Source organism: Pseudophryne corroboree, chromosome 7 (assembly GCF_028390025.1).
Source record: "Pseudophryne corroboree isolate aPseCor3 chromosome 7, aPseCor3.hap2, whole genome shotgun sequence".
Classification (NCBI taxonomy): domain Eukaryota; kingdom Metazoa; phylum Chordata; class Amphibia; order Anura; family Myobatrachidae; genus Pseudophryne; species Pseudophryne corroboree.
Window position 1 is genome coordinate 15,020,175 of NC_086450.1, and position 72,089 is coordinate 15,092,263.

The following is a 72,089-nucleotide window of genomic DNA, read 5'->3' on the forward strand; positions in this document are numbered from 1 at the left end:
ATGCGCAATGTTCGCACTGCGACTGCGCCAAGTAAATTTGCTATGCACTTAGGAATTTTACTCACGGCTTTTTCATCGGTCTGGCGATCGTAATGTGATTGACAGGAAATGGGTGTTACTGGGCGGAAACAGGCCGTTTTATGGGCGTGTGGGAAAAAACGCTACCGTTTCCGGAAAAAACGCAGGAGTGGCCGGAGAAACGGAGGAGTGTCTGGGCGAACGCTGGGAGTGTTTGTGACGTCAAACCAGGAACGACAAGCACTGAACTGATCGCAGATGCCGAGTAAGTCTGAAGCTACTCAGAAACTGCTACGAGGTGTGTAATCGCAATATTGCGAATACATCGTTCGCAATTTTAAGATGCTAAGATTCACTCCCAGTAGGCGGCAGCTTAGCGTGAGCAACTCTGCTAAAATCGCCTTGCGAGCGAACAACTCGGAATGACCTCCATGGTTTTACCCATCTGCTAACAAATTTGCTGCTGCAATCAACTCTGAATTACCCCCTATATTTTTTTCTGTGCAGGGTAAATAGTAGTGATGTGCACTTGAAATTTTTCGGGTTTTGTGTTTTGGTTTTGGGTTCGGTTCCGCGGCCGTGTTTTGGGTTCGACCGCGTTTTGGCAAAACCTCACCGAATTTTTTTTGTCGGATTCGGGTGTGTTTTGGATTCGGGTGTTTTTTTCAAAAAACACTAAAAAACAGCTTAAATCATAGAATTTGGGGGTCATTTTGATCCCAAAGTATTATTAACCTCAAAAACCATAATTTCCACTCATTTTCAGTCTATTCTGAATACCTCACACCTCACAATATTATTTTTAGTCCTAAAATTTGCACCGAGGTCGCTGGATGACTAAGCTAAGCGACATTAGTGGCCGACACAAACACCTGGCCCATCTAGGAGTGGCACTGCAGTGTCACGCAGGATGTCCCTTCCAAAAAACCCTCCCCAAACAGCACATGACGCAAAGAAAAAAAGAGGCGCAATGAGGTAGCTGTGTGAGTAAGATAAGCGACCCTAGTGGCCGACACAAACACCGGGCCCATCTAGGAGTGGCACTGCAGTGTCACGCAGGATGTCCCTTCCAAAAAACCCTCCCCAAACAGCACATGACGCAAAGAAAAAAAGAGGCGCAATGAGGTAGCTGTGTGAGTAAGATAAGCGACCCTAGTGGCCGACACAAACACCGGGCCCATCTAGGAGTGGCACTGCAGTGTCACGCAGGATGTCCCTTCCAAAAAACCCTCCCCAAACAGCACATGACGCGAAGAAAAAAAGAGGCGCAATGAGGTAGCTGTGTGAGTAAGATAAGCGACCCTAGTGGCCGACACAAACACCGGGCCCATCTAGGAGTGGCACTGCAGTGTCACGCAGGATGGCCCTTCCAAAAAACACTCCCCAAACAGCACATGACGCAAATAAAAATGAAAGAAAAAAGAGGTGCAAGATGGAATTGTCCTTGGGCCCTCCCACCCACCCTTATGTTGTATAAACAGGACATGCACACTTTAACCAACCCATCATTTCAGTGACAGGGTCTGCCACACGACTGTGACTGAAATGACGGGTTGGTTTGGACCCCCACCTAAAAAGAAGCAATTAATCTCTCCTTGCACAAACTGGCTCTACAGAGGCAAGATGTCCACCTCATCATCATCCTCCGATATATCACCGTGTACATCCCCCTCCTCACAGATTATCAATTCGTCCCCACTGGAATCCACCATCTCAGCTCCCTGTGTACTTTGTGGAGGCAATTGCTGCTGGTCAATGTCTCCACGGAGGAATTGATTATAATTCATTTTAATGAACATCATCTTCTCCACATTTTCTGGATGTAACCTCGTACGCCGATTGCTGACAAGGTGAGTGGCGGCACTAAACACTCTTTCGAAGTACACACTTGTGGGAGGGCAACTTAGGTAGAATAAAGCCAGTTTGTGCTAGGGCCTCCAAATTGCCTCTTTTTCCTGCCAGTATAAGTACGGACTGTCTGACGTGCCTACTTGGATGCGGTCACTCATATAATCCTCCACCATTCTTTCAATGGTGAGAGAATCATATGCAGGGACAGTAGACGACATGTCCGTAATCGTTGTCAGGTCCTTCAGTCCGGACCAGATGTCAGCATCAGCAGTCGCTCCAGACTGCCCTGCATCACCGCCAGCGGGTGGGCTCGGAATTCTGAGCCTTTTCCTCGCACCCCCAGTTGCGGGAGAATGTGAAGGAGGAGATGTTGACAGGTCGCGTTCCGCTTGACTTGACAATTTTCTCACCAGCAGGTCTTTGAACCCCAGCAGACTTGTGTCTGCCGGAAAGAGAGATCCACGGTAGGCTTTAAATCTAGGATCGAGCATGGTGGCCAAAATGTAGTGCTCTGATTTCAACAGATTGACCACCCGTGAATCCTTGTTAAGCGAATTAAGGGCTCCATCCACAAGTCCCACATGCCTAGCGGAATCGCTCTGTGTTAGCTCCTCCTTCAATGTCTCCAGCTTCTTCTGCAAAAGCCTGATGAGGGGAATGACCTGACTCAGGCTGGCAGTGTCTGAACTGACTTCACGTGTGGCAAGTTCAAAGGGCATCAGAACCTTGCACAATGTTGAAATCATTCTCCACTGCGCTTGAGACAGGTGCATTCTACCTCCTATATCGTGCTGAATTGTATAGGCTTGAATGGCCTTTTGCTGCTCCTCCAACCTCTGAAGCATATAGAGGGTTGAATTCCACCTCGTTACCACTTCTTGCTTCAGATGATGGCAGGGCAGGTTCAGTTGTTTTTGGTGGTGCTCCAGTCTTCTGTACGTGGTGCCTGTACGCCGAAAGTGTCCCGCAATTCTTCTGGCCACCGACAGCATCTCTTGCACACCCCTGTCGTTTTTTAAAAAATTCTGCACCACCAAATTCAAGGTATGTGCAAAACATGGGACGTGCTGGAATTTGCCCATATTTAATGCACACACAATATTGCTGGCGTTGTCCGATGCCACAAATCCACAGGAGAGTCCAATTGGGGTAAGCCATTCCGCGATGATCTTCCTCAGTTGCCGTAAGAGGTTTTCAGCTGTGTGCGTATTCTGGAAAGCGGTGATACAAAGCGTAGCCTGCCTAGGAAAGAGTTGGTGTTTGCGAGATGCTGCTACTGGTGCCGCCGCTGCTGTTCTTGCGGCGGGAGTCCATACATCTACCCAGTGGGCTGTCACAGTCATATAGTCCTGACCCTGCCCTGCTCCACTTGTCCACATGTCCGTGGTTAAGTGGACATTGGGTACAACTGCATTTTTTAGGACACTGGTGAGTCTTTTTCTGACGTCCGTGTACATTCTCGGTATCGCCTGCCTAGAGAAGTGGAACCTAGATGGTATTTGGTAACGGGGGCACACTGCCTCAATAAATTGTCTAGTTCCCTGTGAACTAACGGCGGATACCGGACGCACGTCTAACACCAACATAGTTGTCAAGGCCTCAGTTATCCGCTTTGCAGCAGGATGACTGCTGTGATATTTCATCTTCCTCGCAAAGGACTGTTGGACAGTCAATTGCTTACTGGAAGTAGTACAAGTGGGCTTACGACTTCCCCTCTGGGATGACGATCGACTCCCAGCAGCAACAACAGCAGCGCCAGCAGCAGTAGGCATTACACTCAAGGATGCATCGGAGGAATCCCAGGCAGGAGAGGACTCGTCAGAATTGCCAGTGACATGGCCTGCAGGACTATTGGCATTCCTGGGGAAGGAGGAAATTGACACTGAGGGAGTTGGTGGGGTGGTTTGCGTGAGCTTGGTTACAAGAGGAAGGGATTAACTGGTCAGTGGACTGCTTCCGCTGTCGCCCAAAGTTTTTGAACTTGTCACTGACTTATTATGAATGCGCTGCAGGTGACGTATAAGGGAGGATGTTCCGAGGTGGTTAACGTCCTTACCCCTACTTATTACAGCTTGACAAAGGCAACACACGGCTTGACAAATGTTGTCCGCATTTCTGGTGAAATACTTCCACACCGAAGAGCTGATTTTTTTGGTATTTTCACCAGGCATGTCAACGGCCCTATTCCTCCCACGGACAACAGGTGTCTCCCCGGGTGCCTGACTTAAACAAACCACCTCACCATCAGAATCCTCCTGGTCAATTTCCTCCCCAGCGCCAGCAACACCCATATCCTCCTCATCCTGGTGTACTTCAACACTGACATCTTCAATCTGACTATCAGGAACTGGACTGCGGGTGCTCCTTCCAGCACTTGCAGGGGGCGTGCAAATGGTGGAAGGCGCATGCTCTTCACGTCCAGTGTTGGGAAGGTCAGGCATCGCAACCGACACAATTGGACTCTCCTTGTGGATTTGGGATTTCGAAGAACGCACAGTTCTTTGCGGTGCTTTTGCCAGCTTGAGTCTTTTCATTTTTCTAGCGAGAGGCTGAGTGCTTCCATCCTCATGTGAAGCTGAACCACTAGCCATGAACATAGGCCAGGGCCTCAGCCGTTCCTTGCCACTCCGTGTGGTAAATGGCATATTGGCAAGTTTACGCTTCTCCTCCGACAATTTTATTTTAGGTTTTGGAGTCCTTTTTTTACTGATATTTGGTGTTTTGGATTTTACATGCTCTGTACTATGACATTGGGCATCGGCCTTGGCAGACGACGTTGCTGGCATTTCATCGTCTCGGCCATGACTAGTGGCAGCAGCTTCAGCACGAGGTGGAAGTGGATCTTGATCTTTCCCTAATTTTGGAACCTCAACATTTTTGTTCTCCATATTTTAATAGGCACAACTAAAAGGCACCTCAGGTAAACAATGGAGATGGATGGATACTAGTATACTTATGGATGGACTGCCGAGTGCCGACACAGAGGTAGCTACAGCCGTGGACTACCGTACTGTGTCTGCTGCTAATATAGACTGGATGATAATGAGATGAAATCAATATATATGTATATATAATATCACTAGTACTGCAGCCGGACAGGTATATATATTTATTATGTAATGACTGATGACGGACCTGCTGGACACTGTCAGCTCAGCAGCACCGCAGACTGCTACAGTAAGCTACTATAGTAGTATGTATAAAGAAGAAAGAAAAAAAAAACAACCACGGGTAGGTGGTATACAATTATGGATGGACTGCCGAGTGCCGACACAGAGGTAGCTACAGCCGTGGACTAACGTACTGTGTCTGCTGATAATATAGACTGGATGATAATGAGATGAAATCAATATATATGTATATATAATATCACTAGTACTGCAGCCGGACAGGTATATATATTATATATTTATTATGTAATGACTGATGACGGACCTGCTGGACACTGTCAGCTCAGCAGCACCGCAGACTGCTTCAGTAAGCTACTATAGTAGTATGTATAAAGAAGAAAGAAAAAAAAAACAACCACGGGTAGGTGGTATACAATTATGGATGGACTGCCGAGTGCCGACACAGAGGTAGCTACAGCCGTGGACTAACGTACTGTGTCTGCTGATAATATAGACTGGATGATAATGAGATGAAATCAATATATATGTATATATAATATCACTAGTACTGCAGCCGGACAGGTATATATATTTATTATGTAAGGACTGATGACGGACCTGCTGGACACTGTCAGCTCAGCAGCACCGCAGACTGCTACAGTAAGCTACTATAGTAGTATGTATAAAGAAGAAAGAAAAAAAAAACAACCACGGGTAGGTGGTATACAATTATGGATGGACTGCCGAGTGCCGACACAGAGGTAGCTACAGCCGTGGACTAACGTACTGTGTCTGCTGATAATATAGACTGGATGATAATGAGATGAAATCAATATATATGTATATATAATATCACTAGTACTGCAGCCGGACAGGTATATATATATTATATATTTATTATGTAATGACTGATGACGGACCTGCTGGACACTGTCAGCTCAGCAGCACCGCAGACTGCTACAGTAAGCTACTATAGTAGTATGTATAAAGAAGAAAGAAAAAAAGAAAAAAAACACGGGTAGGTGCTAGGTGGTATACAATATTATATATATATTATATACAATTATATATATATATATATAATATATATTAAACTCATAAACTGGTGGTGATTATTAAACTGGTGGTCAGGTCACTGGTCACACTATCAGCAACTTGCAAGTAGTACTCCTGAGTCCTAAGCAGACAATCACAATATATATTATACTGGTGGTCAGTGTGGTCACAAACAATGGCAGTGTGGCTGGCACTCTGGCAGCAAAAGTGTGCACTGTACGTTATATTATGTACTCCTGAGTCCTGAGTCCTGCTCTCAGACTCTAACTGCTCCCCACTGTCAGTGTCTCCCCCACAAGTCAGATAATACAGTCACACTATCTCTCTCTATCACTTCAGCAAGTACTAGTAGTAGTAGTACTCCTCCTAATGCTCCCCAAATTACTACTGTGTCTCTCTCTGTCTCACTCTCTTCTCGAATCTCTATAAACGGAGAGGACGCCAGCCACGTCCTCTCCCTATGAATCTCAATGCACGTGTGAAAAATGGCGGCGACGCGCGGCTCCTTATATAGAATCCGAGTCTCGCGATAGAATCCGAGCCTCGCGAGAATCCGACAGCGTGATGATGACGTTCGGGCGCGCTCGGGTTAACCGAGCAAGGCGGGAAGATCCGAGTCGCTCGGACCCGTGTAAAAAAACATGAAGTTCGGGCGGGTTCGGATTCCGAGGAACCGAACCCGCTCATCTCTAGTAAATAGTGGCTACTTTCACATGTAGCCCACAAATACTGCACAGCTTTTTTTTTAAACACAGATATTTAGATTTCAGTTCCAACACACTCCACCCAAATCTAAATCTTTTCTGCACATGTTACATCTGCCCTTCCTGCAGGGATAATGGTTTTGCCCTGTTTCTTGCTTTTTTGCTTCCCATACAAACATGAATCAAGCTCTGTGTCATTGTGTATAATATCCAGTAAATCAAAGAGATTGTTTAAGGAGATAAATAAAAGTAATGAACAGGCTTTGTTAGTTTTCTTTTTTGTAATTTTAACAAATAGTCCAAAGTGAAACTTCTGATAGCAAACTATTCCATCACGATCCCAATATAAAACTTTTGTTATTTGTTAACAACAGTATAAACATCTTTTTAGATTTTTTTCAATATTTTAAAAACTTGGACTTTTGTGAAAATCAGCATTTTTATTTTGAAAATTTAGCATTTTTTTTTCATTTGTACTGAAACATACTGCTGTGTTATACTGTATATCAAATATAAAATGCAATTTAAAAAATGTTAATAGCAGATTTTTCATAACAAATGCAGCTTTAATGGCATATAGCTTTAAGATCAGTGTACTTAGCCTAAAATTTTTAAATTATCCTCTCACCCAAGACATCAATAAATATACCAAATTTCAATACAATCTTAAATGACCAGTTTGAAACTCTGTGTTGATTTGGTGTTGAATAACCAAATCGACTTGGTTCACTAAAATCGTCACTGCTCGGGTCCATTTTGTCATAGATTAATGTTTATACATAAAATTGTGCAAACCAAATCAAACTCCATCCAATGGTTTTGGAGATTATACACTTGGTGCAAAATTTTTAAAATGAGATTGCAAGGCTGCCCAGTATTGAAGTGTGGAATCTTATATAATATATATTTATTATATCATATATTGATTTATGCTTTATGTATCTTACATCTGCAAATATATTATAATAGGCTTACAAATTAGGTTGGCTCATAGCTAAAGGGGCAGAGATTAGCACTAGTCCAATCACACAGCAATGTACATTATATGAACATTCCTATACATATGCATGTGATTGGCTCATTTGGGTTTAGGAATTATATATCTACTTGTCCAAGAGATATGTCAAGGTAAAGTGTAATTATACTTTACAGAGATATATAATCCTGGCTCATTGACTATGTGAGTATGAATATAGCTACTGAAAACAATTACTGTCCAAGCAATACATCTGTGCACATGGTAAATATACTTTATGCAGGGATGTATCCTTCTGGCTCATTTGATATATCAATGCTCTATACCTTAGGGGTATAAATATATTGTCCAACTTTGCAGAGCCTTATATAATATATGCAGATTTGTATGATTTAGAGATTCCAAAAAATGAGTTTGAACCATGGAGTAATAGCTCTATTTCAATAACACTTTATTCTAGGTATACAAAATACAAGATATGAAAAACACAATGATAATAAATCCTATAATTATTATTAACTGCAGTACATATTAAACAAACACAAACAATATTACAAACTTAAACAATTAACACACATACTGTACACTTGCAAGAATTATTGAGGGTTAAATGCATAGCTACCTTCTTCTGATGTCTTAGGATCCTTTCCTTGTCTCTTTCCCTCTGCACTAACTAAAGACTGCTCCAAACCCTGTCTTATATCCCAACTTTAACAATCCCAATTTACATATTCAAAGGTGTTGTAAAACATATCAGATAATTTGTTCAACAGTGACGAGCAGGGGGTGAATTCTGGAGTCATAGCGTCTGATATTTGTTTGTCTATCAAGGTTTTCCTTTGGTTATTTTGGAGTGTAAATACTGCTAGTGTTCATCAACATTTGAGACTTCGTTAATTCAATTGATCCTAGGAGTCATTGTCTCAAAGCAGAAGGCCGAATAACATACATTGCTCAGGATATGCAGATTCCTGATTGTAGTCTTAGGCACTTCCTTGCGCATGCCATTACCTGTGTGCCTTTGAAGTGACCTAAACCAAGTGGCTTGCTGATTTTATCTATCAGAATCAAATTATTCATTTGCTACAGACATATATCTGTATGCAGACATTGCATTACATTATTCCCTACTATGCCTATACACACAAAAGCATACACATATATACCATCTAACTAGATCGATACTTCCTATGCATGTTCACTATGGTTACATCGCCTATTTATAATGAATTATATTTTGATTCAGACAACATCCATTGCCCTAATATTATATTGAGTGCGGACAATTACCTATATGTCAACAGTAGCATGTACGGCGCCATCTCAAGATGCATCCACAATTACATTGCGGACACATCAAACTAAGGTTGACCCCTGGCAGTGCAGTCTGGCTACACTGCCAGGTGGTCCGCCACCATTTTTTGTTTTGGAGCTGCTACGTGTGATGTCACGCATCCCCGCCAAAAAAACACTCTTGGCATGCCAGTGTTTGGCCCACCATGCCCCCCCCCCCCTCACTGTCGCATCACCGCCCCACTGTAAATCACATTGTGGCCGCTTCCTTCAGGGATGTGGCTGCAATGTTTGAGGCTGCACAGGGGCAATGCAGTTTGCCGATATTGGCAAACTACACTGCGGGACGCAGCAGTGGTCAGGTCTGAATACGGCCCTATGTCTGATACATTTAGTCAGAGGCTTAGAGTTTAAGAGGGTGGATACCTAGTGCCTACTGTGTGGTATGGTCAGATGTTACTGCCATGCATACTAGATAAAGGACACATTGTCTGAAACGTGTTGCACGAGAATCATCATTGGAGGTTGGGGGGAACCCACAATGCCGCAAGAAAGACCTGTAGAATTAGTTATACTGGGAGAGCTGCATTATATTGATGGAATATTGCTACAATATCCCATATGGCTTACATCCTCTCCACTCCACTGAAACTGCCCTCATGAAAGTCTGCAATGACCTCCTTTCTGCTAAATCCAAGGGCCACTACTCTCTGTTTATTCTCCTTGACCTCTCTGTTGTTTTTGACACTGTGGACCTCCAAGCTCCTTCTGCAAATCCTTCACTCTCTTGGTGTGCGTGATTATGCCCTATCCTGGCTATCTTCCTACCTCTCTGACCGTTCCTTTGTTGCCCCTGTCTGTGTTCCCCCTACCCTTTAGAATGTAAGCTTTAATGAGCAAGGCCCTCTTCCCTTATGTGCTTTTCCATCTTTGACTTAACTTATCTTCTTTTCAATACTCCCCTCGACGGCACCAAAACCCCCAGTTTTCTGCGCCCTGATATTTAATTCAGTGCCGTCTACTGACACAGCTATGTTTATTTACCCTGTACTTGTCCTATATAGTCTTTAAATGTAAGTCACTGTTTTATTGTTTTGGTTAATTGTCTATGTACTCTGTAACTGGGCGCTGCAGATCCCATATGGTGCCAAATTAATAAAGTATAATAATAACAATAATAATAGTAATAGATAATTCATTGGACATACTCAACTAACAAGTAGAAAAGACATATATCAAATATCTGGTGAAAATATTCCATGTCATGTTGTAATCACAGTTGTTTATTTTTGTCCATATTTGGATTATAAACCCATAATATTACCCATTTCTCCTCAAATGTTCATAATATATATATATATATATATATATAAAACATGTGTGCTCCTGCACTCGCATCAAAAATAACAACAGTGGGGTGCTCCTAGTGGGGTACTCCAAGTACTGGTGGGCCCACAATATTCAGGTTAGAGTCCAAAAGAATAATTTTGGAGGTGCACTCATCCAATAAGTGATTCACAGCAACTTTTCATAATTCACATAATTTTATTGATGAAAATTCGGCTTATTCAGTCGACGTTTCGATCCTCTTTGTTGGGATCTTTTTCAAGACAAGCTTCGACATATAGTTAATGCTCACAAGGCATCATATATTGATTTCTACAATACAATGAACAATACGTATATAAATTCATACTGTTTTACAAACATTACAAAGAACACCAAACAAAGACAAAAAGCATATATTTGCGAGCCATCGCGTCAATTGAGTTCACTATGCACCAGGTGAAAGACAAATGCGACACCAAAGCAAAAGTGGGTAAATACCCTCGCCCCGCATGCATGTCATAAGGAGCTATGGTGAAATATAAAAAACACACGAAGCTTAAAGCGTGTCAAAGGATCTTAAACAAACTTACTCTGCTAATCAATATATCCAGTTTGGACTACACCGTGGCTGCACAACTGCTGGAGCCATATGCAAAATGGTTTCTAAAAAGATAGTATTCATATCAGGGTCAAAGCAAATAGAGGAAGCTACAACTGGTCACCACCCTGATCTTATAGGTGTGAATTATAATACTCACACGTGTAGATAACAAGCTCATAAAAACAACAAGCTCTTGTGGACAATTTAGTCAACTCCATGGATCACTACAAAACATATGTATAATATATGATTAGACCTCTTAGTAAGTAAAAAAAAAAAACTCACTAAACAGGTATCACTCAAATAGTGTCAATTAAATTCATGAAGTATACCAAGTACTTACCCTGATTGATCCTATCATACCAGCATCAGCAGCCATACTGCTACACCAATGATTGCCAGCACTTATATACCCCCTCACCGGAAGTGAATCGTGCACCACTATACAACGCAGACTCCTCTGAATTATGGGTTTAGGCAGGCTTAATGTCCAACAGAAACCTACCAGCTCGGTCCAAAAGTCATTACATATCGGGCGTTTCTAAACCAGCCTTAATGGTGCATAATTAGCACAGAAATCCACTAATTACCGTTCGTGGAACGCAATGCGCTCCACGGCCTCATGACCGGAAGTGTCGGGTGCACACGTCGTCTAGTCTTCTACACTGCTCGTGGAGCGCATTGCGCTCCACGCTACAGGAGACGGGCTGTCAGAGTCCTGTTACTAACTTAGTGACGTACACACAACGCTCACCATGGCAACTACGGCACGCTTTGTGTTCCACTGCCTGGGTATATATGCTCGTGTATAAGAGGGTGACCAACTAACCACTCCTGCGCTGTTAAATGCTGATATCTAAAAGACAAATAAAGGAAACACAATGAAAGTGACACTACTCATTAGGTGTTGAGATAAGCTCTCGTGGGAATACAGGATATAAAATCCTGAATAGGAATATACTAATTTATTAATGCAAACCAGGTCTTCAACAGTCTCCACTGGAGGTGCAATAGTGATCAAACTGACGCGATGTCATATAAGAAAAAATAAAATAAACAAATAAACAACACATTAAAAAAGACATATTTAGTCCGACACAACCCGACTGCTACTGGACCCCTGTGGACACTAATAAATCTAGACCCTATATTGTACTACTATGGACTAGAGAAGAAATAGTGCTTAGATATATATTTTAAAGGGATATGTAACATAGTCATCTGTGTCAGATAGGGTCCAGTAGTATACAGATGGCGTCGTTCACATATGTCTATAAAGGATGAGCTCTCTACGCCCACATCTTCCCTTGCCTGCTAAACTCCCGGCTTCTAGTTTATTAGTGGACTACTCATTAACGGTAGTCAAATCTGAGTAAACCTATTGAGTGTGGGGGCTCGGCGGATAAGACGTTACTGGGTACCTAACCTCGGAGATGATTCACAGAAATACATTCATAGCTGAATGTTCATTTAGGCCTTTCGGTGAAACTGTATTAAGATGAGAAATCCAGAAACTCTCGCGTTGTCGTAAGGCAAGAGTGCGGTCCCCACCATGTGACAACGGTGGGACCCAGTCTATGAGTCTGCATTTAATGTTTGCCACCTGATGTCCTCTCTGTAAATAATGTCTGGCAACGGGTTTATCAGTCGTACCCGTTTGGATAGCCGTACGAATGGATAACCGATGGTTTGCCATTCGTTCCCTGAAACACCGGGTGGTAAGGCCTACGTAATGTAATCCACACGGACAAGTTAGTGTGTAAACCACAAAATCAAGCCTACAGTGCAAGTGATACCTGATTTTGATTTTTCTCCCTGAGTGAGGGTGCGGAAACGTCGGACCAGTCAGTAAAGATCTGCAGGTTGTGCATTTGCCACATGAGAAGCAACCCGGTTTACTGCTCATGATCTGGAGAAAATTCAATTTAGTCTCAGGTACCGCTGTCGGTCTCATGAGAATCTGTCTTAAGTTTGGTCCCCGTTTATAAGCCATCATGGGTGGATCCATGTGCGTGAAAGGTAACCCAGGATCTGACTTTACAATTGGCCAATGCTTGCGTAGAGTTTTACGCGTAAACTGTGCATAATTGTCATACTTGGTCGTAAAGACCATGCGGTTATCGATGGACGAGGCAGTAGGTGTGGTCTCATTAAATTTACGTCTAGCTTTACGTAAACTGTTGTTAATCACCTTATTTGAATAACCTCTCTCGGTAAACCTTTGTTTCATTTCTGTAAGTTGTTTCTCTCTGTTACCCGCATCATTATTTATGCGCATAACTCGTAGAAATTGAGAAATAGGTAAATTGTTTTTTAGAGAAGGAGGATGAAAGCTACTGGTTAATAAGGTGGTATTTCTATCTGTCGCTTTTCTGAATACTGATGTTACAAATTTTCCATCATTGATGGACACTTCGACATCTAGAAAATGTATAGTGTGATCTGAACTCTCACTGGTGAACTTAACAGGACTCTGTAATGCATTAAGGTCATTTACCATCTCCAAAAAGGATTCCTGAGTGTCTTCCCATATCAGGAAGACATCATCGATAAATCGTTTGTAAAACGAAATTCTTGAGCCATATATAGGCAGGATCTGTGTCTCCTCAAAATTAGACATATATAGGTTCGCGTATGCGGGCGCCAGATTGGAGCCCATAGCTGTGCCCGATACTTGCAGAAAAAAGCAATCTTTGTACTTAAAATGATTCAAATCTAGTACAAGTTGGATCAATTCAAGGACAAATTCAGTCGGTATATTTACAACTGGATTGTTGGTGAGCACCCCTTTGATTGCTTCAATCCCTTCCTTGTGCGGTATGATCGTGTACAAAGATTGTACATCCATAGTACACAGGAGATACTTGCCCTTAGGTACCTCGGTCTGCCTGAGTAAACATAAAAAATCACTGGTGTCGCGAATGTAACTGCGACACATGCGAACATATGGTTGAAGTATAGAATCAATCCACCTGGCTATAGGCTGCAACAGTGAGCCTTCTGCTGCAATAATAGGTCGTCCAGGCGGGTTGATCAATGTTTTATGGATTTTTGGGAGAGTATAGATAATAGGGCACTTAGGCTCATCTATACTCATGAAATCAAACAAATCCTGATCAATCCAATTACTCTCGAGTCCTCTTAGTAAACTAAGATCGATGGTCTTTTTAATAGAGGGTATCGGGTTGGTTTTGACCTTCCGATATACAGTAGTGTCTGCTAACTGTCGACTCACTTCTGCATCATAATCTGTCCAATCCTGGACCACCACAGCCCCACCCTTATCGGCGGGTCTTATTACTATGGATGTATCATCCCTAAGTTTCTTAAGTGCCTGTCGTTCACCAGGGGTTAGATTGTCAAAGAGGCGTGGTGGTTTGAACTTTTGAACATCATCCTTGACCAGTCTGAGGAAGGTCTTCATGCTAGAATTCTGAGTGGTTGGATCAAACCTAGAGTTCTTTTTGAAGGGCTTCCTGTCGGTAGATTTCGGTTGGCCGGCAAAATACTCCTTGAGTCTCAAATTACGGCCAAACCTATACTGATCCACAGCACCTTGAAATGTGTGGTGTGGAAAAGTAGGGACAAATGACAAACCTCGTGTCAGGAGGCTTAACTCAGACTGATCAAGAACGCGCCTCGATAAATTAAATACCAGATCTAATTCTGTTTCCTGCGCCCCCTTCTTTTTGCGACCGCCCCTTCTAGTGAGGCGTCTGTGCCTCGGGAGTCCCCGTGGGCTGGTGGAAGGCCCTTGGGTCCCGACGTTTTGTCTAAAAAATGTTGAGTCTTGCCTTTCTGTGTATCAGAGAGATCAGTATCTGATGTAGTTAATGAGGAGGCAATCTCCCTCGGAAAAGGGGCTTGTCTGCATTTTCTAAAGAAGCGTCCTGTTCTATCACCCTGTTGTGTATTACTGTTGCCTACGCGAACCTATATATGTCTAATTTTGAGGAGACACAGATCCTGCCTATATATGGCTCAAGAATTTCGTTTTACAAACGATTTATCGATGATGTCTTCCTGATATGGGAAGACACTCAGGAATCCTTTTTGGAGATGGTAAATGACCTTAATGCATTACAGAGTCCTGTTAAGTTCACCAGTGAGAGTTCAGATCACACTATACATTTTCTAGATGTCGAAGTGTCCATCAATGATGGAAAATTTGTAACATCAGTATTCAGAAAAGCGACAGATAGAAATACCACCTTATTAACCAGTAGCTTTCATCCTCCTTCTCTAAAAAACAATTTACCTATTTCTCAATTTCTACGAGTTATGCGCATAAATAATGATGCGGGTAACAGAGAGAAACAACTTACAGAAATGAAACAAAGGTTTACCGAGAGAGGTTATTCAAATAAGGTGATTAACAACAGTTTACGTAAAGCTAGACGTAAATTTAATGAGACCACACCTACTGCCTCGTCCATCGATAACCGCATGGTCTTTACGACCAAGTATGACAATTATGCACAGTTTACGCGTAAAACTCTACGCAAGCATTGGCCAATTGTAAAGTCAGATCCTGGGTTACCTTTCACGCACATGGATCCACCCATGATGGCTTATAAACGGGGACCAAACTTAAGACAGATTCTCATGAGACCGACAGCGGTACCTGAGACTAAATTGAATTTTCTCCAGATCATGAGCAGTAAACCGGGTTGCTTCTCATGTGGCAAATGCACAACCTGCAGATCTTTACTGACTGGTCCGACGTTTCCGCACCCTCACTCAGGGAGAAAAATCAAAATCAGGTATCACTTGCACTGTAGGCTTGATTTTGTGGTTTACACACTAACTTGTCCGTGTGGATTACATTACGTAGGCCTTACCACCCGGTGTTTCAGGGAACGAATGGCAAACCATCGGTTATCCATTCGTACGGCTATCCAAACGGGTACGACTGATAAACCCGTTGCCAGACATTATTTACAGAGAGGACATCAGGTGGCAAACATTAAATGCAGACTCATAGACTGGGTCCCACCGTTGTCACATGGTGGGGACCGCACTCTTGCCTTACGACAACGCGAGAGTTTCTGGATTTCTCATCTTAATACAGTTTCACCGAAAGGCCTAAATGAACATTCAGCTATGAATGTATTTCTGTGAATCATCTCCGAGGTTAGGTACCCAGTAACGTCTTATCCGCCGAGCCCCCACACTCAATAGGTTTACTCAGATTTGACTACCGTTAATGAGTAGTCCACTAATAAACTAGAAGCCGGGAGTTTAGCAGGCAAGGGAAGATGTGGGCGTAGAGAGCTCATCCTTTATAGACATATGTGAACGACGCCATCTGTATACTACTGGACCCTATCTGACACAGATGACTATGTTACATATCCCTTTAAAATATATATCTAAGCACTATTTCTTCTCTAGTCCATAGTAGTACAATATAGGGTCTAGATTTATTAGTGTCCACAGGGGTCCAGTAGCAGTCGGGTTGTGTCGGACTAAATATGTCTTTTTTAATGTGTTGTTTATTTGTTTATTTTATTTTTTCTTATATGACATCGCGTCAGTTTGATCACTATTGCACCTCCAGTGGAGACTGTTGAAGACCTGGTTTGCATTAATAAATTAGTATATTCCTATTCAGGATTTTATATCCTGTATTCCCACGAGAGCTTATCTCAACACCTAATGAGTAGTGTCACTTTCATTGTGTTTCCTTTATTTGTCTTTTAGATATCAGCATTTAACAGCGCAGGAGTGGTTAGTTGGTCACCCTCTTATACACGAGCATATATACCCAGGCAGTGGAACACAAAGCGTGCCGTAGTTGCCATGGTGAGCGTTGTGTGTACGTCACTAAGTTAGTAACAGGACTCTGACAGCCCGTCTCCTGTAGCGTGGAGCGCAATGCGCTCCACGAGCAGTGTAGAAGACTAGACGACGTGTGCACCCGACACTTCCGGTCATGAGGCCGTGGAGCGCATTGCGTTCCACGAACGGTAATTAGTGGATTTCTGTGCTAATTATGCACCATTAAGGCTGGTTTAGAAACGCCCGATATGTAATGACTTTTGGACCGAGCTGGTAGGTTTCTGTTGGACATTAAGCCTGCCTAAACCCATAATTCAGAGGAGTCTGCGTTGTATAGTGGTGCACGATTCACTTCCGGTGAGGGGGTATATAAGTGCTGGCAATCATTGGTGTAGCAGTATGGCTGCTGATGCTGGTATGATAGGATCAATCAGGGTAAGTACTTGGTATACTTCATGAATTTAATTGACACTATTTGAGTGATACCTGTTTAGTGAGTTTTTTTTTTTTACTTACTAAGAGGTCTAATCATATATTATACATATGTTTTGTAGTGAACCATGGAGTTGACTAAATTGTCCACAAGAGCTTGTTGTTTTTATGAGCTTGTTATCTACACGTGTGAGTATTATAATTCACACCTATAAGATCAGGGTGGTGACCAGTTGTAGCTTCCTCTATTTGCTTTGACCCTGATATGAATACTATCTTTTTAGAAACCATTTTGCATATGGCTCCAGCAGTTGTGCAGCCACGGTGTAGTCCAAACTGGATATATTGATTAGCAGAGTAAGTTTGTTTAAGATCCTTTGACACGCTTTAAGCTTTGTGTGTTTTTTATATTTCACCATAGCTCCTTATGACATGCATGCGGGGCGAGGGTATTTACCCACTTTTGCTTTGGTGTCGCATTTGTCTTTCACCTGGTGCATAGTGAACTCAATTGACGCGATGGCTCGCAAATATATGCTTTTTGTCTTTGTTTGGTGTTCTTTGTAATGTTTGTAAAACAGTATGAATTTATATACGTATTGTTCATTGTATTGTAGAAATCAATATATGATGCCTTGTGAGCATTAACTATATGTCGAAGCTTGTCTTGAAAAAGATCCCAACAAAGAGGATCGAAACGTCGACTGAATAAGCCGAATTTTCATCAATAAAATTATGTGAATTATGAAAAGTTGCTGTGAATCACTTATTGGATGAGTGCACCTCCAAAATTATTCTTTTGGACTCTAACCTATATATATATATATATATACTGTATATATATATATATATATATAGAAATCCGGAAGAAACAGCGGCACTCGAGGATTTTCGTGAAGTATTGAAAATTGTATTCAAAAAAGGTTACAGGTAACCTTTTTTGAATACAATTTTCAATACTTCACGAAAATCCTCGAGTGCCGCTGTTTCTTCCGGATTTCTGCATTTCTTCCACAGAAGGCACCGGGGTACTTTACGCCAGTCAGGAGAGTGCCAGTCCCATTTGGGATATATATATATATATATATATATATATTGTGTACAGAAAAGTGCAAATAGCGCTACAACCCAAATATTCTATAACCAGATATCCCCAAATGGGAGATTTTAAATTAAAAGCGAAACAATAAATAAATTAATAAATTGGTGAACACTCCCACATCAAATGGTGTCGCAACCAGATTAAAAAAAAAGTCTAATTCCCAGGGGAACTTAGTTTTCAAAATTGTTCTAGTGGTAAATTAGTTGCGCCTACAGTGTTTGTGAATAGTTCATTACAAATCCTTAGATGACAGTTAAAATGTCCGTACCAGACATACGTAGAACAGACGCCTTATATAAAGTGTCTTTGCGTCGAGATTTCCCTTACGCGATCTGACTCTCCGTTTCAATCCGTCCAGGTGTTGGTGTGGAGTTTGTACGTATATGCAAGACAATGTATCAGTAAACTTCTCTTAAAAAGTGACAAAGTGCTGCTTTGTGCAAAATTTGCAATAAAAGTGAATGTGTGCAGAAAAGTGCTTTAAGTGCTTGTTCAAAATAAATATGGATGAAATAAGGTAAATGCAAATATGTTGCTGACAGTGTGCTAGCCCCCTTTTTTCTTAGGTAATGTGCTTAGATACCATTTATTAAGGGTGCAACACCGTATATCTCAGTGATTCAGAGGAGATCAAAAAAAGTATACTTATACAAAGCACTTACATATAGAATTGCACTAAATTGAATGATGCTGCCGTCATTCCGTCATCAGACTTATGTGCCTTAAAAAAGTCCCATACGGGAAGGAAAAGCCTCTGATAGTGTAATATCATTTAAAAAACATTTTAATAATACACAAAGCGACAGAAAAACATATAGATGGACTCGTACAATTTAAAAATGCATATGAGCTTATCTGTTATTTCCTCAGATAGGAGCGGAGTGCCAGTAGGTGTCCAACGCGTTTCGTCCCTTAGTTCATCTCTGGGACTTCTGTCGCTTTGTGTATTATTAAAATGTTTTTTTAAATGATATTACACTATCAGAGGCTTTTCCTTCCCGTATGGGACTTTTTTAAGGCACATAAGTCTGATGACGGAATGACGGCAGCATCATTCAATTTAGTGCTGTTCTATATGTAAGTGCTTCGTATAAGTATACTTTTTTTGATCTCCTCTGAATCACTGAGATATACGGTGTTGCACTCTTAATAAATGGTATATAAGCACATTACCTAAGAAAAAAGGGGGCTAGCACACTGTCAGCAACATATTTGCATTTACCTTATTTCATCCATATTTATTTTGAACAAGCACTTAAAGCACTTTTCTGCACACATTCACTTTTATTACACATTTTGCACAAAGCAGCCCTTTGTCACTTTTTAAGAGCAGTTTACTGATACATTGTCTTGCATATACGTACAAACTCCACACCAACACCTGGACAGATTGAAACGGAGAGTCAGTACGAGTAAGGGACATCCCGACGCAAAGACACTTTATATAAGGCGACTGTTCTACGTATGTCTGGTACGCACATTTTAACTGTCATCTAAGGATTTGTAATGAACTATTCACAAACACTAAAGGCGCAACTGATTTAACACTAGAACAATATATAAATATATATTTATATATATATACTATATAAATATATATATATATATATATATATGGAAAAGAAGGGGGGGATAGGGGTACCAGCGACTTGCAGTGTCTAATATATTAATATAACTATGAAGAGTGTAGCAGGATACGGTTTTAGAAAAAAGGGGGTAACAAAATATTTATTTATACAATTTGAAACATAATGATGGGATAAAAAAGTAGGTAAAAGCTTGATAATGCAAAAAATTAAAACAATAAAAAATACTAAAAAAATAATAATAGATAAAAAAGTTGTAATTAAGCTAGAACCCAGAATCACGTAAAATCAGTAAAAGCAATTTTATACTGATAAAAAGTATTTTAGGATAAGAAAATGATGCTTATCTTTAAAAATGGAGAGTCAGTAGAGGTACACCCAACGCGTTTCGTCCTCAGACTTCATCAAGGGGTAAGGGACTAGTGTGCAAACACTCTTATTTATAGCAGCAGTGATTAAGGAAGAGTGTCTATGACATCACTTCCTGTTAGTGCTAACATTCAGAATTCTAGCACAAAATTGATTATAAGTGTAGGTAAGGGGTAAGGCTACTAATAATGAGCCCAAATGTAGTTTATAATGTGAAAAACGAGAAATGTACATGTAGAAATCGTAAAAAATCGGCCAGGACGCTTTTTGCGTCACTTCCGCCCCACTTCCTGTGTCCTTAGTGTCTTATTGCACATGCGCGCCATGCGCTACTTCCGGTAAAACGTCCTCGTAATGTATTAGTTTTGCCCTTCTTCCGGTTGGGTGTAGGCGTCCTTCTGCCCTTCTTCCGGCTGGGCGGGTGCGTTGTATCTTGTCACGGCTAGTCTCAGCATCTCCATGGTGATTTGTGGTTTGGGGCTTGAGATACAGGGATGCGGCGGCCATCTTTAAAGTGGTTTTAGACTGTGTTTTCAGCCCATACGGCGGCCATCTTCAAGGAGCCTTTGAATCGCGGACATTTCCTTATATTTGAGGTGCAGAAGCAGCTCAGATAAATGAAACAAACGCACATATTAATATTTGTAAATGTAATGAGCTAAAAAAGACTATTATGAAAGAATGCTATATAAGTATATCAAATGCGTAGTGGACCCAAAATAGATTACATTATTTGTACCCAGGTTTGACTTCTGGATATTTATTAAAATTAGTATTGCTGCGCAGAGAGTACTATATCTATTTAGACCTTTAATTAAAGGAAAGGGGAATTCATATGTGTATTGAGGGTATATTAGGTGGATGGTGATATAAAAATGTCAATATAGTATTACATAAAATAAATAGATCATTAATTAGCTGGTGCAGAATTATTAGGGCAATGTGAGGATAAAGAGATAAAGTGATATGGGGGAGGGGGTATGTGACAGAGTCTTTTTCAGAGAAGAGGTGGAGGTCTTCGATCGTGAAATAATTGTGAATGAGGTGTCTAAAGGTTGTGTATTAATTTAGGAGAGTATTTAGCGAAAATAAAAAATATATATAATGAGATATCTGTGCAGAAAGTGGATTATAAGTGTGTCAATATTCCCTTGTAATATCGCTGTTACGAGTTCGCTGGTCTACCCTTATACAGTACCCAATCTTCTCAAGTGGTTACCCACTTGGTACTGATTGGGCCCAACACTGCTTAGCTTCCAAGATCGGACGAGATTGGGTGTGTGCCAGTGCGGTGTGACTGTATTCATTGGCGAAATGACTTATTCACACAGTAACAGGTTTTTATTAGGAATATTTGACATTCTATCTTAGAACCTTATTTGTAAAAGTGCAAAGTGCCGAAGAAAATAAAATGTAATATACAAATCCAAGATTGCTTGATTGTCGATGCCTCTGTCAAAGAAAGGGTGCAATTTCGTATCCTTCATTGAAGCCTAGAGGGTGTGTGGTTTTTAATTAAAAAATCCAGAACATTTCTCTTTGGGAGAGCTTCTTGGCCAGGTCTCCACCCCTGTCACCACTGGTCACGTGCTCGATGGCTTTGAAGGACATCTCTTCCGGATTTGAATTATGTTCAAGTTTAAAATGTCTATAAAGTAGATGAGTTTCCAATTTATTCTTGATGCTCCTCACATGCTCTTGTATCCTGATTTTGAGAGTTCTTTTTGTCTTTCCCACATATTTCTTGTGGCACGTACATTCTATTAAGTAGATTACTGATGTGATATTGCAATTCATGAACTTTTTGATTTTGAACTCCTGGGTGCCGTCCGTAGTACTGAAGGTTTTTCTATTGGGGTTAAGGTATTTGCAGATGTTGCAGTGTCCACATTTGTAGGATCCAATGCATTTGGGTAAGGTATGTTGGTTATCTTCAGGTGGTAGTTCCCGTAACATGCTGGGTGCAAGGATGTCTTTAAGGTTTCTTGATTTCCGAAACACGAGTTCCGGTTGGGTCGGGAGGATTTCCTTAAGGATTGGGTCCATAAGGAGTATGGGCCAGTGGTTTCTTAGTGATGTTCTGATGACATGCTCGTGGTTGCTGTAGGTCGTTATAAATGAGACTGCCTCCTTCTTCTCTGTCTTGTCCTTGTATATCAGTAGGTTTTTCCTCTCCAGATTCCTTGTCTTAGTGATTGCTTTGTCCAGAATTGCTTTGGGGTACTTCTTCTCCTCGAACCTTCTTCTATATATTCCCAATTGTTCCTCGCAGTCTTCAGTTTGGTTGCAGTTCCTCTTGATTCGGTGAAATTGAGAATATGGTATATTATCTTTCCATTTTTTTGAGTGATTTCTCTTATAGTGTAAATAGCTGTTCTTATCAACAGATTTAATGTAGTTTTTGGTGGAAACCGTACCTTGCTCTCCGGTTAGAATCAAGTCCAGGAATTCAATAGAGGTTTTATTTAAATTACAGGTAAATGAAAGGTTAAAATCATTGATTTGTAAAAGTTTAAAAAAATCCATAAATAATTCTGCACTCCCATCCCATATGATCAGGATGTCATCAATGTACCTCCTGTACATGATGATTGATTCCTTGAAGTACTGTGTAGGGTAAACATGTTTCTCCTCCCACTGTCCCATAAACAAATTCGCGAAGCTGGGTGCAAAAATGGTACCCATAGAGGTGCCGCACTGTTGTAGATAAAATTTATCTAAAAATTTAAAATAGTTGTGGGTTAAAATAAATTCCATTAGGTCGCAAATAAATTTCTTGTGGGGTTCTGTGAGGGAGTCGTCTTTATTTAGGTACTCTCTGCTTGCTTCAATTCCTTTATTGTGTTCTATGCAGGTGTACAGTGATTGCACATCGATGGTCACACATATGTATGATTCCTTCCATTCCACATTTTTCATTTCGGTCAGTACCGTGGTAGAATCTTTAAGAAAAGATGGAAGTTTCTTAACGTATGGATTTAAAAAAAATGTCCACATATTTAGATAGGCCGGACGTAAGAGAGTCTATCCCTGCGACTATCGGTCTTCCTGGGGGATTCGACATGTCCTTATGGATCTTTGGTAAAAAGTAAAAAATGGGGGTCGTGGGGTTGGATGACATTAGAAAAGAGAATTCATCTTTTGTCATAATGTCCTTTCTCAGGCCTTGTAGGAGTAGTGATCTCAATTCTTCCACATATGAATCTTTTGGATCGTCTGGCAGCACCCTGTAGGAATGGGAATCTCCTAGGAGTCTTTGTGCTTCCTGGACATACTTATCACGATCCATGATCACCAACCCCCCCCCCCCCTTTGTCAGCCGGTTTTATAACAATTTGCTTATTCTTCTGAAGTTTTTTCAAGGCTTCTATTTCTCTGTTGTGTAGATTTTTATTCCTAACTGGTACGGGTTCCGTTTCACAGAGATCTTTCTTTACCAAATCATAGAAGATGTTAAGATTGCTCCCTTTCGATTCCACTGGGTAATATTTACTTTTTGGTTTGAGTCCAGATTTTGACCTATCTTCATAGTTTGATATAATTGCATGGTCCTTCTTCATAAAATGTCTTTTAAGCGTGAGTTTTCGCACAAATTTATTAAGGTTAATGAAGGTGTCAAACTTGTTCAATATTTCAGAGGGTGCAAATGACAGTCCTTTGCTTAGAAGGGTCTGTTCAGGGTCAGTGAGGATGTGGGAGGATAGGTTGAAGATTCCTTTATCTGCTGTATTTATAGGTTCCTCTTTTTGACATCTCTCCCTCCTACCACCCCGTTTTCCTCTACTTCTGCGAATCGTCTTTTTAGAGGAGAAGCGTGTTTGACATCCTCGCAGATTGTGCTCCTGGGAAGGTTTTTTGGTCTTGCTCCTTGTCTTACAGATAAAAAATCCTGTTCGTTGTTTGATCTAAGTCGGTTCAAGGCAGTAAATCTATTGAAGGTTCTTGTGTAAGGTGTTGATGGTGATTCGTCTCTCCATGTCGGTCTCGTTTTTAACGGTATGGTTTTCCACTGATACCTATGGTCCGTTTTCTTAGGTTTGTCAAAGGTTTTAAATATGCTCCAATTCTTAGTGTTCCCTTGTTCATAGTCCTTTTTATCTCTGAAAAATTTCTTATCTTTCCCTCGTATGACTTCCTCTTCAATGTGTTCCAGTTTCTTATTGAGAACAGTCTCATTGACACGGTAATCTTCTTTGTTCTTATGAGGTTCTAGCTCCTCTTCCTTATCTTTAATCTCTTTCTCAAGTGCCACTGCACTTCTCTTTCTTTCGGTAATTAAAAGTTTCATTAAATTTATAGAGCATGTATGTAGGATGGAATCCCATTTCTCAATAAATTCAGGCTCAGTGTTTCCAAGGGTAGGTTGTTTCAGTATTCTTAGTCCTCTTGGTATTCTGTCCACTTCAATATAGTGCTCTAGTCCTTTGATATCCCACCATGTTTTTATTTCTTTAGCTAATAACCGTTCCATTCCCCAAAACAGGTCATCTAGATCGCCAGATGGGGGTGTGGTGCTGCTCTGAGTTTCTTCATTAAAGATCTTTTGGCACCAGTCATTCCGTTTGTTGGTGCGTTCATTAATCCTGAACATGCTGCAGATCTAAACACAGACACCAGGCTGCCTTACAAGTTTTAACAATTGGATCGGGTAGTGTGGGTATGGCGCCACAGGTATGTGTGAGCAGATACTTATTAAAAGATAATACAATAGTTAAAGACACTCCTTTTAAGAATGTAAGGTGTCAGCTAACCCCTAAGTACTCAGCAGTGATAAGCTGCCTTTAGAGTTAAGGTGTGGAAAAGAAGGGGGGATAGGGGTACCAGCGACTTGCAGTGTCTAATATATTAATATAACTATGAAGAATGTAGCAGGATACGGTTTTAGAAAAAAGGGGGTAACAAAATATTTATTTATGCAATTTAAAACATAATGATGGTATAAAAAAGTAGGTAAAAGCTTGATAATGCAAAAAAATTATACAATAAAAAATATTAAAAAAATAATAATAGATAAAAAAGTGTGTAATTAAGCTAGAATCCAGAATCACGTAAAATCAGTAAAAGCTATTTTATACTGATAAAAAGTATTTTAGGATAAGAAAATGATGCTTATCTTTAAAAATGGAGAGTCAGTAGAGGTACACCCAACGCGTTTCGTCCTCAGACTTCATCAAGGGGTAAGGGACTAGTGTGCAAACACTCTTATTTATAGCAGCAGTGATTAAGGAAGAGTGTCTATGACATCACTTCCTGTCAGTGCTAACATTCAGAATTCTAGCACAAAATTGATTATAAGTGTAGGTAAGGGGTAAGGCTACTAATAATGAGCCCAAATGTAGTTTATAATGTGAAAAACGAGAAATGTACATGTAGAAATCGTAAAAAATCGGCCAGGACGCCTTTCATCTCACTTCCGCCACACTTTCTGTGTCCTCAGTGTTTTATTGCGCATGCGCGCCATGCGCTACTTCCGGTAAAACGTCCTCGTAATGTATTAGTTTTGCCCTTCTTCCGGTTGGGCGTAGGCGTCCTTCTGCCCTTCTTCTGGCTGGGCGGGTGCATTGTATCTTGTCACGGCTAGTCTCAGCGTCTCCATGGTGATTTGTGGTTTGGGGCTTGAGATACAGGGATGCGGCGGCCATCTTTAAAGTGGTTTTAGACTGTGTTTTCAGCCCATACGGTGGCCATCTTCAAGGAGCCTTTGAATCGCGGACATTTCCTTATATTTGAGGTGCAGAAGCAGCTCAGATAAATGAAACAAACGCACATATTAATATTTGTAAATGTAATGAGCTAAAAAAGACTATTATGAAAGAATGCTATATAAGTATATCAAATGCGTAGTGGACCCAAAATAGATTACATTATTTGTACCCAGGTTTGACTTCTGGATATTTATTAAAATTAGTATTGCTGCGCAGAGAGTATAATATCTATTTAGACCTTTAATTAAAGGAAAGGGGAATTCATATGTGTATTGAGGGTATATTAGGTGGATGGTGATATAAAAATGTCAATATAGTATTACATAAAATAAATAGATCATTAATTAGCTGGTGCAGAATTATTAGGGTAATGTGAGGATAAAGAGATAAAGTGATATGCGGGAGGGGGTATGTGACAGAGTCTTTTTCAGAGAAGAGGTGGAGGTCTTCGATCGTGAAATAATTGTGAATGAGGTGTCTAAAGGTTGTGTATTAATTTAGGAGAGTATTTAGCAAAAATAAAAAATATATAATATATAAAAAATATATATAATGAGATATCTGTGCAGAAAGTGGATTATAAGTGTGTCAATATTCCCTTGTAATATCGCTGTTACGAGTTCGCTGGTCTACCCTTATACAGTACCCAATCTTCTCAAGTGGTTACCCACTTGGTACTGATTGGGCCCAACACTGCTTAGCTTCCAAGATCGGACGAGATTGGGCATGTGCCAGTGCGGTGTGACTGTATTCATTGGCGAAATGACTTATTCACACAGTAACAGGTTTTTATTAGGAATATTTGACAATCTATCTTAGAACCTTATTTGTAAAAGTGCAAAGTGCCGAAGAAAATAAAATGTAATATACAAATCCAAGATTGCTTGATTGTCGATGCCTCTATCAAAGAAAGGGTGCAATTTCGTATCCTTCATTGAAGCCTAGAGGGTGTGTGGTTTTTAATTGAAAAATCCAGAACATTTCTCTTTGGGAGAGCTTCTTGGCCAGGTCTCCACCCCTGTCACCACTGGTCACGTGCTCGATGGCTTTGAAGGACATCTCTTCCAGATTTGAATTATGTTCAAGTTTAAAATGTCTATAAAGTAGATGAGTTTCCAGTTTATTCTTGATGCTCCTCACATGCTCTTGTATCCTGATTTTGAGAGTTCTTTTTGTCTTTCCCACATATTTCTTGTGGCACGTACATTCTATTAAGTAGATTACTGATGTGATATTGCAATTCATGAACTTTTTGATTTTGAACTCCTGGGTGCCGTCCGTAGTACTGAAGGTTTTTCTATTGGGGTTAAGGTATTTGCAGATGTTGCAGTGTCCACATTTGTAGGATCCAATGCATTTGGGTAAGGTATGTTGGTTATCTTCAGGTGGTAGTTCCCGTAACATGCTGGGTGCAAGGATGTCTTTAAGGTTTCTTGATTTCCGAAACACGAGTTCCGGTTGGGTCGGGAGGATTTCCTTAAGGATTGGGTCCATAAGGAGTATGGGCCAGTGGTTTCTTAGTGATGTTCTGATGACATGCTCGTGGTTGCTGTAGGTCGTTATAAATGAGACCGCCTCCTTCTTCTCTGTCTTGTCCTTGTATATCAGTAGGTTTTTCCTCTCCAGATTCCTTGTCTTAGTGATTGCTTTGTCCAGAATTGCTTTGGGGTACTTCTTCTCCTCGAACCTTCTTCTATATATTCCCAATTGTTCCTCGCAGTCTTCAGTTTGGTTGCAGTTCCTCTTGATTCGGTGAAATTGAGAATATGGTATATTATCTTTCCATTTTTTTGAGTGATTGCTCTTATAGTGTAAATAGCTGTTCTTATTAACAGATTTAATGTAGTTTTTGGTGGAAACCGTACCTTGCTCTCCGGTTAGAATCAAGTCCAGGAATTCAATAGAGGTTTTATTTAAATTACAGGTAGATGAAAGGTTAAAATCATTGATTTGTAAAAGTTTAAAAAAATCCATAAATAATTCTGCACTCCCATCCCATATGATCAGGATGTCATCAATGTACCTCCTGTACATGATGATTGATTCCTTGAAGTACTGTGTAGGGTAAACATGTTTCTCCTCCCACTGTCCCATAAACAAATTCGTGAAGCTGGGTGCAAAAATGGTACACATAGCGGTGCCGCACTGTTGTAGATAAAATTTATCTAAAAATTTAAAATAGTTGTGGGTTAAAATAAATTCCATTAGGTCGCAAATAAATTTCTTGTGGGGTTCTGTGAGGGAGTCGTCTTTATTTAGGTACTCTCTGCTTGCTTCAATTCCTTTATTGTGTTCTATGCAGGTGTACAGTGATTGCACATCGATGGTCACCCATAGGTATGATTCCTTCCATTCAACATTTTTCATTTCGTTCAGTACCGTGGTAGTATCTTTAAGAAAAGATGGAAGTTTCTTAACGTATGGATTTAAAAAAATGTCCACATATTTAGATAGGCCGGACGTAAGAGAGTCTATCCCTGCGACTATCGGTCTTCCTGGGGGATTCGACATGTCCTTATGGATCTTTGGTAAAAAGTAAAAAATGGGGGTCGTGGGGTTGGATGACATTAGAAAAGAGAATTCATCTTTTGTAATAATGTCCTTTCTTAGGCCTTGTAGGAGTAGTGATCTCAATTCTTCCACATATGAATCTTTTGGATCGTCTGGCAGCACCCTGTAGGAGTGGGAATCTCCTAGGAGTCTTTGTGCTTCCTGGACATACTTATCACGATCCATGATCACCATCCCCCCCCCCCTTTGTCAACCGGTTTTATAACAATTTGCTTATTCTTCTGAAGTTTTTTCAAGGCTTCTATTTCTCTATTGTGTAAATTTTTATTCCTAACTGGTACAGGTTCCGTTTCACAGAGATCTTTCTTTACCAAATCATAGAAGAAGTTAAGATTGCTCCCTTTCGATTCCACTGGGTAATATTTACTTTTTGGTTTGAGTCCAGATTTTGACCTATCTTCATAGTTAACCCCAATAGAAAAACCTTCAGTACTACGGACGGCACCCAGGAGTTCAAAATCAAAAAGTTCATGAATTGCAATATCACATCAGTAATCTACTTAATAGAATGTACGTGCCACAAGAAATATGTGGGAAAGACAAAAAGAACTCTCAAAATCAGGATAAAAGAGCATGTGAGAAGCATCAAGAATAAACTGGAAACTCATCTACTTTATAGACATTTTAAACTTGAACATAATTCAAATCCGGAAGAGATGTCCTTCAAAGCCATCGAGCACGTGACCAGTGGTGACAGGGGTGGAGACCTGGCCAAGAAGCTCTCCCAAAGAGAAATGTTCTGGATTTTTCAATTAAAAACCACACACCCTCTAGGCTTCAATGAAGGATACAAAATTGCACCCTTTCTTTGACAGAGGCATCGACAATCAAGCAATCTTGGATTTGTATATTACATTTTATTTTCTTCGGCACTTTGCACTTTTACAAATAAGGTTCTAAGATAGAATGTCAAATATTCCTAATAAAAATCTGTTACTGTGTGAATAAGTCATTTCGCCAATGAATACAGTCACACCGCACTGGCACACGCACAATCTCGTCCGATCTTGGAAGCTAAGCAGTGTTGGGCCCAATCAGTACCAAGTGGGTAACCACTTGAGAAGATTGGGTATTGTATAAGGGTAGACCAGCAAACTCGTAACAGCGATATTACAAGGGAATATTGACACACTTATAATCCACTTTCTGCACAGATATCTCATATTATATATTTTTTATTTTCGCTAAATACTCTTAACGTCTAGTCCTAAATTAATACACAACCTTTAGACACCTCATTCACAATTATTTCACGATCGAAGACCTCCACCTCTTCTCTGAAAAGACTCTGTCACATACCCCCTCCACCATATCACTTTATCTCTTTATCCTCACATAACCCTAATAATTCTGCACCAGCTAATTAATGATCTATTTATTTTATGTAATACTATATTGACATTTTTATATCACCATCCACCTAATATACCCTCAATACACATATGAATTCCCCTTTCCTTTAATTAAAGGTCTAAATAGATATAGTACTCTCTGCGCAGCAATACTAATTTTAATAAATATCCAGAAGTCAAACCTGGGTACAAATAATGTTATCTATTTTGGGTCCACTACGCATTTGATATACTTATATAGCATTCTTTCATAATAGTCTTTTTTAGCTCATTACATTTACAAATATTAATATGTGCGTTTGTTTCATTTATCTGAGCTGCTTCTGCACCTCAAATATAAGGAAATGTCCGCGATTCAAAGGCTCCTTGAAGATGGCCGCCATATAGGCTGAAAACACAGTCTAAAACCACTTTAAAGATGGCCGCCGCATCCCTGTATCTCAAGCCCCAAACCACAAATCACCATGGAGACGCTGAGACTAGCCGTGACAAGATACAACGCACCCGCCCAGCCGGAAGAAGGGCAGAAGGACGCCTACACCCAACCGGAAGAAGGGCAAAACTAATACATTACGAGGACGTTTTACCGGAAGTAGCGCATGGCGCGCATGCGCAATAAGACACTGAGGACACTGGAAGTGGGGCGGAAGTGACGCGAAAAGCGTCCTTGCCAATTGTTTACGATTTCTACATGTACATTTCTCGTTTTTCACATTATAAACTACATTTGGGCTCATTATTAGTAGCCTTACCCCTTACCTACACTTATAATCAATTTTGTGCTAGAATTCTGAATGTTAGCACTAACAGTAAGTGATGTCATAGACACTCTTCCTTAATCACTGCTGCTATAAATAAGAGTGTTTGCACACTAGTCCCTTACCCCTTGATGAAGTCTGAGGACGAAACGCGTTGGGTGTACCTCTACTGACTCTCCATTTTTAAAGATAAGCATCATTTTCTTATCCTAAAATACTTTTTATCAGTATAAAATAGCTTTTACTGATTTTACGTGATTCTGGATTCTAGCTTAATTACACACTTTTTTATCTATTATTATTTTTTTAATATTTTTTATTGTTTTAATTTTTTGCATTATCAAGCTTTTACCTACTTTTTTATACCATCATTATGTTTTAAATTGCATAAATAAATATTTTGTTACCCCCTTTTTTCTAAAACCGTATCCTGCTACATCCTTCATAGTTATATTAATATATTAGACACTGCAAGTCGCTGGTACCCCTATCCCCCCTTCTTTTCCACACCTTAACTCTAAAGGCAGCTTATCACTGCTGAGTACTTAGGGGTTAGCTGACACCTTACATTCTTAAAAGGAGTGTCTTTAACTATTGTATTATCTTTTATTAAGTATCTGCTCACACATACCTGTGGCGCCATACCCCCACTACCCGATCCAATTGTTAAAACTTGTAAGGCAGCCTGGTGTCTGTGTTAAGATCTGCAGCATGTTCAGGATTAATGAACGCACCAACAAACGGAATGACTGGTGCCAAAAGATCTTTAATGAAGAAACTCAGAGCAGCACCACACCCCCATCTGGCGATCTAGATGACCTGTTTTGGGGAATGGAACGGTTATTAGCTAAAGAAATAAAAACATGGTGAGATATCAAAGGACTAAAGCACTATATTGAAGTGGACAGAATACCAAGAGGACTAAGAATACTGAAACAACCTACCCTTGGAAACACTGAGCCTGAATTTATTGAGAAATGGGATTCCATCCTACATACATGCTCTATAAATTTAATGAAACTTTTAATTACCGAAAGAAAGAGAAGTGCAGTGGCACTTGAGAAAGAGATTAAAGATAAGGAAGAGGAGCTAGAACCTCATAAGAACAAAGAAGATTACCGTGTCAATGAGATTGTTCTCAATAAGAAACTGGAGCACATTGAAGAGGAAGTCATACGAGGGAAAGAGAAGAAATTTCTCAGAGATAAAAAGGACTATGAACAAGGGAACACTAAGAATTGGAGCAGATTTAAAACCTTTGACAAACCTAAGAAAACGGACCATAGGTATCAGTGGAAAACCATACCGTTAAAAACGAGACCGACATGGAGAGACGAATCACCATCAACACCTTACACAAGAACCTTCAATAGATTTACTGCCTTGAACCGACTTAGATCAAACAACGTACAGGATTTTTTATCTGTAAGACAAGGAGCAAGACCAAAAAACCTTCCCAGGAGCACAATCTGCGAGGATGTCAAACACGCTTCTCCTCTAAAAAGAAGATTCGCAGAAGTAGAGGAAAACGGGGCAGTTGGAGGGAGAGATGTCAAAAAGAGGAACCTATAAATATAGCACATAAAGGAATCTTCAACCTATCCTCCCACATCCTCACTGACCCTGAACAGACCCTTCTAAGCAAAGGACTGTCATTTGCACCCTCTGAAGGATTGAACAAGTTTGACACCTTCATTGACCTTAATAAATTTGTGCGAAAACTCACGCTTAAAAGACATTTTATGAAGAAGGACCATGCAATTATATCAAACTATGAAGATAGGTCAAAATCTGGACTCAAACCAAAAAGTAAATATTACCCAGTGGAATCGAAAGGGAGCAATCTTAACATCTTCTATGATTTGGTAAAGAAAGATCTCTGTGAAACGGAACCCGTACCAGTTAGGAATAAAAATCTACACAACAGAGAAACAGAAGCCTTGAAAAAACTTCAGAAGAATAAGCAAATTGTTATAAAACCGGCTGACAAGGCGGGGGGGGGGGGGGTTGGTGATCATGGATCGTAATAAGTATGTCCAGGAAGCACAAAGACTCCTAGGAGATTCCCACTCCTACAGGGTGCTGCCAGACGATCCAAAAGATTCATATGTGGAAGAATTGAGATCACTACTCCTACAAGGCCTGAGAAAGGACATTATTACAAAAGATGAATTCTCTTTTCTAATGTCATCCAACCCCACGACCCCCATTTTTTACTTTTTACCAAAGATCCATAAGGACATGTCGAATCCCCCAGGAAGACCGATAGTCGCAGGGATAGACTCTCTTACGTCCGGCCTATCTAAATATGTGGACATTTTTTTAAATCCATACGTTAAGAAACTTCCATCTTTTCTTAAAGATACTACCACGGTACTGAACGAAATGAAAAATGTGGAATTGAAGGAATCATACCTATGGGTGACCATCGATGTGCAATCACTGTACACCTGCATAGAACACAATAAAGGAATTGAAGCAAGCAGAGAGTACCTAAATAAAGACGACTCCCTCACAGAACCCCACAAGAACCTAATGGAATTTATTTTAACCCACAACTATTTTAAATTTTTAGATAAATTTTATCTACAACAGTACGGCACCGCTATGGGTACCATTTTTGCACCCAGCTTCGCGAATTTCTTTATGGGACAGTGGGAGGAGAAACATGTTTACCCTACACAGTACTTCAAGGAATCAATCATCATGTACAGGAGGTACATTGATGACATCCTGATCATATGGGATGGGAGTGCAGAATTATTTATGGATTTTTTTAAACTTTTACAAATCAATGATTTTAACCTTTCATTTACCTGTAATTTAAATAAAACCTCTATTGAATTCCTGGACTTGTTTCTAACCGGAGAGCAAGGTACGGTTTCCACCAAAAACTACATTAAATCTGTTAAGAACAGCTATTTACACTATAAGAGCAATCACTCAAAAAAATGGAAAGATAATAGACCATATTCTCAATTTCACCGAATCAAGAGAAACTGCAACCAAACTGAAGACTGCGAGGAACAATTGGGAATATATAGAAGAAGGTTCGAGGAGAAGAAGTACCCCAAAGCAATTCTGGACAAAGCAATCACTAAGACAAGGAATCTGGAGAGGAAAAACCTACTGATATACAAGGACAAGACAGAGAAGAAGGAGGCGGTCTCATTTATAACGACCTACAGCAACCACGAGCATGTCATCAGAACATCACTAAGAAACCACTGGCCCATACTCCTTATGGACCAAATCCTTAAGGAAATCCTCCCGACCCAACCGGAACTCGTGTTTCGGAATTCAAGAAACCTTAATGACATCCTTGCACCCAGCATGTTACGGGAACTACCACCTGAAGATAACCAACATACCTTACCCAAATGCATTGGATCCTACAAATGTGGACACTGCAACATCTGCAAATACCTTAACCCCAATAGAAAAACCTTCAGTACTACGGACGGCACCCAGGAGTTCAAAATCAAAAAGTTCATGAATTGCAATATCACATCAGTAATCTACTTAATAGAATGTACGTGCCACAAGAAATATGTGGGAAAGACAAAAAGAACTCTCAAAATCAGGATACAAGAGCATGTGAGGAGCATCAAGAATAAACTGGAAACTCATCTACTTTATAGACATTTTAAACTTGAACATAATTCAAATCCGGAAGAGATATCCTTCAAAGCCATCGAGCACGTACCAGTGGTGAAAGGGGTGGAGACCTGGCCAAGAAGCTCTTCCAAAGAGAAATGTTCTGGATTTTTCAATTAAAAACCACACACCCTCTAGGCTTCAATGAAGGATACGAAATTGCACCCTTTCTCTGACAGAGGCATCGACAATCAAGCAATCTTGGATTTGTATATTACATTTAATTTCTTCGGCACTTTGCACGTTTACAAACAAGGTTCTAAGATAGAATGTCAAATATTCCTAATAAAAACCTGTTACTGTGTGAATAAGTCATTTCGCCAATGAATACAGTCACACCGCACTGGCACACGCCCAATCTCGTCCGATCTTGGAAGCTAAGCAGTGTTGGGCCCAATCAGTACCAAGTGGGTAACCACTTGAGAAGATTGGGTACTGTATAAGGGTAGACCAGCGAACTCGTAACAGCGATATTACAAGGGAATATTGACACACTTATAATCCACTTTCTGCACAGATATCTCATTATATATATTTTTTATATATTATATATTTTTTATTTTCGCTAAACACTCTTAACGTCTAGTCCTAAATTAATACACAACCTTTAGACACCTCATTCACAATTATTTCACGATCGAAGACCTCCACCTCTTCTCTGAAAAGACTCTGTCACATACCCCCTCCCCCATATCACTTTATCTCTTTATCCTCACATTACCCTAATAATTCTGCACCAGCTAATTAATGATCTATTTATTTTATGTAATACTATATTGACATTTTTATATCACCATCCACCTAATATACCCTCAATACACATATGAATTCCCCTTTCCTTTAATTAAAGGTCTAAATAGATATAGTACTCTCTGCGCAGCAATACTAATTTTAATAAATATCCAGAAGTCAAACCTGGGTACAAATAATGTAATCTATTTTGGGTCCACTACGCATTTGATATACTTATATAGCATTCTTTCATAATAGTCTTTTTTAGCTCATTACATTTACAAATATTAATATGTGCGTTTGTTTCATTTATCTGAGCTGCTTCTGCACCTCAAATATAAGGAAATGTCCACGATTCTAAGGCTCCTTGAAGATGGCCGCCGTATGGGCTGAAAACACAGTCTAAAACCACTTTAAAGATGGCCGCCGCATCCCTGTATCTCAAGCCCCAAACCACAAATCACCACGGAGACGCTGAGACTAGCCGTGACAAGATACAAAGCACCCGCCCAGCCGGAAGAAGGGCAGAAGGACGCCTACACCCAACCGGAAGAAGGGCAAAACTAATACATTACGAGGACGTTTTACCGGAAGTAGCGCATGGCGCGCATGCGCAATAAGACACTGAGGACACTGGAAGTGGGGCGGAAGTGACGCGAAAAGCGTCCTTGCCAATTGTTTACGATTTCTACATGTACATTTCTCATTTTTCACATTATAAACTACATTTGGGCTCATTATTAGTAGCCTTACCCCTTACCTACACTTATAATCAATTTTGTGCTAGAATTCTGAATGTTAGCACTAACAGGAAGTGATGTCATAGACACTCTTCCTTAATCACTGCTGCTATAAATAAGAGTGTTTGCACACTAGTCCCTTACCCCTTGATGAAGTCTGAGGACGAAACGCGTTGGGTGTACCTCTACTGACTCTCCATTTTTAAAGATAAGCATCATTTTCTTATCCTAAATACTTTTTATCAGTATAAAATTGCTTTTACTGATTTTACGTGATTCTGGGTTCTAGCTTAATTACACACTTTTTTATCTATTATTATTTTTTTTAGTATTTTTTATTGTTTTAATTTTTTGCATTATCAAGCTTTTACCTACTTTTTTATCCCATCATTATGTTTCAAAATGTATAAATAAATATTTTGTTACCCCCTTTTTTCTAAAACCGTATCCTGCTACATTCTTCATAGTTATATTAATATATTAGACACTGCAAGTCGCTGGTACCCCTATCCCCCTCTTCTTTTCCACACCTTAACTCTAAAGGCAGCTTATCACTGCTGAGTACTTAGGGGTTAGCTGACACCTTACATTCTTAAAAGGAGTGTCTTTAACTATTGTATTATCTTTTAATAAGCAGCACATTCAAATGCTTCACAGCTCCATATATGCCCCTAAATTTTATGTATATATGTGAATTTTATTATTCATTTTATTTGATGTTTAGTAAATAAATTCAAGTATGCTTTTACAATCATCCACAGTTTTTTAATTATTTACTATTGGAGAAACAACCAGCGCCGGCTTTAGTGCTTTTCGTTGTAAAAATTCTATTGGGACTGACAATCCCTTGCTGGCAGCTGTGACAGCGCATCTGGAATCGCTCTTTTTTTCATCTTTTAATAAGTATCTGCTCACACATACCTGTGGCGCCATACCCCCACTACCTGATATATATATATATATAGAGAAATAGAGACCTAGGCGCTATAGTACAGACGTGCGGTATAAGATGTAAGAAGGAAAAAACTCGTTTAAACTCTTTTAAGAGTAGCAGCTCGTAATACAAGATTAGTGCATGGTATACACATATAGTAAAATTAGGTAGTGGAGAGTACAAGCGCTAATGAGTATAGTGATGGTTAAAATGGAATTAATTAGGTGGATCACAAGATTATTAAAAATGGCCTTAGGCACTTATCTGATAAAAACAAAACTTCAATCCGGTGTTCATCATTTTGGAAATCATGTAAAAGAAGAAACAGCAAACATAGTGTGTATCGTTCACAAATAAAAATAGAGCAATTTTGCTATAAAAAGGTACCAATATTTTAGGGAATTTTTGCTATTCCCAATAAAACATAGTGTGTATCGTTCACAGATAAAAATAAAGCAATTTTGCTATAAAAAGGTACCAATATTTTAGGGAATTTTTGCTATTCCCAATAAAATTATAATCTGTAGCTTCACGACATAAAATACAGATTTTAATGAACAATACAAAACACGGCTAGACAACACACGTACAAGATTCTAAAATCTTAAAAGCTTATCTGTCCGTTCTATGTGCAAGGGAATCAGTAACCAATTGTTCCATGGACACAGGATAGCCAAAGTTTATGCGTACCGGATAAAAGTAGTTCAAATGCTTATCTGTCCATCAATAGGAGTTTCAGCAGCAAACGGTCCCAACGCGTTTCGTCCTTCAAGGTGTGGACTTCTTCAAGGGGATCAGCAGAGTGAGCTAGGACTGCTCCATTTATACCATAAAGCAGGAAGTTGTAATAACCTTACTTAGTGACATCACATCCTGTGGTGTCAATCTTGTATTATGTTTAAAATACACATAAAAATGCTAGGAAACATACTGAAATAATAAGTAGGGGATGATGCTAGAGTGCAGTGAGTGGCCTGTGCAATAAATTGCATGAAAAATGATGGTGAATGGTGTTTAAGATGAAAAGACGGCGGTGGAACGCACACGCCGTCCGGTGGAACGCACCGCCATCTTGTATACGTCACTTCCGCCCATTTTGTGACGTCACTTCCGCCCGTTTTATGACGGGAAAAGGACTTGAAGCAGAGAATAGCGGAACGCCTGGTGGAACGCATGTCCGCCTATGTGGTGGAACGCACCACCATCTTGTGTGAATGGAATGCGGAAATAAAGTGAACGTTCGGCGGTGAAGCGCATATTCAAGATACGGATGTAGTGAGGGGAGAGGGAGAATTTCGTAGCCATGGAGATTTTAAACAAAAAAGGGGTTTAAAGGAACCAGAGTTTATAGTGACTTAAAGTGACAGTGCTTAATGTTTATTAAAATATTGTTAATGACCGTGCAGTGATAGTACTGGTATCTAAAAGATTTGTGCATATGATTAAAACTATTCAGCAAGGGATAGTGTGCAGGTGTAATCATTTTTATATATAGAAACACAGATAAAATATATAAATATAGAGAAAAACAATGTTTTTTTAAAAAAGTGTACATAATATCCCATTTGGGGGGGAGGAATTATTTCCAGATTATATTTTTGTGGAGTGCAGGGATGCTAGAGTAAAAAGACAGAGATAAAAGGTATATCAGTATTATGTAACATTAAATATTAAATATATATGTATATATATAAAAAAAGGATATAAAATTACAGAAAAATGTGGTTTTCGTGTTGGTAATAATAAAACAGCATAAAAAAGACATAAGGAAGACATAAAGAAGAATTCATGTGATGGATGGGTGTATAAACCAGATCTTATTGAAGAAAGGGGGCGATTTCAAAGGCTTCGTTTAGTCCTTGTGGTGATAATGTTTGTAGTTCATGTATCCAAAACATTTCGCGCTTGGAGAGTTTATTTAGTATATCTCCACCTCTATCTCCGAGTTTTACCCATTCGATCGCTTTATAGGTGATTTCTTCTGGGTTGGATTTGTGTTTATCTATGAAATGTTTTGATACTGTGTGATTGTCCACTTTGTTTTTAATATTTCGGATGTGTTCTTGTATCCGAAGTTTTAGAATTCTCTTGGTTTTGCCCACATATTTTAGGCCGCACGTGCATTCCAGTAAATATATGATCATTGTGGAATTGCAGTTGAGGAAGTCTTTGATTGGATATTCCTTTGTGTTGTTGTAATTGAAAAAATTTTTTCTGTTGGGATGAAGAAACTTACAAATATTACAGTTGCCACATTTATAACTGCCTTTGCAGGTTCCAATGGTATTTCTTGTGTTTGTGATTTCGGTTGGCAAGTGGCTTGGAGCCAAAATGTCCTTTAGATTGCTTGTTTTGCGAAAAACTATATCTGGTTTAGACGGGAGTATTTCCTTCAGGATGGGATCCAGAAGAAGGAGATCCCAATGTTTATTAATAGACTGTCTGATTTGTTTTTCTTGATTACAAAAAGTGGTGATGAAAGGGGTGAAATTCTTGTCTTTTTCTTTGTTGTTTTTGCTGAATAAAGCTTGTCTGGATGTGCTGTCTGTTTTCTCTAATGCTTTGTTGATTACTGTGTCAGGATATTCTCTCTCCTTGAATCTATTTGCATAAGTGGTTAGTTGATTTGTACAGTCTTGTTGGTCGCTGCAGTTGCGCTTAATGCGAAAGAATTGGGAATAAGGGATGTTTGTCTTCCAATTTTTCGCGTGGCAGCTTTTGAAGTGGAGATAGCTATTGGTGTCGACACTTTTGATGTGATTACTGGTGACGATCTGAGTTCCATTGTTTGACAAGGTTAAGTCCAGGAAGTTAATTTGTTTTTTGTTTATTTCATGTGTGAACTTAAGATTGTAGCTGTTGGATTCTAATGTACATAAAAAGGTATTGCAGGTATCCAGGTCTCCTTTCCAAACTATCAAAATGTCGTCAATGTACCTCTTGTAGACGATCAAATTAGGAAGATGTGGATTATTGTTGTAGATATGTTCTTCTTCCCATGCTCCCATCAGTAGATTGGCGAAACTAGGCGCGAAGGTAGTGCCCATTGCGGTCCCGCAAGTTTGTAGAAAAAAGGTTTTTTGGAAAATGAAATAATTGTGGGTAAGAGTAAATCTCATAAAGTCACAGATTGCATTTTTATGAATAGTTGTAATGTCCGCATCTCTATCCATAAATTTTCTGCAGGATTCTATACCTTTCTCGTGTTTAATGCATGTATACAAGCTTTGTACGTCAACTGTAATCCAGATGTAATCCTCTTTCCATTCAATTTCAGACAAAAATTGAATCACATTGCCTGTATCTTTCAGGTATGATGGTAGGGACATGACATATTTTTGTAAAAATATATCGATATATTGTGATAGATGGCAGGTAAGGGAGTCAATGCCGGAGATTATGGGTCTTCCGGGTGGATTTATTAGAGACTTATGAATCTTGGGTAGATAGTAAAAGGTGGGTATCACCGGTGTTGTAATCATTAGGAACTGGAATTCATTTTTGTCCAGTACGTTGTTATGAAAGTAATGAAGTAGTATTGGTCGCAATTCCTCAATGAAGAGGTTCGTAGGATCTTTTCCAAGTTTCTTATATGATGTGGTGTCATTAAGTAGACGATCTGCTTCCTGTTCATAAGTTGCTCTGTCGAGAAGGACTATGCCCCCTCCCTTGTCTGCCTGTTTTATCACGATGTTTTTATTTTCTTTTAGCTTCTTTAATGCTTCTTTTTCTTTGTTTCTCAAGTTTGAATACGGATACGATGTCAAGTCCATATCGCATAAGTCCTTTTTCACTAGTTCTTGAAAGGTATTGATATAATTACCTTTAGACTCCAAAGGGTAAAATTTCGATTTGCGTTTAAGGCCTGATTTTGATGGTTCTGTGAGTGGTGTATCTTGTTCCTTTTTTGCGAAATGTCGCTTGAGGGTCAGCGATCTTGCGAATTTATTGATGTCGATATAGGTGTCGAATTTATTCATCTGTTTGGATGGAGCAAATTTTAGTCCCTTACTTAAAATGGCAATTTCATCATTTTTTAATGAATGGCTAGATAGGTTGAATATACCTTGCTGGACTGGATCTTTTATTATAGATGGCGTCTTTTGTTCAGTCTTTCTGCGTCCGCCCCGAGTACCTCTTCTTCTTCTTGTAGGCTTCTTTTTCCCTTGAACCTCTCTCTGAAGAAGGATTTCCTTGTGGAAACTTGATTTTCTGCTGTGGGGTCTGGAGATAAAAAATCCGAGTCGCTATTGGAGTCGAATCTTTGCAGTGCCGAGAATCTGTTATTGGTGTTGACATAATAAGGATATGGAGAGTTGAATTTTTCTCTAGTTTGTTGTCTCTGTTGTTGCAGTTGATTTTGGCCATAATTCTTCTTTTGATAGTACGGGGTAGTTTTCCATTTGTGCACTCTTGGATCTTGAAAGACCGGAATTTTCTGGTATTTTTTATCATTGAATCTGCTCCAGTTTTGGATGCGATTATTGAGGTAGTCCTGCTTGTCTCTGATGAATTTCTTTTGTTTGCTTTTGATAACTTCCTCCTCTATACGTTCAATTTTCTTTGTCAATGTTGTGTCGTTAGCTTTAAAATCCTCTTTATCTTTATGGACCACTAGTTGTTGTTCTAGAGTAGTTAAATCTTCTTCGATCTTGGTGAGGGCTTTCCTTTTTTCCACAATGATGAGTTTCATGAGTTCTTTGGAACAATTATGTAAAATTTCGTCCCAATTTTTAATGAACTCTTGGTTTTCTAGACCAAAGGTAGGTCTTTTCAGTAATCTTAAACCTCTTGGTATCCTGTTTACTTGGATATATTGTTCCAGGCCTTTTATTTCCCACCACGTTTTAATTTCCCTAGTGAGAAGTCTTTCCGCCTCCCAGAATTGGGAATCTAAATCTGATGTATTTATTGTATCTTTTACTTTATTAGAGTTTCCTTCTTCAAATATTTGATGGCAGAGGTCATTTCTTTTATCATATCCTCTGTTTTTAAACATTGTTTCTTTTTAGCACAAGTACTAGCTGCCTTTGGAAAATCACCACAGAAAAGATAGAGAAATAGAGACCTAGGCGCTATAGTACAGACGTGCGGTATAAGATGTAAGAAGGAAAAAACTAGTTTAAACTCTTTTAAGAGTAGCAGCTCGTAATACAAGATTAGTGCATGGTATACACATATAGTAAAATTAGGTAGTGGAGAGTACAAGCGCTAATGAGTATAGTGATGGTTAAAATGGAATTAATTAGGTGGATCACAAGATTATTAAAAATGGCCTTAGGCACTTATCTGATAAAAACAAAACTTCAATCCGGTGTTCATCATTTTGGAAATCATGTAAAAGAAGAAACAGCAAACATAGTGTGTATCGTTCACAAATAAAAATAGAGCAATTTTGCTATAAAAAGGTACCAATATTTTAGGGAATTTTTGCTATTCCCAATAAAACATAGTGTGTATCGTTCACAGATAAAAATAAAGCAATTTTGCTATAAAAAGGTACCAATATTTTAGGGAATTTTTGCTATTCCCAATAAAATTATAATCTGTAGCTTCACGACATAAAATACAGATTTTAATGAACAATACAAAACACGGCTAGACAACACACGTACAAGATTCTAAAATCTTAAAAGCTTATCTGTCCGTTCTATGTGCAAGGGAATCAGTAACCAATTGTTCCATGGACACAGGATAGCCAAAGTTTATGCGTACCGGATAAAAGTAGTTCAAATGCTTATCTGTCCATCAATAGGAGTTTCAGCAGCAAACGGTCCCAACGCGTTTCGTCCTTCAAGGTGTGGACTTCTTCAAGGGGATCAGCAGAGTGAGCTAGGACTGCTCCATTTATACCATAAAGCAGGAAGTTGTAATAACCTTACTTAGTGACATCACATCCTGTGGTGTCAATCTTGTATTATGTTTAAAATACACATAAAAATGCTAGGAAACATACTGAAATAATAAGTAGGGGATGATGCTAGAGTGCAGTGAGTGGCCTGTGCAATAAATTGCATGAAAAATGATGGTGAATGGTGTTTAAGATGAAAAGACGGCGGTGGAACGCACACGCCGTCCGGTGGAACGCACCGCCATCTTGTATACGTCACTTCCGCCCATTTTGTGACGTCACTTCCGCCCGTTTTATGACGGGAAAAGGACTTGAAGCAGAGAATAGCGGAACGCCTGGTGGAACGCATGTCCGCCTATGTGGTGGAACGCACCACCATCTTGTGTGAATGGAATGCGGAAATAAAGTGAACGTTCGGCGGTGAAGCGCATATTCAAGATACGGATGTAGTGAGGGGAGAGGGAGAATTTCGTAGCCATGGAGATTTTAAACAAAAAAGGGGTTTAAAGGAACCAGAGTTTATAGTGACTTAAAGTGACAGTGCTTAATGTTTATTAAAATATTGTTAATGACCGTGCAGTGATAGTACTGGTATCTAAAAGATTTGTGCATATGATTAAAACTATTCAGCAAGGGATAGTGTGCAGGTGTAATCATTTTTATATATAGAAACACAGATAAAATATATAAATATAGAGAAAAACAATGTTTTTTTAAAAAAGTGTACATAATATCCCATTTGGGGGGGAGGAATTATTTCCAGATTATATTTTTGTGGAGTGCAGGGATGCTAGAGTAAAAAGACAGAGATAAAAGGTATATCAGTATTATGTAACATTAAATATTAAATATATATGTATATATATAAAAAAAGGATATAAAATTACAGAAAAATGTGGTTTTCGTGTTGGTAATAATAAAACAGCATAAAAAAGACATAAGGAAGACATAAAGAAGAATTCATGTGATGGATGGGTGTATAAACCAGATCTTATTGAAGAAAGGGGGCGATTTCAAAGGCTTCGTTTAGTCCTTGTGGTGATAATGTTTGTAGTTCATGTATCCAAAACATTTCGCGCTTGGAGAGTTTATTTAGTATATCTCCACCTCTATCTCCGAGTTTTACCCATTCGATCGCTTTATAGGTGATTTCTTCTGGGTTGGATTTGTGTTTATCTATGAAATGTTTTGATACTGTGTGATTGTCCACTTTGTTTTTAATATTTCGGATGTGTTCTTGTATCCGAAGTTTTAGAATTCTCTTGGTTTTGCCCACATATTTTAGGCCGCACGTGCATTCCAGTAAATATATGATCATTGTGGAATTGCAGTTGAGGAAGTCTTTGATTGGATATTCCTTTGTGTTGTTGTAATTGAAAAAAATTTTTCTGTTGGGATGAAGAAACTTACAAATATTACAGTTGCCACATTTATAACTGCCTTTGCAGGTTCCAATGGTATTTCTTGTGTTTGTGATTTCGGTTGGCAAGTGGCTTGGAGCCAAAATGTCCTTTAGATTGCTTGTTTTGCGAAAAACTATATCTGGTTTAGACGGGAGTATTTCCTTCAGGATGGGATCCAGAAGAAGGAGATCCCAATGTTTATTAATAGACTGTCTGATTTGTTTTTCTTGATTACAAAAAGTGGTGATGAAAGGGGTGAAATTCTTGTCTTTTTCTTTGTTGTTTTTGCTGAATAAAGCTTGTCTGGATGTGCTGTCTGTTTTCTCTAATGCTTTGTTGATTACTGTGTCAGGATATTCTCTCTCCTTGAATCTATTTGCATAAGTGGTTAGTTGATTTGTACAGTCTTGTTGGTCGCTGCAGTTGCGCTTAATGCGAAAGAATTGGGAATAAGGGATGTTTGTCTTCCAATTTTTCGCGTGGCAGCTTTTGAAGTGGAGATAGCTATTGGTGTCGACACTTTTGATGTGATTACTGGTGACGATCTGAGTTCCATTGTTTGACAAGGTTAAGTCCAGGAAGTTAATTTGTTTTTTGTTTATTTCATGTGTGAACTTAAGATTGTAGCTGTTGGATTCTAATGTACATAAAAAGGTATTGCAGGTATCCAGGTCTCCTTTCCAAACTATCAAAATGTCGTCAATGTACCTCTTGTAGACGATCAAATTAGGAAGATGTGGATTATTGTTGTAGATATGTTCTTCTTCCCATGCTCCCATCAGTAGATTGGCGAAACTAGGCGCGAAGGTAGTGCCCATTGCGGTCCCGCAAGTTTGTAGAAAAAAGGTTTTTTGGAAAATGAAATAATTGTGGGTAAGAGTAAATCTCATAAAGTCACAGATTGCATTTTTATGAATAGTTGTAATGTCCGCATCTCTATCCATAAATTTTCTGCAGGATTCTATACCTTTCTCGTGTTTAATGCATGTATACAAGCTTTGTACGTCAACTGTAATCCAGATGTAATCCTCTTTCCATTCAATTTCAGACAAAAATTGAATCACATTGCCTGTATCTTTCAGGTATGATGGTAGGGACATGACATATTTTTGTAAAAATATATCGATATATTGTGATAGATGGCAGGTAAGGGAGTCAATGCCGGAGATTATGGGTCTTCCGGGTGGATTTATTAGAGACTTATGAATCTTGGGTAGATAGTAAAAGGTGGGTATCACCGGTGTTGTAATCATTAGGAACTGGAATTCATTTTTGTCCAGTACGTTGTTATGAAAGTAATGAAGTAGTATTGGTCGCAATTCCTCAATGAAGAGGTTCGTAGGATCTTTTCCAAGTTTCTTATATGATGTGGTGTCATTAAGTAGACGATCTGCTTCCTGTTCATAAGTTGCTCTGTCGAGAAGGACTATGCCCCCTCCCTTGTCTGCCTGTTTTATCACGATGTTTTTATTTTCTTTTAGCTTCTTTAATGCTTCTTTTTCTTTGTTTCTCAAGTTTGAATACGGATACGATGTCAAGTCCATATCGCATAAGTCCTTTTTCACTAGTTCTTGAAAGGTATTGATATAATTACCTTTAGACTCCAAAGGGTAAAATTTCGATTTGCGTTTAAGGCCTGATTTTGATGGTTCTGTGAGTGGTGTATCTTGTTCCTTTTTTGCGAAATGTCGCTTGAGGGTCAGCGATCTTGCGAATTTATTGATGTCGATATAGGTGTCGAATTTATTCATCTGTTTGGATGGAGCAAATTTTAGTCCCTTACTTAAAATGGCAATTTCATCATTTTTTAATGAATGGCTAGATAGGTTGAATATACCTTGCTGGACTGGATCTTTTATTATAGATGGCGTCTTTTGTTCAGTCTTTCTGCGTCCGCCCCGAGTACCTCTTCTTCTTCTTGTAGGCTTCTTTTTCCCTTGAACCTCTCTCTGAAGAAGGATTTCCTTGTGGAAACTTGATTTTCTGCTGTGGGGTCTGGAGATAAAAAATCCGAGTCGCTATTGGAGTCGAATCTTTGCAGTGCCGAGAATCTGTTATTGGTGTTGACATAATAAGGATATGGAGAGTTGAATTTTTCTCTAGTTTGTTGTCTCTGTTGTTGCAGTTGATTTTGGCCATAATTCTTCTTTTGATAGTACGGGGTAGTTTTCCATTTGTGCACTCTTGGATCTTGAAAGACCGGAATTTTCTGGTAATTTTTATCATTGAATCTGCTCCAGTTTTGGATGCGATTATTGAGGTAGTCCTGCTTGTCTCTGATGAATTTCTTTTGTTTGCTTTTGATAACTTCCTCCTCTATACGTTCAATTTTCTTTGTCAATGTTGTGTCGTTAGCTTTAAAATCCTCTTTATCTTTATGGACCACTAGTTGTTGTTCTAGAGTAGTTAAATCTTCTTCGATCTTGGTGAGGGCTTTCCTTTTTTCCACAATGATGAGTTTCATGAGTTCTTTGGAACAATTATGTAAAATTTCGTCCCAATTTTTAATGAACTCTTGGTTTTCTAGACCAAAGGTAGGTCTTTTCAGTAATCTTAAACCTCTTGGTATCCTGTTTACTTGGATATATTGTTCCAGGCCTTTTATTTCCCACCACGTTTTAATTTCCCTAGTGAGAAGTCTTTCCGCCTCCCAGAATTGGGAATCTAAATCTGATGTATTTATTGTATCTTTTACTTTATTAGAGTTTCCTTCTTCAAATATTTGATGGCAGAGGTCATTTCTTTTATCATATCCTCTGTTTTTAAACATTGTTTCTTTTTAGCACAAGTACTAGCTGCCTTTGGAAAATCACCACAGAAAAGATAGAGAAATAGAGACCTAGGCGCTATAGTACAGACGTGCGGTATAAGATGTAAGAAGGAAAAAACTCGTTTAAACTCTTTTAAGAGTAGCAGCTCGTAATACAAGATTAGTGCATGGTATACACATATAGTAAAATTAGGTAGTGGAGAGTACAAGCGCTAATGAGTATAGTGATGGTTAAAATGGAATTAATTAGGTGGATCACAAGATTATTAAAAATGGCCTTAGGCACTTATCTGATAAAAACAAAACTTCAATCCGGTGTTCATCATTTTGGAAATCATGTAAAAGAAGAAACAGCAAACATAGTGTGTATCGTTCACAAATAAAAATAGAGCAATTTTGCTATAAAAAGGTACCAATATTTTAGGGAATTTTTGCTATTCCCAATAAAACATAGTGTGTATCGTTCACAGATAAAAATAAAGCAATTTTGCTATAAAAAGGTACCAATATTTTAGGGAATTTTTGCTATTCCCAATAAAATTATAATCTGTAGCTTCACGACATAAAATACAGATTTTAATGAACAATACAAAACACGGCTAGACAACACACGTACAAGATTCTAAAATCTTAAAAGCTTATCTGTCCGTTCTATGTGCAAGGGAATCAGTAACCAATTGTTCCATGGACACAGGATAGCCAAAGTTTATGCGTACAGGATAAAAGTAGTTCAAATGCTTATCTGTCCATCAATAGGAGTTTCAGCAGCAAACGGTCCCAACGCGTTTCGTCCTTCAAGGTGTGGACTTCTTCAAGGGGATCAGCAGAGTGAGCTAGGACTGCTCCATTTATACCATAAAGCAGGAAGTTGTAATAACCTTACTTAGTGACATCACATCCTGTGGTGTCAATCTTGTATTATGTTTAAAATACACATAAAAATGCTAGGAAACATACTGAAATAATAAGTAGGGGATGATGCTAGAGTGCAGTGAGTGGCCTGTGCAATAAATTGCATGAAAAATGATGGTGAATGGTGTTTAAGATGAAAAGACGGCGGTGGAACGCACACGCCGTCCGGTGGAACGCACCGCCATCTTGTATACGTCACTTCCGCCCATTTTGTGACGTCACTTCCGCCCGTTTTATGACGGGAAAAGGACTTGAAGCAGAGAATAGCGGAACGCCTGGTGGAACGCATGTCCGCCTATGTGGTGGAACGCACCACCATCTTGTGTGAATGGAATGCGGAAATAAAGTGAACGTTCGGCGGTGAAGCGCATATTCAAGATACGGATGTAGTGAGGGGAGAGGGAGAATTTCGTAGCCATGGAGATTTTAAACAAAAAAGGGGTTTAAAGGAACCAGAGTTTATAGTGACTTAAAGTGACAGTGCTTAATGTTTATTAAAATATTGTTAATGACCGTGCAGTGATAGTACTGGTATCTAAAAGATTTGTGCATATGATTAAAACTATTCAGCAAGGGATAGTGTGCAGGTGTAATCATTTTTATATATAGAAACACAGATAAAATATATAAATATAGAGAAAAACAATGTTTTTTTAAAAAAGTGTACATAATATCCCATTTGGGGGGGAGGAATTATTTCCAGATTATATTTTTGTGGAGTGCAGGGATGCTAGAGTAAAAAGACAGAGATAAAAGGTATATCAGTATTATGTAACATTAAATATTAAATATATATGTATATATATAAAAAAAGGATATAAAATTACAGAAAAATGTGGTTTTCGTGTTGGTAATAATAAAACAGCATAAAAAAGACATAAGGAAGACATAAAGAAGAATTCATGTGATGGATGGGTGTATAAACCAGATCTTATTGAAGAAAGGGGGCGATTTCAAAGGCTTCGTTTAGTCCTTGTGGTGATAATGTTTGTAGTTCATGTATCCAAAACATTTCGCGCTTGGAGAGTTTATTTAGTATATCTCCACCTCTATCTCCGAGTTTTACCCATTCGATCGCTTTATAGGTGATTTCTTCTGGGTTGGATTTGTGTTTATCTATGAAATGTTTTGATACTGTGTGATTGTCCACTTTGTTTTTAATATTTCGGATGTGTTCTTGTATCCGAAGTTTTAGAATTCTCTTGGTTTTGCCCACATATTTTAGGCCGCACGTGCATTCCAGTAAATATATGATCATTGTGGAATTGCAGTTGAGGAAGTCTTTGATTGGATATTCCTTTGTGTTGTTGTAATTGAAAAATTTTTTTCTGTTGGGATGAAGAAACTTACAAATATTACAGTTGCCACATTTATAACTGCCTTTGCAGGTTCCAATGGTATTTCTTGTGTTTGTGATTTCGGTTGGCAAGTGGCTTGGAGCCAAAATGTCCTTTAGATTGCTTGTTTTGCGAAAAACTATATCTGGTTTAGACGGGAGTATTTCCTTCAGGATGGGATCCAGAAGAAGGAGATCCCAATGTTTATTAATAGACTGTCTGATTTGTTTTTCTTGATTACAAAAAGTGGTGATGAAAGGGGTGAAATTCTTGTCTTTTTCTTTGTTGTTTTTGCTGAAAAAAGCTTGTCTGGATGTGCTGTCTGTTTTCTCTAATGCTTTGTTGATTACTGTGTCAGGATATTCTCTCTCCTTGAATCTATTTGCATAAGTGGTTAGTTGATTTGTACAGTCTTGTTGGTCGCTGCAGTTGCGCTTAATGCGAAAGAATTGGGAATAAGGGATGTTTGTCTTCCAATTTTTCGCGTGGCAGCTTTTGAAGTGGAGATAGCTATTGGTGTCGACACTTTTGATGTGATTACTGGTTTGGAAAGGAGACCTGGATACCTGCAATACCTTTTTATGTACATTAGAATCCAACAGCTACAATCTTAAGTTCACACATGAAATAAACAAAAAACAAATTAACTTCCTGGACTTAACCTTGTCAAACAATGGAACTCAGATCGTCACCAGTAATCACATCAAAAGTGTCGACACCAATAGCTATCTCCACTTCAAAAGCTGCCACGCGAAAAATTGGAAGACAAATATCCCTTATTCCCAATTCTTTCGCATTAAGCGCAACTGCAGCGACCAACAAGACTGTACAAATCAACTAACCACTTATGCAAATAGATTCAAGGAGAGAGAATATCCTGACACAGTAATCAACAAAGCATTAGAGAAAACAGACAGCACATCCAGACAAGCTTTATTCAGCAAAAACAACAAAGAAAAAGACAAGAATTTCACCCCTTTCATCACCACTTTTTGTAATCAAGAAAAACAAATCAGACAGTCTATTAATAAACATTGGGATCTCCTTCTTCTGGATCCCATCCTGAAGGAAATACTCCCGTCTAAACCAGATATAGTTTTTCGCAAAACAAGCAATCTAAAGGACATTTTGGCTCCAAGCCACTTGCCAACCGAAATCACAAACACAAGAAATACCATTGGAACCTGCAAAGGCAGTTATAAATGTGGCAACTGTAATATTTGTAAGTTTCTTCATCCCAACAGAAAAAAATTTTTCAATTACAACAACACAAAGGAATATCCAATCAAAGACTTCCTCAACTGCAATTCCACAATGATCATATATTTACTGGAATGCACGTGCGGCCTAAAATATGTGGGCAAAACCAAGAGAATTCTAAAACTTCGGATACAAGAACACATCCGAAATATTAAAAACAAAGTGGACAATCACACAGTATCAAAACATTTCATAGATAAACACAAATCCAACCCAGAAGAAATCACCTATAAAGCGATCGAATGGGTAAAACTCGGAGATAGAGGTGGAGATATACTAAATAAACTCTCCAAGCGCGAAATGTTTTGGATACATGAACTACAAACATTATCACCACAAGGACTAAACGAAGCCTTTGAAATCGCCCCCTTTCTTCAATAAGATCTGGTTTATACACCCATCCATCACATGAATTCTTCTTTATGTCTTCCTTATGTCTTTTTTATGCTGTTTTATTATTACCAACACGAAAACCACATTTTTCTGTAATTTTATATCCTTTTTTTATATATATACATATATATTTAATATTTAATGTTACATAATACTGATATACCTTTTATCTCTGTCTTTTTACTCTAGCATCCCTGCACTCCACAAAAATATAATCTGGAAATAATTCCTCCCCCCCAAATGGGATATTATGTACACTTTTTTAAAAAAACATTGTTTTTCTCTATATTTATATATTTTATCTGTGTTTCTATATATAAAAATGATTACACCTGCACACTATCCCTTGCTGAATAGTTTTAATCATATGCACAAATCTTTTAGATACCAGTACTATCACTGCACGGTCATTAACAATATTTTAATAAACATTAAGCACTGTCACTTTAAGTCACTATAAACTCTGGTTCCTTTAAACCCCTTTTTTGTTTAAAATCTCCATGGCTACGAAATTCTCCCTCTCCCCTCACTACATCCGTATCTTGAATATGCGCTTCACCGCCGAACGTTCACTTTATTTCCGCATTCCATTCACACAAGATGGTGGTGCGTTCCACCACATAGGCGGACATGCGTTCCACCAGGCGTTCCGCTATTCTCTGCTTCAAGTCCTTTTCCCGTCATAAAACGGGCGGAAGTGACGTCACAAAATGGGCGGAAGTGACGTATACAAGATGGCGGTGCGTTCCACCGGACGGCGTGTGCGTTCCACCGCCGTCTTTTCATCTTAAACACCATTCACCATCATTTTTCATGCAATTTATTGCACAGGCCACTCACTGCACTCTAGCATCATCCCCTACTTATTATTTCAGTATGTTTCCTAGCATTTTTATGTGTATTTTAAACATAATACAAGATTGACACCACAGGATGTGATGTCACTAAGTAAGGTTATTACAACTTCCTGCTTTATGGTATAAATGGAGCAGTCCTAGCTCACTCTGCTGATCCCCTTGAAGAAGTCCACACCTTGAAGGACGAAACGCGTTGGGACCGTTTGCTGCTGAAACTCCTATTGATGGACAGATAAGCATTTGAACTACTTTTATCCTGTACGCATAAACTTTGGCTATCCTGTGTCCATGGAACAATTGGTTACTGATTCCCTTGCACATAGAACGGACAGATAAGCTTTTAAGATTTTAGAATCTTGTACGTGTGTTGTCTAGCCGTGTTTTGTATTGTTCATTAAAATCTGTATTTTATGTCGTGAAGCTACAGATTATAATTTTATTGGGAATAGCAAAAATTCCCTAAAATATTGGTACCTTTTTATAGCAAAATTGCTTTATTTTTATCTGTGAACGATACACACTATGTTTTATTGGGAATAGCAAAAATTCCCTAAAATATTGGTACCTTTTTATAGCAAAATTGCTCTATTTTTATTTGTGAACGATACACACTATGTTTGCTGTTTCTTCTTTTACATGATTTCCAAAATGATGAACACCGGATTGAAGTTTTGTTTTTATCAGATAAGTGCCTAAGGCCATTTTTAATAATCTTGTGATCCACCTAATTAATTCCATTTTAACCATCACTATACTCATTAGCGCTTGTACTCTCCACTACCTAATTTTACTATATGTGTATACCATGCACTAATCTTGTATTACGAGCTGCTACTCTTAAAAGAGTTTAAACGAGTTTTTTCCTTCTTACATCTTATACCGCACGTCTGTACTATAGCGCCTAGGTCTCTATTTCTCTATCTTTTCTGTGGTGATTTTCCAAAGGCAGCTAGTACTTGTGCTAAAAAGAAACAATGTTTAAAAACAGAGGATATGATAAAAGAAATGACCTCTGCCATCAAATATTTGAAGAAGGAAACTCTAATAAAGTAAAAGATACAATAAATACATCAGATTTAGATTCCCAATTCTGGGAGGCGGAAAGACTTCTCACTAGGGAAATTAAAACGTGGTGGGAAATAAAAGGCCTGGAACAATATATCCAAGTAAACAGGATACCAAGAGGTTTAAGATTACTGAAAAGACCTACCTTTGGTCTAGAAAACCAAGAGTTCATTAAAAATTGGGACGAAATTTTACATAATTGTTCCAAAGAACTCATGAAACTCATCATTGTGGAAAAAAGGAAAGCCCTCACCAAGATCGAAGAAGATTTAACTACTCTAGAACAACAACTAGTGGTCCATAAAGATAAAGAGGATTTTAAAGCTAACGACACAACATTGACAAAGAAAATTGAACGTATAGAGGAGGAAGTTATCAAAAGCAAACAAAAGAAATTCATCAGAGACAAGCAGGACTACCTCAATAATCGCATCCAAAACTGGAGCAGATTCAATGATAAAAAATACCAGAAAATTCCGGTCTTTCAAGATCCAAGAGTGCACAAATGGAAAACTACCCCGTACTATCAAAAGAAGAATTATGGCCAAAATCAACTGCAACAACAGAGACAACAAACTAGAGAAAAATTCAACTCTCCATATCCTTATTATGTCAACACCAATAACAGATTCTCGGCACTGCAAAGATTCGACTCCAATAGCGACTCGGATTTTTTATCTCCAGACCCCACAGCAGAAAATCAAGTTTCCACAAGGAAATCCTTCTTCAGAGAGAGGTTCAAGGGAAAAAGAAGCCTACAAGAAGAAGAAGAGGTACTCGGGGCGGACGCAGAAAGACTGAACAAAAGACGCCATCTATAATAAAAGATCCAGTCCAGCAAGGTATATTCAACCTATCTAGCCATTCATTAAAAAATGATGAAATTGCCATTTTAAGTAAGGGACTAAAATTTGCTCCATCCAAACAGATGAATAAATTCGACACCTATATCGACATCAATAAATTCGCAAGATCGCTGACCCTCAAGCGACATTTCGCAAAAAAGGAACAAGATACACCACTCACAGAACCATCAAAATCAGGCCTTAAACGCAAATCGAAATTTTACCCTTTGGAGTCTAAAGGTAATTATATCAATACCTTTCAAGAACTAGTGAAAAAGGACTTATGCGATATGGACTTGACATCGTATCCGTATTCAAACTTGAGAAACAAAGAAAAAGAAGCATTAAAGAAGCTAAAAGAAAATAAAAACATCGTGATAAAACAGGCAGACAAGGGAGGGGGCATAGTCCTTCTCGACAGAGCAACTTATGAACAGGAAGCAGATCGTCTACTTAATGACACCACATCATATAAGAAACTTGGAAAAGATCCTACGAACCTCTTCATTGAGGAATTGCGACCAATACTACTTCATTACTTTCATAACAACGTACTGGACAAAAATGAATTCCAGTTCCTAATGATTACAACACCGGTGATACCCACCTTTTACTATCTACCCAAGATTCATAAGTCTCTAATAAATCCACCCGGAAGACCCATAATCTCCGGCATTGACTCCCTTACCTGCCATCTATCACAATATATCGATATATTTTTACAAAAATATGTCATGTCCCTACCATCATACCTGAAAGATACAGGCAATGTGATTCAATTTTTGTCTGAAATTGAATGGAAAGAGGATTACATCTGGATTACAGTTGACGTACAAAGCTTGTATACATGCATTAAACACGAGAAAGGTATAGAATCCTGCAGAAAATTTATGGATAGAGATGCGGACATTACAACTATTCATAAAAATGCAATCTGTGACTTTATGAGATTTACTCTTACCCACAATTATTTCATTTTCCAAAAAACCTTTTTTCTACAAACTTGCGGGACCGCAATGGGCACTACCTTCGCGCCTAGTTTCGCCAATCTACTGATGGGAGCATGGGAAGAAGAACATATCTACAACAATAATCCACATCTTCCTAATTTGATCGTCTACAAGAGGTACATTGACGACATTTTGATAGTTTGGAAAGGAGACCTGGATACCTGCAATACCTTTTTATGTACATTAGAATCCAACAGCTACAATCTTAAGTTCACACATGAAATAAACAAAAAACAAATTAACTTCCTGGACTTAACCTTGTCAAACAATGGAACTCAGATCGTCACCAGTAATCACATCAAAAGTGTCGACACCAATAGCTATCTCCACTTCAAAAGCTGCCACGCGAAAAATTGGAAGACAAACATCCCTTATTCCCAATTCTTTCGCATTAAGCGCAACTGCAGCGACCAACAAGACTGTACAAATCAACTAACCACTTATGCAAATAGATTCAAGGAGAGAGAATATCCTGACACAGTAATCAACAAAGCATTAGAGAAAACAGACAGCACATCCAGACAAGCTTTATTCAGCAAAAACAACAAAGAAAAAGACAAGAATTTCACCCCTTTCATCACCACTTTTTGTAATCAAGAAAAACAAATCAGACAGTCTATTAATAAACATTGGGATCTCCTTCTTCTGGATCCCATCCTGAAGGAAATACTCCCGTCTAAACCAGATATAGTTTTTCGCAAAACAAGCAATCTAAAGGACATTTTGGCTCCAAGCCACTTGCCAACCGAAATCACAAACACAAGAAATACCATTGGAACCTGCAAAGGCAGTTATAAATGTGGCAACTGTAATATTTGTAAGTTTCTTCATCCCAACAGAAAAATTTTTTTCAATTACAACAACACAAAGGAATATCCAATCAAAGACTTCCTCAACTGCAATTCCACAATGATCATATATTTACTGGAATGCACGTGCGGCCTAAAATATGTGGGCAAAACCAAGAGAATTCTAAAACTTCGGATACAAGAACACATCCGAAATATTAAAAACAAAGTGGACAATCACACAGTATCAAAACATTTCATAGATAAACACAAATCCAACCCAGAAGAAATCACCTATAAAGCGATCGAATGGGTAAAACTCGGAGATAGAGGTGGAGATATACTAAATAAACTCTCCAAGCGCGAAATGTTTTGGATACATGAACTACAAACATTATCACCACAAGGACTAAACGAAGCCTTTGAAATCGCCCCCTTTCTTCAATAAGATCTGGTTTATACACCCATCCATCACATGAATTCTTCTTTATGTCTTCCTTATGTCTTTTTTATGCTGTTTTATTATTACCAACACGAAAACCACATTTTTCTGTAATTTTATATCCTTTTTTTATATATATACATATATATTTAATATTTAATGTTACATAATACTGATATACCTTTTATCTCTGTCTTTTTACTCTAGCATCCCTGCACTCCACAAAAATATAATCTGGAAATAATTCCTCCCCCCCAAATGGGATATTATGTACACTTTTTTAAAAAAACATTGTTTTTCTCTATATTTATATATTTTATCTGTGTTTCTATATATAAAAATGATTACACCTGCACACTATCCCTTGCTGAATAGTTTTAATCATATGCACAAATCTTTTAGATACCAGTACTATCACTGCACGGTCATTAACAATATTTTAATAAACATTAAGCACTGTCACTTTAAGTCACTATAAACTCTGGTTCCTTTAAACCCCTTTTTTGTTTAAAATCTCCATGGCTACGAAATTCTCCCTCTCCCCTCACTACATCCGTATCTTGAATATGCGCTTCACCGCCGAACGTTCACTTTATTTCCGCATTCCATTCACACAAGATGGTGGTGCGTTCCACCACATAGGCGGACATGCGTTCCACCAGGCGTTCCGCTATTCTCTGCTTCAAGTCCTTTTCCCGTCATAAAACGGGCGGAAGTGACGTCACAAAATGGGCGGAAGTGACGTATACAAGATGGCGGTGCGTTCCACCGGACGGCGTGTGCGTTCCACCGCCGTCTTTTCATCTTAAACACCATTCACCATCATTTTTCATGCAATTTATTGCACAGGCCACTCACTGCACTCTAGCATCATCCCCTACTTATTATTTCAGTATGTTTCCTAGCATTTTTATGTGTATTTTAAACATAATACAAGATTGACACCACAGGATGTGATGTCACTAAGTAAGGTTATTACAACTTCCTGCTTTATGGTATAAATGGAGCAGTCCTAGCTCACTCTGCTGATCCCCTTGAAGAAGTCCACACCTTGAAGGACGAAACGCGTTGGGACCGTTTGCTGCTGAAACTCCTATTGATGGACAGATAAGCATTTGAACTACTTTTATCCTGTACGCATAAACTTTGGCTATCCTGTGTCCATGGAACAATTGGTTACTGATTCCCTTGCACATAGAACGGACAGATAAGCTTTTAAGATTTTAGAATCTTGTACGTGTGTTGTCTAGCCGTGTTTTGTATTGTTCATTAAAATCTGTATTTTATGTCGTGAAGCTACAGATTATAATTTTATTGGGAATAGCAAAAAGTCCCTAAAATATTGGTACCTTTTTATAGCAAAATTGCTTTATTTTTATCTGTGAACGATACACACTATGTTTTATTGGGAATAGCAAAAATTCCCTAAAATATTGGTACCTTTTTATAGCAAAATTGCTCTATTTTTATTTGTGAACGATACACACTATGTTTGCTGTTTCTTCTTTTACATGATTTCCAAAATGATGAACACCGGATTGAAGTTTTGTTTTTATCAGATAAGTGCCTAAGGCCATTTTTAATAATCTTGTGATCCACCTAATTAATTCCATTTTAACCATCACTATACTCATTAGCGCTTGTACTCTCCACTACCTAATTTTACTATATGTGTATACCATGCACTAATCTTGTATTACGAGCTGCTACTCTTAAAAGAGTTTAAACGAGTTTTTTCCTTCTTACATCTTATACCGCACGTCTGTACTATAGCGCCTAGGTCTCTATTTCTCTATCTTTTCTGTGGTGATTTTCCAAAGGCAGCTAGTACTTGTGCTAAAAAGAAACAATGTTTAAAAACAGAGGATATGATAAAAGAAATGACCTCTGCCATCAAATATTTGAAGAAGGAAACTCTAATAAAGTAAAAGATACAATAAATACATCAGATTTAGATTCCCAATTCTGGGAGGCGGAAAGACTTCTCACTAGGGAAATTAAAACGTGGTGGGAAATAAAAGGCCTGGAACAATATATCCAAGTAAACAGGATACCAAGAGGTTTAAGATTACTGAAAAGACCTACCTTTGGTCTAGAAAACCAAGAGTTCATTAAAAATTGGGACGAAATTTTACATAATTGTTCCAAAGAACTCATGAAACTCATCATTGTGGAAAAAAGGAAAGCCCTCACCAAGATCGAAGAAGATTTAACTACTCTAGAACAACAACTAGTGGTCCATAAAGATAAAGAGGATTTTAAAGCTAACGACACAACATTGACAAAGAAAATTGAACGTATAGAGGAGGAAGTTATCAAAAGCAAACAAAAGAAATTCATCAGAGACAAGCAGGACTACCTCAATAATCGCATCCAAAACTGGAGCAGATTCAATGATAAAAAATACCAGAAAATTCCGGTCTTTCAAGATCCAAGAGTGCACAAATGGAAAACTACCCCGTACTATCAAAAGAAGAATTATGGCCAAAATCAACTGCAACAACAGAGACAACAAACTAGAGAAAAATTCAACTCTCCATATCCTTATTATGTCAACACCAATAACAGATTCTCGGCACTGCAAAGATTCGACTCCAATAGCGACTCGGATTTTTTATCTCCAGACCCCACAGCAGAAAATCAAGTTTCCACAAGGAAATCCTTCTTCAGAGAGAGGTTCAAGGGAAAAAGAAGCCTACAAGAAGAAGAAGAGGTACTCGGGGCGGACGCAGAAAGACTGAACAAAAGACGCCATCTATAATAAAAGATCCAGTCCAGCAAGGTATATTCAACCTATCTAGCCATTCATTAAAAAATGATGAAATTGCCATTTTAAGTAAGGGACTAAAATTTGCTCCATCCAAACAGATGAATAAATTCGACACCTATATCGACATCAATAAATTCGCAAGATCGCTGACCCTCAAGCGACATTTCGCAAAAAAGGAACAAGATACACCACTCACAGAACCATCAAAATCAGGCCTTAAACGCAAATCGAAATTTTACCCTTTGGAGTCTAAAGGTAATTATATCAATACCTTTCAAGAACTAGTGAAAAAGGACTTATGCGATATGGACTTGACATCGTATCCGTATTCAAACTTGAGAAACAAAGAAAAAGAAGCATTAAAGAAGCTAAAAGAAAATAAAAACATCGTGATAAAACAGGCAGACAAGGGAGGGGGCATAGTCCTTCTCGACAGAGCAACTTATGAACAGGAAGCAGATCGTCTACTTAATGACACCACATCATATAAGAAACTTGGAAAAGATCCTACGAACCTCTTCATTGAGGAATTGCGACCAATACTACTTCATTACTTTCATAACAACGTACTGGACAAAAATGAATTCCAGTTCCTAATGATTACAACACCGGTGATACCCACCTTTTACTATCTACCCAAGATTCATAAGTCTCTAATAAATCCACCCGGAAGACCCATAATCTCCGGCATTGACTCCCTTACCTGCCATCTATCACAATATATCGATATATTTTTACAAAAATATGTCATGTCCCTACCATCATACCTGAAAGATACAGGCAATGTGATTCAATTTTTGTCTGAAATTGAATGGAAAGAGGATTACATCTGGATTACAGTTGACGTACAAAGCTTGTATACATGCATTAAACACGAGAAAGGTATAGAATCCTGCAGAAAATTTATGGATAGAGATGCGGACATTACAACTATTCATAAAAATGCAATCTGTGACTTTATGAGATTTACTCTTACCCACAATTATTTCATTTTCCAAAAAACCTTTTTTCTACAAACTTGCGGGACTGCAATGGGCACTACCTTCGCGCCTAGTTTCGCCAATCTACTGATGGGAGCATGGGAAGAAGAACATATCTACAACAATAATCCACATCTTCCTAATTTGATCGTCTACAAGAGGTACATTGACGACATTTTGATAGTTTGGAAAGGAGACCTGGATACCTGCAATACCTTTTTATGTACATTAGAATCCAACAGCTACAATCTTAAGTTCACACATGAAATAAACAAAAAACAAATTAACTTCCTGGACTTAACCTTGTCAAACAATGGAACTCAGATCGTCACCAGTAATCACATCAAAAGTGTCGACACCAATAGCTATCTCCACTTCAAAAGCTGCCACGCGAAAAATTGGAAGACAAACATCCCTTATTCCCAATTCTTTCGCATTAAGCGCAACTGCAGCGACCAACAAGACTGTACAAATCAACTAACCACTTATGCAAATAGATTCAAGGAGAGAGAATATCCTGACACAGTAATCAACAAAGCATTAGAGAAAACAGACAGCACATCCAGACAAGCTTTATTCAGCAAAAACAACAAAGAAAAAGACAAGAATTTCACCCCTTTCATCACCACTTTTTGTAATCAAGAAAAACAAATCAGACAGTCTATTAATAAACATTGGGATCTCCTTCTTCTGGATCCCATCCTGAAGGAAATACTCCCGTCTAAACCAGATATAGTTTTTCGCAAAACAAGCAATCTAAAGGACATTTTGGCTCCAAGCCACTTGCCAACCGAAATCACAAACACAAGAAATACCATTGGAACCTGCAAAGGCAGTTATAAATGTGGCAACTGTAATATTTGTAAGTTTCTTCATCCCAACAGAAAAATTTTTTTCAATTACAACAACACAAAGGAATATCCAATCAAAGACTTCCTCAACTGCAATTCCACAATGATCATATATTTACTGGAATGCACGTGCGGCCTAAAATATGTGGGCAAAACCAAGAGAATTCTAAAACTTCGGATACAAGAACACATCCGAAATATTAAAAACAAAGTGGACAATCACACAGTATCAAAACATTTCATAGATAAACACAAATCCAACCCAGAAGAAATCACCTATAAAGCGATCGAATGGGTAAAACTCGGAGATAGAGGTGGAGATATACTAAATAAACTCTCCAAGCGCGAAATGTTTTGGATACATGAACTACAAACATTATCACCACAAGGACTAAACGAAGCCTTTGAAATCGCCCCCTTTCTTCAATAAGATCTGGTTTATACACCCATCCATCACATGAATTCTTCTTTATGTCTTCCTTATGTCTTTTTTATGCTGTTTTATTATTACCAACACGAAAACCACATTTTTCTGTAATTTTATATCCTTTTTTTATATATATACATATATATTTAATATTTAATGTTACATAATACTGATATACCTTTTATCTCTGTCTTTTTACTCTAGCATCCCTGCACTCCACAAAAATATAATCTGGAAATAATTCCTCCCCCCCAAATGGGATATTATGTACACTTTTTTAAAAAAACATTGTTTTTCTCTATATTTATATATTTTATCTGTGTTTCTATATATAAAAATGATTACACCTGCACACTATCCCTTGCTGAATAGTTTTAATCATATGCACAAATCTTTTAGATACCAGTACTATCACTGCACGGTCATTAACAATATTTTAATAAACATTAAGCACTGTCACTTTAAGTCACTATAAACTCTGGTTCCTTTAAACCCCTTTTTTGTTTAAAATCTCCATGGCTACGAAATTCTCCCTCTCCCCTCACTACATCCGTATCTTGAATATGCGCTTCACCGCCGAACGTTCACTTTATTTCCGCATTCCATTCACACAAGATGGTGGTGCGTTCCACCACATAGGCGGACATGCGTTCCACCAGGCGTTCCGCTATTCTCTGCTTCAAGTCCTTTTCCCGTCATAAAACGGGCGGAAGTGACGTCACAAAATGGGCGGAAGTGACGTATACAAGATGGCGGTGCGTTCCACCGGACGGCGTGTGCGTTCCACCGCCGTCTTTTCATCTTAAACACCATTCACCATCATTTTTCATGCAATTTATTGCACAGGCCACTCACTGCACTCTAGCATCATCCCCTACTTATTATTTCAGTATGTTTCCTAGCATTTTTATGTGTATTTTAAACATAATACAAGATTGACACCACAGGATGTGATGTCACTAAGTAAGGTTATTACAACTTCCTGCTTTATGGTATAAATGGAGCAGTCCTAGCTCACTCTGCTGATCCCCTTGAAGAAGTCCACACCTTGAAGGACGAAACGCGTTGGGACCGTTTGCTGCTGAAACTCCTATTGATGGACAGATAAGCATTTGAACTACTTTTATCCTGTACGCATAAACTTTGGCTATCCTGTGTCCATGGAACAATTGGTTACTGATTCCCTTGCACATAGAACGGACAGATAAGCTTTTAAGATTTTAGAATCTTGTACGTGTGTTGTCTAGCCGTGTTTTGTATTGTTCATTAAAATCTGTATTTTATGTCGTGAAGCTACAGATTATAATTTTATTGGGAATAGCAAAAATTCCCTAAAATATTGGTACCTTTTTATAGCAAAATTGCTTTATTTTTATCTGTGAACGATACACACTATGTTTTATTGGGAATAGCAAAAATTCCCTAAAATATTGGTACCTTTTTATAGCAAAATTGCTCTATTTTTATTTGTGAACGATACACACTATGTTTGCTGTTTCTTCTTTTACATGATTTCCAAAATGATGAACACCGGATTGAAGTTTTGTTTTTATCAGATAAGTGCCTAAGGCCATTTTTAATAATCTTGTGATCCACCTAATTAATTCCATTTTAACCATCACTATACTCATTAGCGCTTGTACTCTCCACTACCTAATTTTACTATATGTGTATACCATGCACTAATCTTGTATTACGAGCTGCTACTCTTAAAAGAGTTTAAACGAGTTTTTTCCTTCTTACATCTTATACCGCACGTCTGTACTATAGCGCCTAGGTCTCTATTTCTCTATCTTTTCTGTGGTGATTTTCCAAAGGCAGCTAGTACTTGTGCTAAAAAGAAACAATGTTTAAAAACAGAGGATATGATAAAAGAAATGACCTCTGCCATCAAATATTTGAAGAAGGAAACTCTAATAAAGTAAAAGATACAATAAATACATCAGATTTAGATTCCCAATTCTGGGAGGCGGAAAGACTTCTCACTAGGGAAATTAAAACGTGGTGGGAAATAAAAGGCCTGGAACAATATATCCAAGTAAACAGGATACCAAGAGGTTTAAGATTACTGAAAAGACCTACCTTTGGTCTAGAAAACCAAGAGTTCATTAAAAATTGGGACAAAATTTTACATAATTGTTCCAAAGAACTCATGAAACTCATCATTGTGGAAAAAAGGAAAGCCCTCACCAAGATCGAAGAAGATTTAACTACTCTAGAACAACAACTAGTGGTCCATAAAGATAAAGAGGATTTTAAAGCTAACGACACAACATTGACAAAGAAAATTGAACGTATAGAGGAGGAAGTTATCAAAAGCAAACAAAAGAAATTCATCAGAGACAAGCAGGACTACCTCAATAATCGCATCCAAAACTGGAGCAGATTCAATGATAAAAAATACCAGAAAATTCCGGTCTTTCAAGATCCAAGAGTGCACAAATGGAAAACTACCCCGTACTATCAAAAGAAGAATTATGGCCAAAATCAACTGCAACAACAGAGACAACAAACTAGAGAAAAATTCAACTCTCCATATCCTTATTATGTCAACACCAATAACAGATTCTCGGCACTGCAAAGATTCGACTCCAATAGCGACTCGGATTTTTTATCTCCAGACCCCACAGCAGAAAATCAAGTTTCCACAAGGAAATCCTTCTTCAGAGAGAGGTTCAAGGGAAAAAGAAGCCTACAAGAAGAAGAAGAGGTACTCGGGGCGGACGCAGAAAGACTGAACAAAAGACGCCATCTATAATAAAAGATCCAGTCCAGCAAGGTATATTCAACCTATCTAGCCATTCATTAAAAAATGATGAAATTGCCATTTTAAGTAAGGGACTAAAATTTGCTCCATCCAAACAGATGAATAAATTCGACACCTATATCGACATCAATAAATTCGCAAGATCGCTGACCCTCAAGCGACATTTCGCAAAAAAGGAACAAGATACACCACTCACAGAACCATCAAAATCAGGCCTTAAACGCAAATCGAAATTTTACCCTTTGGAGTCTAAAGGTAATTATATCAATACTTTTCAAGAACTAGTGAAAAAGGACTTATGCGATATGGACTTGACATCGTATCCGTATTCAAACTTGAGAAACAAAGAAAAAGAAGCATTAAAGAAGCTAAAAGAAAATAAAAACATCGTGATAAAACAGGCAGACAAGGGAGGGGGCATAGTCCTTCTCGACAGAGCAACTTATGAACAGGAAGCAGATCGTCTACTTAATGACACCACATCATATAAGAAACTTGGAAAAGATCCTACGAACCTCTTCATTGAGGAATTGCGACCAATACTACTTCATTACTTTCATAACAACGTACTGGACAAAAATGAATTCCAGTTCCTAATGATTACAACACCGGTGATACCCACCTTTTACTATCTACCCAAGATTCATAAGTCTCTAATAAATCCACCCGGAAGACCCATAATCTCCGGCATTGACTCCCTTACCTGCCATCTATCACAATATATCGATATATTTTTACAAAAATATGTCATGTCCCTACCATCATACCTGAAAGATACAGGCAATGTGATTCAATTTTTGTCTGAAATTGAATGGAAAGAGGATTACATCTGGATTACAGTTGACGTACAAAGCTTGTATACATGCATTAAACACGAGAAAGGTATAGAATCCTGCAGAAAATTTATGGATAGAGATGCGGACATTACAACTATTCATAAAAATGCAATCTGTGACTTTATGAGATTTACTCTTACCCACAATTATTTCATTTTCCAAAAAACCTTTTTTCTACAAACTTGCGGGACCGCAATGGGCACTACCTTCGCGCCTAGTTTCGCCAATCTACTGATGGGAGCATGGGAAGAAGAACATATCTACAACAATAATCCACATCTTCCTAATTTGATCGTCTACAAGAGGTACATTGACGACATTTTGATAGTTTGGAAAGGAGACCTGGATACCTGCAATACCTTTTTATGTACATTAGAATCCAACAGCTACAATCTTAAGTTCACACATGAAATAAACAAAAAACAAATTAACTTCCTGGACTTAACCTTGTCAAACAATGGAACTCAGATCGTCACCAGTAATCACATCAAAAGTGTCGACACCAATAGCTATCTCCACTTCAAAAGCTGCCACGCGAAAAATTGGAAGACAAACATCCCTTATTCCCAATTCTTTCGCATTAAGCGCAACTGCAGCGACCAACAAGACTGTACAAATCAACTAACCACTTATGCAAATAGATTCAAGGAGAGAGAATATCCTGACACAGTAATCAACAAAGCATTAGAGAAAACAGACAGCACATCCAGACAAGCTTTATTCAGCAAAAACAACAAAGAAAAAGACAAGAATTTCACCCCTTTCATCACCACTTTTTGTAATCAAGAAAAACAAATCAGACAGTCTATTAATAAACATTGGGATCTCCTTCTTCTGGATCCCATCCTGAAGGAAATACTCCCGTCTAAACCAGATATAGTTTTTCGCAAAACAAGCAATCTAAAGGACATTTTGGCTCCAAGCCACTTGCCAACCGAAATCACAAACACAAGAAATACCATTGGAACCTGCAAAGGCAGTTATAAATGTGGCAACTGTAATATTTGTAAGTTTCTTCATCCCAACAGAAAAAAATTTTTCAATTACAACAACACAAAGGAATATCCAATCAAAGACTTCCTCAACTGCAATTCCACAATGATCATATATTTACTGGAATGCACGTGCGGCCTAAAATATGTGGGCAAAACCAAGAGAATTCTAAAACTTCGGATACAAGAACACATCCGAAATATTAAAAACAAAGTGGACAATCACACAGTATCAAAACATTTCATAGATAAACACAAATCCAACCCAGAAGAAATCACCTATAAAGCGATCGAATGGGTAAAACTCGGAGATAGAGGTGGAGATATACTAAATAAACTCTCCAAGCGCGAAATGTTTTGGATACATGAACTACAAACATTATCACCACAAGGACTAAACGAAGCCTTTGAAATCGCCCCCTTTCTTCAATAAGATCTGGTTTATACACCCATCCATCACATGAATTCTTCTTTATGTCTTCCTTATGTCTTTTTTATGCTGTTTTATTATTACCAACACGAAAACCACATTTTTCTGTAATTTTATATCCTTTTTTTATATATATACATATATATTTAATATTTAATGTTACATAATACTGATATACCTTTTATCTCTGTCTTTTTACTCTAGCATCCCTGCACTCCACAAAAATATAATCTGGAAATAATTCCTCCCCCCCAAATGGGATATTATGTACACTTTTTTAAAAAAACATTGTTTTTCTCTATATTTATATATTTTATCTGTGTTTCTATATATAAAAATGATTACACCTGCACACTATCCCTTGCTGAATAGTTTTAATCATATGCACAAATCTTTTAGATACCAGTACTATCACTGCACGGTCATTAACAATATTTTAATAAACATTAAGCACTGTCACTTTAAGTCACTATAAACTCTGGTTCCTTTAAACCCCTTTTTTGTTTAAAATCTCCATGGCTACGAAATTCTCCCTCTCCCCTCACTACATCCGTATCTTGAATATGCGCTTCACCGCCGAACGTTCACTTTATTTCCGCATTCCATTCACACAAGATGGTGGTGCGTTCCACCACATAGGCGGACATGCGTTCCACCAGGCGTTCCGCTATTCTCTGCTTCAAGTCCTTTTCCCGTCATAAAACGGGCGGAAGTGACGTCACAAAATGGGCGGAAGTGACGTATACAAGATGGCGGTGCGTTCCACCGGACGGCGTGTGCGTTCCACCGCCGTCTTTTCATCTTAAACACCATTCACCATCATTTTTCATGCAATTTATTGCACAGGCCACTCACTGCACTCTAGCATCATCCCCTACTTATTATTTCAGTATGTTTCCTAGCATTTTTATGTGTATTTTAAACATAATACAAGATTGACACCACAGGATGTGATGTCACTAAGTAAGGTTATTACAACTTCCTGCTTTATGGTATAAATGGAGCAGTCCTAGCTCACTCTGCTGATCCCCTTGAAGAAGTCCACACCTTGAAGGACGAAACGCGTTGGAACCGTTTGCTGCTGAAACTCCTATTGATGGACAGATAAGCATTTGAACTACTTTTATCCTGTACGCATAAACTTTGGCTATCCTGTGTCCATGGAACAATTGGTTACTGATTCCCTTGCACATAGAACGGACAGATAAGCTTTTAAGATTTTAGAATCTTGTACGTGTGTTGTCTAGCCGTGTTTTGTATTGTTCATTAAAATCTGTATTTTATGTCGTGAAGCTACAGATTATAATTTTATTGGGAATAGCAAAAATTCCCTAAAATATTGGTACCTTTTTATAGCAAAATTGCTTTATTTTTATCTGTGAACGATACACACTATGTTTTATTGGGAATAGCAAAAATTCCCTAAAATATTGGTACCTTTTTATAGCAAAATTGCTCTATTTTTATTTGTGAACGATACACACTATGTTTGCTGTTTCTTCTTTTACATGATTTCCAAAATGATGAACACCGGATTGAAGTTTTGTTTTTATCAGATAAGTGCCTAAGGCCATTTTTAATAATCTTGTGATCCACCTAATTAATTCCATTTTAACCATCACTATACTCATTAGCGCTTGTACTCTCCACTACCTAATTTTACTATATGTGTATACCATGCACTAATCTTGTATTACGAGCTGCTACTCTTAAAAGAGTTTAAACGAGTTTTTTCCTTCTTACATCTTATACCGCACGTCTGTACTATAGCGCCTAGGTCTCTATTTCTCTATCTTTTCTGTGGTGATTTTCCAAAGGCAGCTAGTACTTGTGCTAAAAAGAAACAATGTTTAAAAACAGAGGATATGATAAAAGAAATGACCTCTGCCATCAAATATTTGAAGAAGGAAACTCTAATAAAGTAAAAGATACAATAAATACATCAGATTTAGATTCCCAATTCTGGGAGGCGGAAAGACTTCTCACTAGGGAAATTAAAACGTGGTGGGAAATAAAAGGCCTGGAACAATATATCCAAGTAAACAGGATACCAAGAGGTTTAAGATTACTGAAAAGACCTACCTTTGGTCTAGAAAACCAAGAGTTCATTAAAAATTGGGACGAAATTTTACATAATTGTTCCAAAGAACTCATGAAACTCATCATTGTGGAAAAAAGGAAAGCCCTCACCAAGATCGAAGAAGATTTAACTACTCTAGAACAACAACTAGTGGTCCATAAAGATAAAGAGGATTTTAAAGCTAACGACACAACATTGACAAAGAAAATTGAACGTATAGAGGAGGAAGTTATCAAAAGCAAACAAAAGAAATTCATCAGAGACAAGCAGGACTACCTCAATAATCGCATCCAAAACTGGAGCAGATTCAATGATAAAAAATACCAGAAAATTCCGGTCTTTCAAGATCCAAGAGTGCACAAATGGAAAACTACCCCGTACTATCAAAAGAAGAATTATGGCCAAAATCAACTGCAACAACAGAGACAACAAACTAGAGAAAAATTCAACTCTCCATATCCTTATTATGTCAACACCAATAACAGATTCTCGGCACTGCAAAGATTCGACTCCAATAGCGACTCGGATTTTTTATCTCCAGACCCCACAGCAGAAAATCAAGTTTCCACAAGGAAATCCTTCTTCAGAGAGAGGTTCAAGGGAAAAAGAAGCCTACAAGAAGAAGAAGAGGTACTCGGGGCGGACGCAGAAAGACTGAACAAAAGACGCCATCTATAATAAAAGATCCAGTCCAGCAAGGTATATTCAACCTATCTAGCCATTCATTAAAAAATGATGAAATTGCCATTTTAAGTAAGGGACTAAAATTTGCTCCATCCAAACAGATGAATAAATTCGACACCTATATCGACATCAATAAATTCGCAAGATCGCTGACCCTCAAGCGACATTTCGCAAAAAAGGAACAAGATACACCACTCACAGAACCATCAAAATCAGGCCTTAAACGCAAATCGAAATTTTACCCTTTGGAGTCTAAAGGTAATTATATCAATACCTTTCAAGAACTAGTGAAAAAGGACTTATGCGATATGGACTTGACATCGTATCCGTATTCAAACTTGAGAAACAAAGAAAAAGAAGCATTAAAGAAGCTAAAAGAAAATAAAAACATCGTGATAAAACAGGCAGACAAGGGAGGGGGCATAGTCCTTCTCGACAGAGCAACTTATGAACAGGAAGCAGATCGTCTACTTAATGACACCACATCATATAAGAAACTTGGAAAAGATCCTACGAACCTCTTCATTGAGGAATTGCGACCAATACTACTTCATTACTTTCATAACAACGTACTGGACAAAAATGAATTCCAGTTCCTAATGATTACAACACCGGTGATACCCACCTTTTACTATCTACCCAAGATTCATAAGTCTCTAATAAATCCACCCGGAAGACCCATAATCTCCGGCATTGACTCCCTTACCTGCCATCTATCACAATATATCGATATATTTTTACAAAAATATGTCATGTCCCTACCATCATACCTGAAAGATACAGGCAATGTGATTCAATTTTTGTCTGAAATTGAATGGAAAGAGGATTACATCTGGATTACAGTTGACGTACAAAGCTTGTATACATGCATTAAACACGAGAAAGGTATAGAATCCTGCAGAAAATTTATGGATAGAGATGCGGACATTACAACTATTCATAAAAATGCAATCTGTGACTTTATGAGATTTACTCTTACCCACAATTATTTCATTTTCCAAAAAACCTTTTTTCTACAAACTTGCGGGACCGCAATGGGCACTACCTTCGCGCCTAGTTTCGCCAATCTACTGATGGGAGCATGGGAAGAAGAACATATCTACAACAATAATCCACATCTTCCTAATTTGATCGTCTACAAGAGGTACATTGACGACATTTTGATAGTTTGGAAAGGAGACCTGGATACCTGCAATACCTTTTTATGTACATTAGAATCCAACAGCTACAATCTTAAGTTCACACATGAAATAAACAAAAAACAAATTAACTTCCTGGACTTAACCTTGTCAAACAATGGAACTCAGATCGTCACCAGTAATCACATCAAAAGTGTCGACACCAATAGCTATCTCCACTTCAAAAGCTGCCACGCGAAAAATTGGAAGACAAACATCCCTTATTCCCAATTCTTTCGCATTAAGCGCAACTGCAGCGACCAACAAGACTGTACAAATCAACTAACCACTTATGCAAATAGATTCAAGGAGAGAGAATATCCTGACACAGTAATCAACAAAGCATTAGAGAAAACAGACAGCACATCCAGACAAGCTTTTTTCAGCAAAAACAACAAAGAAAAAGACAAGAATTTCACCCCTTTCATCACCACTTTTTGTAATCAAGAAAAACAAATCAGACAGTCTATTAATAAACATTGGGATCTCCTTCTTCTGGATCCCATCCTGAAGGAAATACTCCCGTCTAAACCAGATATAGTTTTTCGCAAAACAAGCAATCTAAAGGACATTTTGGCTCCAAGCCACTTGCCAACCGAAATCACAAACACAAGAAATACCATTGGAACCTGCAAAGGCAGTTATAAATGTGGCAACTGTAATATTTGTAAGTTTCTTCATCCCAACAGAAAATTTTTTTTCAATTACAACAACACAAAGGAATATCCAATCAAAGACTTCCTCAACTGCAATTCCACAATGATCATATATTTACTGGAATGCACGTGCGGCCTAAAATATGTGGGCAAAACCAAGAGAATTCTAAAACTTCGGATACAAGAACACATCCGAAATATTAAAAACAAAGTGGACAATCACACAGTATCAAAACATTTCATAGATAAACACAAATCCAACCCAGAAGAAATCACCTATAAAGCGATCGAATGGGTAAAACTCGGAGATAGAGGTGGAGATATACTAAATAAACTCTCCAAGCGCGAAATGTTTTGGATACATGAACTACAAACATTATCACCACAAGGACTAAACGAAGCCTTTGAAATCGCCCCCTTTCTTCAATAAGATCTGGTTTATACACCCATCCATCACATGAATTCTTCTTTATGTCTTCCTTATGTCTTTTTTATGCTGTTTTATTATTACCAACACGAAAACCACATTTTTCTGTAATTTTATATCCTTTTTTTATATATATACATATATATTTAATATTTAATGTTACATAATACTGATATACCTTTTATCTCTGTCTTTTTACTCTAGCATCCCTGCACTCCACAAAAATATAATCTGGAAATAATTCCTCCCCCCCAAATGGGATATTATGTACACTTTTTTAAAAAAACATTGTTTTTCTCTATATTTATATATTTTATCTGTGTTTCTATATATAAAAATGATTACACCTGCACACTATCCCTTGCTGAATAGTTTTAATCATATGCACAAATCTTTTAGATACCAGTACTATCACTGCACGGTCATTAACAATATTTTAATAAACATTAAGCACTGTCACTTTAAGTCACTATAAACTCTGGTTCCTTTAAACCCCTTTTTTGTTTAAAATCTCCATGGCTACGAAATTCTCCCTCTCCCCTCACTACATCCGTATCTTGAATATGCGCTTCACCGCCGAACGTTCACTTTATTTCCGCATTCCATTCACACAAGATGGTGGTGCGTTCCACCACATAGGCGGACATGCGTTCCACCAGGCGTTCCGCTATTCTCTGCTTCAAGTCCTTTTCCCGTCATAAAACGGGCGGAAGTGACGTCACAAAATGGGCGGAAGTGACGTATACAAGATGGCGGTGCGTTCCACCGGACGGCGTGTGTGTTCCACCGCCGTCTTTTCATCTTAAACACCATTCACCATCATTTTTCATGCAATTTATTGCACAGGCCACTCACTGCACTCTAGCATCATCCCCTACTTATTATTTCAGTATGTTTCCTAGCATTTTTATGTGTATTTTAAACATAATACAAGATTGACACCACAGGATGTGATGTCACTAAGTAAGGTTATTACAACTTCCTGCTTTATGGTATAAATGGAGCAGTCCTAGCTCACTCTGCTGATCCCCTTGAAGAAGTCCACACCTTGAAGGACGAAACGCGTTGGGACCGTTTGCTGCTGAAACTCCTATTGATGGACAGATAAGCATTTGAACTACTTTTATCCTGTACGCATAAACTTTGGCTATCCTGTGTCCATGGAACAATTGGTTACTGATTCCCTTGCACATAGAACGGACAGATAAGCTTTTAAGATTTTAGAATCTTGTACGTGTGTTGTCTAGCCGTGTTTTGTATTGTTCATTAAAATCTGTATTTTATGTCGTGAAGCTACAGATTATAATTTTATTGGGAATAGCAAAAATTCCCTAAAATATTGGTACCTTTTTATAGCAAAATTGCTTTATTTTTATCTGTGAACGATACACACTATGTTTTATTGGGAATAGCAAAAATTC

General features: G+C 38.4%; 4 pseudogenes; 2 read left to right on the forward strand and 2 right to left on the reverse strand.

Annotated features, from left to right (window-relative positions):
• Positions 1 to 21,394: 21,394 nt before the first annotated feature.
• On the reverse strand, positions 21,395 to 21,513 carry LOC134947206 (5S ribosomal RNA; annotated as a pseudogene).
• A 5,034-nt stretch (positions 21,514 to 26,547) lies between these two features.
• LOC134946061 (5S ribosomal RNA) lies at positions 26,548 to 26,666 on the reverse strand (annotated as a pseudogene).
• A 2,780-nt stretch (positions 26,667 to 29,446) lies between these two features.
• Positions 29,447 to 29,565, forward strand: LOC134946312 (5S ribosomal RNA; annotated as a pseudogene).
• Positions 29,566 to 34,576: 5,011 nt separating this feature from the next.
• LOC134947340 (5S ribosomal RNA) lies at positions 34,577 to 34,695 on the forward strand (annotated as a pseudogene).
• Positions 34,696 to 72,089: the final 37,394 nt, after the last annotated feature.